Below are 71,252 nucleotides of genomic sequence, written 5' to 3'. Positions count from 1 at the left end.
CAACTTATCCCGTGTGTTACCTGAGTGTATTAATTACTGAAGACAGCAGTCAAGTCGTCGGGTGGTCCAACTCTCACCACACATACAACTTGACGTGTACAGACACGCATTTGGTCAACTGACCAGCTGTGACAAGACGATCCTTCTTCAAAAAAGGATTTCAGTCAACTGTCTCTTTCTTCACACTGGTGGTATACCCTTACCCAACATGGCGAGGGTCATCAAATTAACTTTCCTGTGAGAGTTTCACAGAAGCTTTATATGAAGAAGAAGTTGACGGCGACTGGAGGAGTTTTGACATTGCGGAATGTACCGGTGGAGAGACCCGTAATGATCCGGGTAGAATAGGTCTTCAGCAACCCATGCTTGACGTAAAAGGCGACTATGCTTGTCGTAAGAGGCGACTAACGGGATCGGGTGGTCAGGCTCGCTGACTTGGTTGACGCATGTCATCGAACCCAATTGCATGAATGGATGCTCATGATGTCAATCTCTGAATTGTCAGGTCGATTATTTACAGACCGCCGTCATATAGCTGGAATATTGCTGAGTGCGGCGTTAAACAAACCAAACACCCAACCGGTGAAGAACATTGTTATGTTTGTCACCAGTAAAGTGTGCAGTTTGAGGACACTGGACTCCGAGTAATAAACATTTAGTATGACCTATCTTTGGTTCACCTTCTGGTTTCTTAATGTGTGGTGGACTAAGTACATGCATATAGCCATGAAAAACAGCCATGATGTTGGGGGTACTTCTTTGAGCAGTAGAATTAATATATCATTTGTCAGTGCATCACCAACTCTCTTTTTAGAAATTTCCCATAAATGTTTGAAAGAAATAGCCAGTTGCTCAACCGCACATTTGGTTTTCACTTTCGTGGACATTCTAAATGTAATACAATTACAACAATCCGTCAGAATAGAAGAACGCATTGTGACAATTTCAAAAGTTAACTCAAAATTAACTTACTGGTGTGAAAAAGCAGGCATATGTAAAGCAGTTTTACAAATTAGGGTTATTAGAGAATGAAGATGTAAATGCTAAGCAAATGAGCGAGGCTGTTGTGGAGCTTGCTGAAACGCCATCTCAAACACCACTCAGTTAGAGTAGATTGTTTGACGAAATGAGCAAATGCCAGGCCTACAGAATCCTGAACAATGTCCATGCATCTACATTAAAAGCATTAGGTTTCGTTAGAACCCTTGGACTTACACCAACTCGTCTTAACATAAAGTCATCAGATGGGGGAAACGTTACTGTAAATTATGATCAGGAGGAATCGGTAGATGGGGAAAGTGAAAATTTGTCACATATCTTGTTTGTACTTGATAAATTTTGGGTAAGTGACTCAACTTTTTACGAAGATGCCAAGATCAACTAAACCTGCCCAGAATTTAGAGCTAAACTGTCACGCGAGTTCAAAATACATAGAGTACCAGGCAATGTTCCAGGAGCAGTGATGAGTTTTGTGAAAGAGCTAGAATCTCGCATTGGGGAGTATTTAAGAGTCTTGGCCAAATGTGGAAAAGGTTTGGTAGGAATGGGGCTCGAGTTAATAGCCTCTAAAATTTTGTTGTTTTCTCATTCAATATCATAGATGATGCAAACAAACAATCATCAGTCAATAAATTTGGAGATAAACATAGTGTGTTTTCAGTGTAGAGCTAGGTTACCTGTAGAGTTAACCGCGCTAAATTGAATTTGGAATCGAACGCGCAGCGTGAGGTTTCAAATGATAAATTTAGCGCGGTTAAATCTACAGGTAACCTAGCTCTACATTAAAAAAACCAGTATGTTTATCTCCATTCTACCATGACTAAATAAAACGCGAACTCTATAGTGTTAGCATATACTGAGTGAAGCGGCATGGGTTGAGTTCAGTGTTTTGAGTGGGTTATCGATCTGAATTACGGAATCACCGAACAAAATATGGCGCTGTATATACTCAAGCAGTTTATTACACCGTAATATAATTTCACTCGAACATATGACAGGCGTTGAAAGCATAGAAGCACGGCAACTTGGTAAGCTAACATGAGGAGGGCATCCCTAAAGAAAACAAAGCAAGCTTTGCAAGACTTTCGCTCTACATCGCGCGTCACCATTATGACGTCATATCGCTCATTGTGACGCATAAGATATGACGTCACAGTCGTATATAGAAAAGCGCCAAAATTCCAAGCTCTCTGTTGTCTCCAAAACGTAAATACATTCTCTTTGTAGATTTCTATCGTGTTTTCTGCACGAAATGTATTGCCACACATCCTTTGAATATTGTAGTAACCGCATCTGTGCATTTTGAAACCTGTAATTGTAGATATAATTATTTAAATATGCCTACCGACAATGACTGAAAAAAGTGCTATTCTATGAATATTAGTTTCCGCAGTGATGCGGCCGTCAAACCTGCTGTTTCAATCAGAGGGGGTTTATTGTGATTTAATAGGCTCTGATTGACCAATCAGAATAGAGTAAATTTCAAATTCATGGTAGAATATCAGCCGTAAAGAGAACTACAGCAACCTCAAAATGTCTCTGGTAGGGCTGGGACGAGTCCAAATCTACTACCCGGGTACCTGACCCCCTATTACCCGAACCTACCCGGGTATCTACTGCAGGCCTCAAGAGTTGGGCACAAAATGTCTGATTAGTAATTGTTTTACTGCAGCCCTGGCCAAAACTATTTAGATACATGTATCAAACAATCATGATTTGAAAATGATTCAGTCGGTTCTAGGTTTAAGGTGAAATTATGCTTGTCCACTATGTGAAGTACACAAAGACGACCGACACAACATGATGCACGACTGGATGTATTGCTCTACTCTGCAGGACAGTGGACGAGATAAGATCTCACTCGGATAAGCTCCATACTTAGATATTTAGATAAGTTGTGGGGTATATTCAGTGGCGTTCTGGGGGCACCAAAAATGGGCTTCACACATTGTACCCTTGTCGGTAATCGAACCCGGGGCCACCCAACTGCAACAGTATTGATATATCTCTGTGTTTACTCGTGTTGCTCCGTCATGAGGTGAGGTGAGGTGAGGTGAGGTGAGGTGAGGTGAGGTGAGGTGAAATGGGGTTTAACGTCGTGTCCAAGATTATTGCACCTAATTAGCGACGTGCATGCACGTGTGTGTGACTGCTTGTACTAGTCCGGACTGATGCCGATTCACAATGCTAGCTCACTGAGATACCATGCTGCAGTTTAACATGAATACCCAACTCAGACACAGTATACTGACCCCAAGCCGACCAGTCCTTGTTTTAGCCACTTAATGCCGAGCGCCAGATATGGTAACAACAAGTACCATCTTTAACGTCTTTTAGTATGACGCGGCCTTGGATCCAACCCCGGACCTTCCGCTCTCTGGGCGGACGCTCTACCACTAGACCACGGATGCTGTCGCTCCGTCATGAGCTGAAACTGACAAATTGTCTTCCTTTAGAACAACTCACAAAACACAGCCAATGTGGATAAAGCAGCGTTATTGATATTGCACAGCAACTGTAATGGTAATTATTTGAAATTCAGTAGTCATGTTGAAATATCAATAATAGGAAATGATGACCCTGTGACCTTGTCGATTATTAGGAGATCGAGATCAAGCTGGAGATAGCATTGTCATAAAACCGCTTAAAGGCATGCGAACCCTTACAGCTGTTCCAAACATATCTGAGTGAGTGAGTTGGGTTTAACGCCGCTTTTAACAGTATTCCAGTTATATCACGGCGTGTCAGCTTAATGTGGGAGGAAAGCCCGAAGTGATGCAGGTCTCAGACGTTTACCACTTCGGTGAAACCTACGAGCACGGGTATGGTGCTGACAAACCTAGAAACATAATCGGGGCGAACCGGGATTCGAACCCACAATCATAGGTTTCTGGCGTGCCCAAGGGACGCAACTCTGTACAGCGAATCGCGGCGCCTTAGACGACTGGGCCACCCGTGCCCCCCAAACATATCTGAAGTTTTAATCATCTGATAATTTAGATTAGGGCGGTTTTTGTAATTGTACATATTCTTTACATGACCTGCAGAGGATGAACACGTACGGATTTAATAACATCATAATGACTCGAACTGGTTTCGTCACTATACCACTGAAGGGGGAATCACCACACAGCTTACATTTGCGAGACTACTCCTGCACTGTCCATATCCAGTATCACAATGCCGGAACGAAAGTAGGGGTCAGTCATTGTATAGACTTCATGTCACCTGATAGCTCCTCAAGAAAGTAGGTCGACTTTCTGGAGTGGGTCACGTGATTTAAACCCTGGTCTGTCCATACAGGTTCATATCTGCGTCAGTTGAGAGCAGGTGTGCCATGTGAGTGCGTGCAGACGGAGGATGGGAGATTGACAATATGGTTCTCTAGGACCTCACAACTACTTTCAAATAACGATTGTGGATTTTATTTCCGGAGATTGTGATATAATTAACCGATCTAATCAAAAATTTCGGTCAAGGACAACGCAGTCCTGGAGTGCTGCACAACATATACCTTATACGGGAGGGATCAAGCACAAGGTATTTAACACGAATGTATCCGTTAATGTAACGCATCTGTTGCGAATTAATGAATCATGAATTCATGAATTAAACATTAGGCCCAGTATCACTGTCATAATTACTTATAACCTTGAAAGAGCAAAATGCAAACTGTCATTATCTTTTTCGCTTCCACCAGCCAACGAGAGCTTTAATAACGTGTACTGTGAAACGCCTTTCTCACAGTTTGTCGTCGCTACAATTCGCTGTATGGTGATGCGTCCCTTAAGCGGGCCAGAAACCTAATATCGTGGGTTCACCTGTTCACCCTGATAAGGTTTCAACGTTTGTTTGCATCTTTCTTGCTAGTCGGTGTCAACACAACAGTAAACGTAAAACACCTGCATCCCTTCAGGCATCAGCAACCCATGCTTGTCGTAAGAGGCGACTATGCTTGTCGTAAGAGGCGACTCACGAGATCGGGTGGTCAGGCTCGCTGACTTGGTCGATGCATGTTATCGTATCCCCATTGCGTGGATCGATGCTCAGGATGTCAATCACTGGACTGCCAGATCCAGACTCGATTATTTCCAGATCGCCGTCAATTAGCTGGAATAGTGCAGAGTGTGGCGTTAAACAACAAACAAACAACAATCAAACCAAGCTGACACGTTGTGATATAAATGAAATACGGTTCAAAGCGGCTCTAATCCCAATTCACTCACCCAACCAACCACTCAGTCTTGTCCCATGACGTCGGGCCAAGTTGTCCATGACGTTTTCCATGACCTAATAACTACATCTGAAAACGCAATCCCGACCCTATGGCATAGTTATGCACTCCGCTTGTCTCGAATTGAAAATATTTTGGGCATGATGACTTCGAGTAAAAAACAAATATATTGCAGAGAGGTAGTTAGCTGACAGCTACCATCGCAGCCAAAAAACCCGTCAATAACACGTGCACACTTCTTTAACGTTACTAAAGGTCACACATTGCCTTGTTCCATAACATACAAATGAGAGACCATTTGATATTCCGGTCGTGGTTGAGGGTGTGTGTGGTGTGTATGTTTGTTGGGGGGTAGGGGGGTGGGGGGTGGGGGTGGGAGGTGGTGAGGGGGGTGGGGTGGGGGGGTTGGTTGACTAGGTATCTTTTCTGCAGCAGCTGCAAAACCAGATATCTTGTTTGAATTTAAAGTATAAGCCGAAATGTCAACAATACCCTGCAGCAAACCTTTTTTTTTGTGGCAGACATAATGTCGGTCAACTTTTAGCGTGTTTGACATTTTCGTGCTCAGTTTACTTCATGCTACTCAAATGACGTGTGTACTCATACATCAATGACACATCTGTACTAACAGAAGGTACAGCCATGCGTACAGAATGTGAAATGAGACCCTGTTAATAAAATGCGATAACTACACACAGAGACATACACATGAGTAGTTCGTGATGACATAGGAATAAACGTGGCGTGTATTGTTCGTGAAACATACCTATTATATGATCTTGTCTCGTAGAAGTTAGGGGCGGTGGGGTAGCCTAGTGGTTAAAGCGTTCGCTCGTCACGCCGAAGACCCGGGTTCGATTCCGGACATGGATACAATGTGTGAAGCCCATTTCTGGTGTCCTACGCTGTGATATTGCTGGAATATTGCTAAAAGCCGGCACGAGTGTCGATCTTAGTGATCGTAGCAAATATTCAAACATATTCAACGATGAAATGAAATCCTAATTGTGAACAGTGATACGATTCCCTTCCATAGCAAGTCCCTTCAATATCGTGACATACTGAATATATTATTCCAGACTATCCTTGACCTAGACCTATGATCTAGACATCAGTGTCCCTTCCTGAAGCCGCTTTGATCATGTTTGACGTATTTGCCAGTCCCAGGGTGATGCATTATCCAATTGCACTTGCTTGGAGTGAGCGAGATAGATCGATAAGAGTTTGGTAGAGCTTTGTTTTTCCCTTGTATCAGAAGCGGGATAAAAAAACCAAGTGGCCCTGAAAGGCTTCCGTAGATTTATTCATTTTATTTAGCAAGTTTGGGAGTCGATATTTCTTTAATCATTTCGCACGGAAGGCCATCGGCCCACTGTACATTAAAATAGTCAGGTCCACAATGGACATTAACGAGCTTCTGATATTCATGGCATGGAATATATACTGAACCGCAAAAGAAACGTCACCATGGACAGATATATGAGAAACCTTATTTGTCCAACTGATGTAAACATACTTTGAGACATATTAAAAAGATGAAATTAAAATGTCAAATGTTCTTAAAGTGAAGCACAACACTAGTCTCTGAGAAAATGGCATCACAAGTCAGTATCTCGTGTGTCCGCCATGTGCATTGATGATTGCCGTGCAACGTCAATACATGGAATGGATGAGGCGGTTGATGAAGGCCATAGGCACTTGAGCCCACACTCTGGGGAACGCCTGACGCAGTTCAGCTGCAGTTGTCGGCCTCTGTCGGACGTCATTCAGCCGTCTTTGAATCTCGTCCCACGGGTGCTGAATGGGATTTAAAACGGGACTGAGGGCAGGCCACTGCATGGTTCTGATGCCATTCTGCTGAATGAAGTCTCTTGTTGCTCTCGCAGTGTGGACACGGGCGTTATCATGCTGAAACTCGTGGTTGCGGCGACGTGGCAAATGAGGAAATGATGTGTGGTCTCAAGACTTGATCAATGTACCGAGCTGCTGTGACACCATTGTCTCTACCTGGACCGATGTTCTGGAAGACCTCAGGGCCGACCCTCTGTGCAAGACCAATTCAACCCCACACCATGATGCTCGGACCACCACAAGCATCCGAATAACGTTCCCCACGGCGTCGCCAGACTCTCTGTCTCTGCCATCTGCCGTTGAGATACAGTAACGGCCCTCGTCTGAGAACAGGACTCTTCTCCACTGCTGGTGGCTCCAATGCTGGTCCTGTGATATCAACTGAAGACGGTCCCGGCGATGACGTGGTGTCAGAATGCGTCCTCAGTGTGGCCTGTGACAGTCGACGCACGGTGTCCGCATTAATGTGTCGCTGGTGTGTCCCCATGGTCTGTTGAGCAGGTTCCGCAGCAGCAACAAAGAGATCTCGAAGATGCTGTCGCACAATCTGACGATCCTGACGTCGGGTGTTGACCCTAGCTTGGTCTTCCACTACGTGGTAGGTCATCTGTAGTGTTGGTGGTCTGGTACCTTTGGAGCCTGTATATGGTCCTTACGTGGACTAGAAATGCATTGGCTACTTGCCGGGCGGTTTGTCCAGCTTGCAACCGTCAAAGGGCTTGGTGTCGCTGATTTCTTGTCAATCTAGGCATGTGGTAGCAATTCAATAACGAATGAATGTCATCCGATGAAACTCATCTTCCCGAGGCAACTGACTATAAAAGTCCAGTTTCCATCCTTGCCGAACTAGGCTGGTATTATGGAGTTACATTTTGGCTGGACTAACGAGTCTATGCATAGTTCAATCAAAATCGCGCACCGAAATCGAAATCCGGTTCGTAATATTACTGTCATGCAGATTTCGGTCGACTGCAGGATTTGCAAAGCATGTGTACCGCTAACTCTTTGTCTTTGAGATATTTTCTAAATCTTTTAATGTTGTTAATCGAGGTGCTAACGTGATTTGATGCACTTGGCGATGTTAGACTCGTTTTATCACATTATAGATCTTGATTATCGATCAGATCGTCTTGACTGGGCGCTACCATTTTGTGTGAAGCAAACGCAAGTGATACCAGAGAGGTGGAACCTGATTGGTAGGCTTAAGAAGGGACATAACTGGTAAAAGTCACTGGTGGCGCTACGATCTAGCCAAGTAAATCAAAATAAGATCATCGCATATGTCTGGTCGAAGCCAGTAAGACGATTTTACATGCCGGGCAGAATCTATGCAATAAGTGTTGGATAACCACTCCGAGGTTTTTGAGTGTGAAGGCCATGTGTTCCCTTGTTTGTTTGGGTGGACAATTGCCTTGCCATTGCGTGTATTGTGACGGGTACCACCGGTGGAACAGGAAACTTTTTCGCCTACAAGATCCGTGGCTGTAACATAACCGACTCGCGATCCGTCAAACCACGGGTTGTTCAGTGCCTTTGAATAACATTCCGCATACATCGTCGGCATACGATGATTCTCAATCAACTATACTACTCAAAAGAAGTTAAGGAACAACCGATTCTTTCATATTACTATAGTTAAACTGTCATCTTGGTTGCCATGGCATATTAGCTAAAGTAATATGAAAGAATCGGGTGTTCCTTAACTTCTTTTGAGTAGTATAGGAAGTGTATTTCATATCTGTCCCCCCTGGGTATATTTCGGGAGGAGAATATGTCCCCTGTACCTGATCATGAAGCTTCTCGTTACAGCCACATCCGTGAAGATCTGGGTTAGAATCTCCAGCAACCCATTCAGGTCATAAGAGGCGGTTAACGGGATCATGTGGTTAGGCTCGAATCGGTTGATGCATGTCATCGTATCTCAATTGTGTAGATTTATGATCGTGATGTCAGTCACTGGAGTGTGTGGTCCAAACTCGATTATTTACAGCGTTAATCAACCAACCAAACAAATCATGTTCCATCGTCCCGAGGCAAGGGAGTTAGCTGTCCCTAAAAGTCCAGTTTCCACCCTTGCCGAACTAGGCTGGAATTACGGAGTAATATTTTGGCTGGACTATCGAGTTTATGCATAGGCCAATCAAAATCGCGAAACGAAATCGAAATCTGGTTCGTATACAACATGCATTTCGTAAACTGCCGTGCAGATTTCGGTCGATTGCAGGATTTGCAAAACATGTGTACCGCCAATTTAGCGTCAACACATATTTTTCAAATCTTTTCATGCTTATAATCAAGGTACTCAAGTGATTTGATTCACTTCGCAAAGTTAGACCCGTTATATTACAATATAGATTTTGATTATCAATCAGATCATCTTGACTGGGCATTGCCGTTTTGACTGAAACAACCTCAATATCAGAGGTGGAATCTGATTGGTCAATAGGAGTGACATAGAAGAGACATAACTCGTAATAGCCACTGGTGACGCTACGATCGAGCCCAGAAATTCAAACCTTGTTTTGCAAGGGTGGAAACTGGACTTGTGCGGTCAGTTAACTAGCTTGCCTCGGGACGATGACTTAAATCGCAATCCGGTGGCCGGGCTCCGTGTCATGACCCGATATCCTTGATGTTTGTTCATGGTGTTTGCAGGTCGCTTTGATGTCGCTCGAATATAAATGACCCTCATTCACTCGTTTTAGGCAGCTCAAGAATGCGAACGTCGACCTTTTCCGGAATCCCTGCCATTTACAAATTGACTGTCCTTGACATGCTTGTTATTCATGCCGTGTGTCGTTATTGTATAGAACGGTAATATTAATAATACTAGTCTCAACTGTTTGAAGAAATGACACGGGTATGTATTTATTGGGGTTATAAAACTGAATAGCAAGTCAAGGCACATACTATATAAGTTGTAGCAGGATCACTAGAGGTACATGGGGTTTTATGCGAACCGGAGATGTGATACAACCAAACGATGGACGCACAAAACCCCTCATACCCCGAGTGATCCTGCTACAACCGGTTTATCTTACGGACATGTTTCAAAATAGCATTGTAAAAGAATTATCGTGTGTCGGCGAGCGTAGGCCCCATGTCGAGTGTCGATGAATATAGATGACCCTCATTCGCTCGTTTTAGGCAGCTCAAGAATGCGAACGTCGACCTTTTCCGGAATCTCTGCCATTTACAAATTGAGTGTCCTTGACACACTGGTTATCCATGCCGTGTGTCGTTATTGTATAGGACAGTGATATCAATAATACTAGTCTCAGCTGTTTGAAGAAATGACACGGGTATGTATTTATTGGGGTTATAAAACTGAATAGCAAGCCAAGGCACATACTATATAAGTTGTAGCAGGATCACTAGGGGTACATGGGGTTTTATGCGAACCGGAGATGTTATACAACCAAACGATGGACGCACAAAACCCCTCATACCCCGAGTGATCCTGCTACAACCAATTTATCTTACGGACATGTTTCAAAATAACATTGTAAAAGAATTATCGTGTGTCGGCGAGCGTAGGCCCCATGTCGAGTGTCGGTTAATGTACCCCCTCCACCCCCCACCCCCCCACCCCCCACCCACCCCACCCACCCACCACCCCATCCCCCCACTAACACTAACACACACTAACACACACCCAACCCCGTCTGATGAAAGCGTTCCATGTGTCAGTTAAGAGTCTAAGGCTTCTTCACAGTCTTGGATTACAGGTGCAGATATTAGATGACTGCTCGCCTTTGTCCTAGGTGTGATAGATCTGTAAGTCCACTGCATCTGGTACCGTTCAGTGATGTTTTCTTCGGGGCTTTACAAGTATTCGTGTATTGAGCGAAGGCGGCTCGCGACAACATTTTCTCCTTATGTAACGCTATAAGTATATGGAATAGGTGAGGTGAGGTGAAATGGGGTTTAACGTCGCGTCCAAGGTTATTGCACTTATATAGCGACGTACATGTACGTGTGTGTGTTTGTGTGGTTGCTTGTACTAGTCCTGACTGATGCCGATTTATAGTGCTAGCTCACTGAGATACCATGCCACAGTTTAACATGAATATCCCACTCAGACACAGTATACTGACTCCGAGCCAACCAGTCCTTGTTTTAGCCCCTTAATGCTGAGCGCCAGACAGGGTAATATATGGAATAGAGCTATATCATCGGTGTATATGTTTGTCGTGTGCAGCAGGTTTCCATGAATTAGGGTCACACGGCAGGGTCACATTTTCTTAGTTCGTATGCCATAAGCAATGGAAATTTATCTGTATTCTTTTAGAACGAATAACTCGCCATACCAACTTCAATTCGGTGACTTATTCATCTGTTAAAATTTGGCCTTATATAACACCGTTTGTTTTCCTATCCTCCATACATATCATATGGATCCGTGAAGATCCGGGGTAGAATAGGTCTTCAGCAACCCATGCTTGACGTTTACAAAAGGCGACTGTGCTTGTCGTAAGAGGCGACTAACGGGATCGGGTGGCAAGGCTCGCTGACTTGGTTGATGCATGTCATCGTATCCCAATTGCGTGGATCGATGCTCATGATGTCAATCACTGGATTGTCTGGTCGATTATTTAAAGACCGCCGTCATATAGCTGGAATATGGCTGAAATGCGGCGTTAAACAACAAACTAATAAACAAACAAACACACATATGTCATCAAAACAAGAGTAGAGAGCATGGAGGAACATGCAATGTTTCGGGTGTGTTTGGGCGTTAGGTTTTGGTTCCGAAAGGCAGTAATTTTTAAAGGCTCATCTTTCTTCTGATGACCAGGGACACATGTTGCCCGCCAGTTGCTCTGCAGAGTTGCGTCCCTTTGACACGCCAGAAGCCTATGATTGTGGGTTGGAATCCCGGTTCGCCCGATTGTGTTTCTGTGTTTGTCAGCATTTTACCCATGCTCGTGGGTTCCACCAAAACGGTAAACGTCTAAGACCTGCATAACTTCAGGCTTTCCTCCCACATTATGCAGCCACGCCGTGATATAACTGGAATACTGATCAAAGCAGCGTCCAACTCATTCATTCACTCAGTTATTAAAATCCATTATTGTACATTGAGGGACGTTATGATAGCGAAATGGTTAATGCGTTTGCTCGTCACGCCGAAGATCTAGGTTCCATTCCCCACATGGGTACAATGTGTGAAGCCCATTTCAGGTGTCCCTCGCCGTGATATTTCTCAAATATTGCTAAAAGCGGCGTAAAAGCACACTCACTCACTATTGTACATTGCTTTCAGGGTTTACGTCAGGCCAGTACGCCTGAACCAGGAGCGAGAGAAGCATCTTGAAGGAAACAAGGAATATCAACCTTGGATAGCCCCCTTTTTGGCATCATGTCTGGGACGGAACTGGTTTTCTTCGTCAATGGCGCAAAGGTACATGCGCAGTTAACGTTGGCGCTGCAGTAAGCTGGGCATACAAACTATCAGCCTGGTTCCCTGGGTATGCTGCGCTGGCGCTACTCAGTGTGGCATACCTAGGGAACCAGGCTGATCAACTATCTGACATCATCGCAGTTGCTGAACAACAGATGACACAAGAGAAACATCTTTCGTTAAAATATTATTTTATGCAAGTATAAATGAAGGATGTATCACGAGAGTGTCTTTCAATTTTGGAAACTTAATGATTTTCCAATATTAAATAAACAACGTCGCTGACTTGGTTGTTTGAGTGTCATCGTTCCCGAGTAACGTGGGGCATTGTCCATAAGGTCAGTTGTCTGGACTCGTTTATTTACATGGCATTGTCACATAGCTGGAATATTATCGACTGCGGCGACGGACAACACCATAGACAGTAAAACAAACAAAACAAGGTCTTCAGCAACCCATGCTTGCCGTAAATGACACTAAACTTGTCGTAAGAGGCGACTTACGGGATCGGGTGGTCAGGCTCGCTGACTTGGTTGATGCATGTCATCGTATCCCAATTGCGTGGATCGATGCTCATGATGTCAATCACTGGATTCTCTGGTCCAGATTCGAATGTTTCCAGACCGCCCTCATATAGCTTGAATATTGCTGAGTGCGGCCTTAAACAGCAAACAAACAAAAACAAAATTAATACTTATACGACCTGCTATATCATATACCTGAATTCTGGTCAGTAAGATGCTTGAATCTGTTGCAGGTGGTTGAGGCCCACCCTGACCCCGAGCTGACATTGCTGCAATATCTCCGAAAACACTGTAAATATTATTCGTTTGTTTGTGATGTATCATTAAGTAAATGGTATGTTTTCAATGCAGGCCGGTGTTGCAGATTGTCTATTCTTGATTAGATATGGATTACAAGTGTGTACCTTACAATAACATTTACCCCATGCATGTACGTACCGTCCAGCGGTAAAGAACCATCAACAAAAACAACACTGACATTGAGATTATGTCTCAAATCCTTGGCTCATTTAAGAAAACTTTGGAATGCCTTGTTTTCATCATGAGTATTGACATGCTTCACAAGAGGATCATCAGACAAATAAATGTGTGCAAAGGTGCACAGCGCAATTTTATTCTATCGTGAAGTCTAAGAGTTCCACGTTAATCAAACCACGTCCTCCCATCATAATTGGTAAATACATGTATAAGCGATTGAGGGAACAGCGAGGGTGGTGGGATCTATTGTCTGACATGATTCTTCGTATGAAGGTGTCAATACCCTGAATTTCTTGTTTCGTCCAATCAACAAAACCACGAGGATACGAAAGGACGGGAACACGATTAGAACATGTGGCTTTAACTTCAGCTCTCAACTACAGATTTTCTTACATTTGTATTTTGCCCGAACTTTGTCTTTGATATGGGCATTCTGTTTGTCCCTAACCTGTACCCCTAAGTACGTATTGGCCTGACCTTCCACGAGATGGTCCATAACTTGGGACCGATATATATGATTGATATTACAGGCCAAATTATACCAATAAAGAATCAATGAGCTTCAGAAGCTGTAAACAGTTCACGTTCCATTTCCATGTTCCGTTATTTATTTCCGTCCGGATAAAACATGTATGTGTTGAAATTGGAAGCATGTTATATATGATCATATGCTGGATAGTTGTCATGGGAATGAGTTCTTGTTTCCAGTGCGCCTGACAGGAAGTAAGCTTGGATGTGGCGAGGGCGGTTGCGGCGCTTGTACCGTCATGGTTTCCCGATACGACAGACACACAGATGCCATTTCGTATCCTGAAGTACCAATAACTCCTAACTACATACATGACCTCTCTATAAAACAGAAAATATTATTACTGTAGTCAATGGAGAAGCTTAGTGCTATCATCACCGAAGGTTCCCCACTTGGTAACATTGTGTGAAGCCCATTTCTGGTGTACCCCGCCGTGATATTGCTGGAATATTGCTAACACCCTCACTCACTCACTATTAGACTAAGTGATTCCCACGGACATGGTGGTAACAGATAAAATGAATCTGGAATTCGGCCAATCTCATTAAAATCAGACCTTGGTTCTTGCAAACGCTAATCAAAGATCTGAAGACATCCCATTAGGGGTCACGTCAGAACGACCTTTCATCCGACCAAGCAGAGCGTCGCCTACCAGATTCTGAAAGTGACAGTCGGAATGCGATTTCTAATCATGCAACCTCGAAAACTTGAACACGCGGTATTCCGAACGATAGTTACGGGTTTAACGACTGAATCCATACAAAGTAGACAATCTATTTGCCATTCCAGAATCTTCTTTTGTTCAGATTTCAAATTTGTAATCGAGAATTTGTCAAAATATGTTTCGAAGCGTAGTCGCCAATTTGAAATTAGTGCCGTAAAGCACGATAAAAGCTGCCTTCTGATTGGTCACTAAAATTGGTCGGTCAAAGTTGGCGCAAGGTCGGTCTGACGTGACCCGTAATGGGATGTCCTCAGAACTTTATTAACGGTAGCGAGAACTAAGATCTCATTTTAATGAGTTTGGAATTCGGCCCTAGGAACGGTGGAACCTGTCAAGGCTAATTCACGCGCGACCCCATATTTAATCTGTGTGCTCAATGCCCATATAGCATGTTTTCATTGAGGGGACACGAGTGGCCCAGTCGCCTATGGCGCCGCTGTGCAGAGTTGCGTCCCATTGGATACGCCAGTAACCAATGACTGTGGGTCGAATCCCGGTTCGCCCCGATTATGTTTCTAGGTTTGTCAGCACCATACCTGTGCTTGTTGGTTTCACCGAAGTGGTAAACGTCTAAGACCTGCAACACTTGGGGCTTTCCTCCCACATTAAGCTTACACGCCGTGATATAACTGGAATACTGTTAAAATCGACTCACTCACTCATTGATTTGATACAATTATAGCACCGACATTTTTTGTCTTTCTGGCGCAAGAGATACATTATGTTCCGTACTGTTCATTAAATGATGATGAAGTAGACACGTATTTGAAACTGTATCACTTTAATCAAGTGTTCTGTGTGTGGTGTTTGATACAATCTCTCCGGGGGGCACGGGGGGCCCAGTCGTCTAAGGCGCCGCGATTCGCTGTGCAGAGTTGCTTCCCTTGGGCACGCCAGAAACCTATGATTGTGGGTTCGAATCCCGGTTCGCCCCGATTATGTTTCTAGGTTTGTCAGCACCATAACCGTGCTCGTGGGTTTGACCGAAGTGGTAAACGTCTGAGACCTGCATCACTTCGCGCTTTCCTCCCACATTACATTAAACTGACACGCTGTGATATAACTGGAATACTGTTAAAAGCGGCGTTAAACACAACTCACTCACTACAATCTCTCGCCAACAACACGTGCTGATCCCGCTGGAAACGTGCAGCCCGCTGGAAACGTGCAGCGTTATGGCCGTCGTAACGTAATTAACATAGCGCATTGTCAACATTGTCAAGCAAGCATAAAGTACCTCTTGAGCGGCCGCTGAACATTTTCATGATAAAGCCTTGGGATGAAAACGGCAATAGACAGATAATTTATAATATATTCAAGGCATGTTGCACAAGGGATTTCACGTTGTTGACGTGAATGACGTAGAAAGACAATACAGATACCGTTAGTCTGCTATGATACTTAACTGCACAGGCACTACTCCGTTAACGCATGTCTTGCGCCAGTGTGTTCCCTGCATGGTCTGGCTGTGACGACAGTCGAAGGAATCGGGAGCACTAGGACTAGACTGCACCCAGTTCAGGTATGTTAGTTTTTTCAGGTTTTATAACAGAAACCTAAATTCGTAAATCCTCAAGACGATAAAATATCGAGTTAAATAACAATTGTCATTTTTTCTATATGCCACCTTAATATATTCTACTCAAAAAGGTTAAAGACCACTCGATTCTTTAATATTATATCATCTTTAGTTAAGCTGTCATTGGGGAAAGTGGGGGTGGGGTGGTGGTGGTGGGGGTGGAGTTGGGGGGTGGTGGGGGGTGTTGGGGGGGGGGGGGGGGGGGGGTTGGTGGTGGGTGGGTAACGGATGGCCCAGTCGTCTAAGGCGCCGAAATTCGCTGTGCAGAGTTGCGTCCCTTGGCCACGCCAGAAACCTATGATTGTGGGTTCAAATCCCGGTTCGCCCCGATTATGTTTCTAGATTTGCACCATACCCGTGCTCGTGGGTTTCACCAAAGTGGTAAACGTCTGAGACCTGCATCACTTCGGGCTTTGCTCCCACATCAAGCTGACTCGCCGTGATATAACTGGAATACTGTTAAAAGCGGCGTTAAACCCAACCCACTCACTCTGGCATGACAGATTATAGTAATATGAAAGAAAACACTTGTTCAGTTATCTTAATAAAAATATTTAGACTAACATCTTGTCTCTGAAATGAACATATCGTACAGAAAAAAACAGTTGTTCAGTTATCTTAATAAAAATATAATAAAAGGGAGCCCAGTGACTCTCTTCATTTTCAGATACTGCAGTAATCTAGACTTGCCAAACATTATGGACTTGCATGGGCTGTATTTGATATATATTTGTATCAGGGTCTGTAAGACAGACTATACTGTGGTGTGTACACACAGATAATCCGGTATTTATTATTAAGAGCTCTGCACTTTGGTGTTCTGTGATCAGGAACAGCTGGCTAAATCCCACGGCTCCCAGTGTGGCTTCTGTACCCCGGGGATCGTTATGTCCATGTACACCCTTCTCCGAAACAACCCGCGGCCAACCAGAGAACAGATAGAAGACAACTTCGATGGTAAATAAACTTAACGCTAACACAGTTAAACGTCATTATCTTGAAATCCTAGGTATATATTAGTGTACAATATGCGAGTTATCCGTAAACCTGCAAAAACAAATATATTTTTTCAATTAATACATGTTTTCAAGAAAGCATCTTGCAACGATGTTTTTTTGTGGCACGCAATTTATCTGTTTTGAAACGGCCTGAAGCATCCAAGCAGCTTCGTGTGCAGTTTTGTTTTTCAATACTGTTGTGGCCGCTTTCTGTCAGTTTCTGGCCGCGATAAAGCGATTACAGGAGACAAGAAAGCGATACCACGAGACAAGAAAGCGATAACACGAAACGAGAAAGCGATACCACGAGATTAGAAACCGATAACACGAGACTCCTGTCTCGTCTCGTGGTATCGCTTTCTCGTATCATGTTATCGCTTTCTCGTCTCGTGGTATTGCTTTGTCGCTGCATCGCGGCCGCTATTGAAGGCGAGAGAGCTATGTCCCCTCTCGGCCACCATACAATACTTTGGAAGCGACCAATTTGATTGAATTAATCAAACATAAAAAAGTGACAAGATAGCGCACCCAATCTCGCTACATCTACAAATAGAGCTGTCCAAACATATGTATGTCCATTTATTCAGCATGGATATGAGAAACGACAGTCCATATTGTTTGACTTATGTGACATGTTTATGTATTGATATCTCTATGCACTTAACTCTGTAAAAACTACATTGTAGAAAGTAGTTAAATGTATCAAATGCTATATTTGGGTTATCACTTTTTTGAGTAAAGTACAGATTATCGTACATTTTGGGGTAGAGTCAACCTAGGAAGGTAAGAGAATCTGTACTTTACTAAAAAAAGTGATAACCCAAATCACTGTGCAGAGTGGCGTCCAAAATCGCTGTGAAGAGTGGCGCCCCAAATCGCTGTGAAGAGTGGCGTCCCAAATCGCTGTGCAGAGTGGCGTCCCAAATCGCTGTGAAGAGCGGCGCCCCAAATCGCTGTGCAGAGTGGCGTCCCAAATCGCTGTGCAGAGTGGCGTCCCAAATCGCTGTGAAGAGTGGCGCCCCAAATCGCTGTGAAGAGTGGCGTCCCAAATCACTGTGCAGAGTGGCGTCCCAAATCGCAGTGAAGAGTGGCGTCCCAAATCACTGTGCAGAGAGGCGTCCCTTAGGCGAGCCAGAAACCTGCTGTTGGTGATGTTTCTAGCTTTGTCAGCACTGTACCCGTGCCACTCACTCACTCACTCACTCACTCACTCAGCGGTGTGAAACCAAAGTCACTTTACATTATTCTCCACACTGCAATTGTCACGGTGACGTTATATCCTACATTGCAGGCAATCTATGCCGCTGTACTGGATACAGGCCTATACTGCAAGGATACAACTATTTCGCCAAGGTAGGCCTTTACGCTGGAAACATCCTACACAGTTGTACACAGATGTACACCGAGTGTCGTCCTTAGAGGTAGAAATGATATTGTATAATACTTATCGTACCCTTTTATGTAGTAGCTATTAAACACGTGAATGCCATTATTTAGTTTGAATAATGAGGTCAACACAATATGTTTCCTTGATATGATACAACAACTGTTCGGGTGGTCAGGCTCGCTGACTTGGTTGGTGCATGTCATCGATCCCAATTACGTGGATCGGTGCTAATGTTGTCAATCACTGGATTGTCTGGTCCAGACTCGATTACTTACAGACCGCCGTCATATAGCTGGAATATTGCTGAGTGCGGAGTTGAACCACAAGCAAACAAACAACAAACAATCAACAACTGTTCCTTTATAAATCTAAAGAATTATCTGCATTAAATCTACCCTGGCATTTTGAGATTTCCTTTGATTCCTGTGGCAATGGTGTGCAGCAGACGATAGATTCTACACCTAAACATAACGATATTTTTTGTTTCCATGGTGATATTTTCTTCAAAGTAGTCGCCATGTCTTAAATATTGCAGGATGGATGTGGAATGGGAGAAAACTGCTGTCGGTTGAATTCAGGGGCAGAGTCAAAGGTACGTACAAATTCTGTACATGTCGTCTCATTTCAGTAATATAAAGTTACTATACATTCTGCAAGTCAGGTTGAGAGATGGATAGTTATTCTTTATTTTACAATACAATATGCAAATAACATGAATTGGGGGTATAATTACATATGTTCATAAACATACAAGTTTTTTTAGCAGGTATTGCCATTTCCTTACAAAGAGGCTTACATTAATTATTTGTCTGTCTACACTTACCTGTTAAATCCTTTATACATTCTATTGGACATCCACCAAATAAAAACGCAAGAATAACATCATCATCTTTCTCCCAGATCTTAACAAAACAGGGGCGGTCGGGTAGCCCAGTGGTTAAAACGTTCGCTCGTCACGCCGAAGACCCGGGTTTGATTCCCGCCGCGATATTGTTCGAATATTGCTAAAAGCGGCGTAAAATCAAACTCACTTACTTAACAAAAACATTTACACCCGATATATCACATATGATGTTACAAAGTACATTTCGGTTATTCATATTGATCGTACAAGACCTAAACACGTGCTTTACAATCATTGGCAACAGCTTTACAATAGCATTCTTCAGAAACAATTTGAGTTCATCCATAGAATTCAAGTGTTGCAATATTAGATAAATGGTCATACTTCTCCCGGCTAGTTTCCAGAGATGTTTGATGGTGGATAATAATAAACAAACAAGAAATTGTTATTCAGTGGTGATATATTTGACTCGGTTATCATAGACAGTATTTCGCGCATCATGCCATTGAGTATCTTATAATACAGTTCAGCTGCGTAACCTTTGCATAACGTTTGTAATGTTTTTGTCAAATCCAATTTTCAAGTGTATATACGGGCAGTTTCTGTGCACTATTTATGATCATATTGTATCATCCCGGTATTAAAGAAATATATCTTTCAAAACCTGAGTAGGTAATATATTTTTAGATTGTCAAAAATGATATTTGAGCTGAGAAACGTTAAGAAAGCGCTTATAGTTTAGACAACTCAACAGGTCAATTGCGTGCTCTTGTGTAACTTGTCATCCGTCTCTGTAGGACGTCAAGCCTCTTGAAAAAGTTGTCCAAATATTTTGAATTTTTATTACTTAGCTCGTGACCTACTTCGGTATAGTATTTGACTTGTGAGATATGACAAAGGAGCTATAAAGCTGTTGGTCTGAAGACATGTTCCTCTTCAGGAGCGTTTCCACCCAGTTTCGTCAGCATGTACATTCTCATGGGAGAACATGTATAATCATCCATGAACACTATCCAGTCGGTCAAATGACTCTGTAGACACCGTCTGAGTAGGTCACATTGAAAAAGCCAACACTGGCAAGCTACACTGTAAATGTGTTTGTTAGCTCACCTGAACCGACAATATGTTACATCTGTAGCAGGTATGAAATATTTGTGTGTGGCTGCTTGTACTAGTCCGGACGGATGCCGATTTATAGTGCTAGCTCACTGAGATACCATGCCGCAGTTTAACATGAATACCCCACTCAGACACCGTATACTGACTCCGAGTGTTTGTAAGCTCACCTGAACCGACAATATGTTACATGTGTAGCAGGTATGAAATGTTCAGGGAGTTATGTAGTCTTATTTGTACTGGACGGAGAGGACAACCGGTCAGGTACTGGGCTCGTTACCCGCGAGTGACCAGGTTGTTATTCACCCTATGGACAATGTTTACAGTCTTTACAGTATTGTCACTACCCCTACTGTACAGAACATTCACTTTAAAGGAACTTACTCATCCAATAGTAGATGACCAGCTCTTGGAAACACGAATACGTACATACACCCGAGACCCGTGAAGATTCCGGGGTAGAGTGGTCTTCAGCAACCCATGCTTGCCGTAAAAGGGGACTATGCTTGTCGTAAAAGGCGACTAACGGGATCGGGTGGTCAGGCTCGCTGACTTGCTTGATGCATGTCATCAATCCAAATTGCTAGGATCGATGCTCATGATATCAATCCCTGGATTGTCTTGTCCATACTCGATTATTTACAGACCGCAGTCATATAGCTGGAATATTGCTGAATGCGGCGTTAAACAACAAACCAACCAACCAACAACATACACCCGAAACACAAATATCAGAACGTGTGGTGTCACAAAGTGACTTATTTCGAATGTGCCTCTGTTCACCCAGCAGGGAATGGGTACCCGGGGGTATAAGAATCCCCCAGCGCCCTTAGGCGTCCCCAGGGAGTTGAGAATGCAAACTGGAAAGCATACGGATCTACTTAAACGAGTCAGGGATGTGGGACATAATCTCAATGTCAGTGTTGATTTTGTTGATGGGTCTGTACTGCTGGATGGTACAGAAATGAGTGTCAACCAAGCGAAGTGCCAGATCAAATCGACCCAGACTCCGCTTTTCAAGGGGAGGCTATCTGAACGACCACTGCATCGGGTTTATATGCAGTGTGTTGAGAAGATCAGCAACCCTGTAGAGTACTCCTTCGCTTGGATGAAGTCGGCTGGCCTGAAAGTGAAACAGAAGGCTTTCTGTTTGCTGCTTAGCACTAGTTACTTCGCACTCGAAACCGTCAATGTGTGATTTTGCATCAACATGTAAATAATGATAACAATAGTTTTGTTTCATTGTACAAGGGAGTTCAAAATGGTACAACACATGGAGACACTGGTAATTCTGACGCAGTGACAAACGGGCATATGGCGTATGATCCTTCCCAGGAACCCATCTTTCCACCTGAGTTGAAGGTTTTTATTAAATATATTCACATGTAGCAATACTCGTATTAGCATGACTCAGAATGAAACAGAGGTGAGGTGAGGTGAGGTGAAATGGGGTTTAACGTCGCGTCCAAGATTATTGCACTTATATAGCGACGTGCATGTACGTGTGTGTGTTTGTGTGGCTGCTTGTACTAGTCCGGACTGATGCCGATTTATAGTGCTAGCCCACTGAGATACCATGCCGCAGTTTAACATGAATACCCTGCTCAGACACAGTATACTGACTCCGAGCCGACCAGTCCTTGTTTTAGCCCCTTAATGCTGAGCGCCAGACAGGGTAACAACAAGTATCGTCTCTTAACGTCTTTTGGTATTACGCAGCCGGGAATCCAACCCCGGACCTTCCGCTCTCCGGGCGGACGCTCTACCACTAGACCACGGAGCCGGTCCGAATGAAACAGAAGAACAAACAGAAATAACACATAATATCTCTGTGCCGCTCCGTCTAATGTATGTCTTTATGTTGTTTACTTTAACGCAATTTTCAACCCGTGAGATCTCGGTTTGGAATTGAACTTTAGCAACCCATGCTTGTCGCAAGAGGCGACTAACGGGATCAGGTGGTCAGGCTCGCTGATAGGTTTATTTATCTCAGTTACGTAGATCGATGCTCATGATGTCAATCACTGGATTGTCTGGTCCGGACTCATGTATTCACAGACCGCCATCATACAACTGAAATATTGTTGGGTGCGGCGTTAAACAACAACAAACGCAATTTTCAAAAATTATCTAAATTTAAAACCATGCTACCAAATCAACCATAAACATATGCTTAAAAACCAAACAGACTGTTTACAATCTCAGTACTGATTTGCCTCTCTCGTTCATATAGACGAAGTCCGAGTTCTACCAGTCATCGCTGAAATTCACCAGCGACAGAGTGACATGGTACCGGCCGGCCACACTGGAAGAACTCCTGGACGTCAAGGCTAATTTCCCCAATGCTAAACTTGTCATTGGGAATTCTGAAATAGGTTTGTATATACGTACAGAGATACGCGTTGTTACACTAGCTCTAGGGAGGTCAACGATAAAATCTAATGCACAGGTATACAGAGCCGGAAAAGGTTGAGGTATGATAAGGTCTTTCTGCTTGACCAGATTTTCTAAATTTCACAAATGATGTTACGTTTGTTTTGCAAAGTATCGAATAAATTCATATCGCGAAGAACAAGCATCTGCTGCAGACGCGTTCTGGGCGCATAAGGTGAGGTGAGGTGAAATGCGTTTAACGTCGCGTCCAAGATTATTGCACTTAAATAGTGCATGCACGTGTGTGTGCGTGTGCGTGTGCGTGTGTGTACTAGTCCGGACTTATGCCCAGCTCGGGACAGGATGCCAGTCTTTTAAGGCGCATCTTCCCGAGGCAAGAGAGTTAACTGACTTTAAAAGTCCAGTTTCCACCATTGCCGAACTAGGCTGGAATTCCTGGGCTCTTTCCAGTGGCTGTTATGTCCCAGTCAAGACGACCGGATCGACAATCAAGGTACCGGTCTCTATTTTGATAAAAGGGGTCTTACATCGCGAAGTGCATCAAATCACGCGAGCACCTTGATTAAAAACATGAAAAGGTTTGGAAAATATATGTTGACAACGAGTTGGCGGTGCCCATGCTGTGCAAATCCTGCAATCGACCGAACTCTGCATGAAAGTTTATGAACCGGATTTCGATTTCGGTGCGCGATTTTGATTGGACTGTGTATAGACCCGTTCGTCCAGCCAAAATCTAACTCCATCATACCAGCCTAGTTCGGCAAGGTTTGAAACTGGACTTTTATAGTCAGTTAACTATCTTGCCTCTGAAAGATGTTTAAGGCGCCGCCCTTCTCTGTGCAGAGTTACGTCCCTTTCTTGTGCCAGGAACCTATAATCGTGTGTTCCAATCACTGTTCGCCCCGATTATGTTTCTAGTTTTGTCAGCACCATACCGTGCTCGTGGGTTTCACCAAAGTGGTAAACGTCTGAGACCTGCATCCTCCCCCATTAAGCTGACACGCCGTGTTGTAACTGGAATAAGAGCGGTGTAAATCCAACTCACTCACTATTTGCTTCGCAGACAGTAAACATAATATAAATCATACATTTGCCCAGTTCAAGCCTATATATTTCCAAATCACGAAAAGAAGCAGCGTTGCCTAATCTTTTGATACCTCTTCCATTGCATTTATTTTACAGGAATTGAGACCAAATTTAAGAATATGCACTACCCAGTGTTAGTTGCTGCAGCGAACATCGCGGAACTGAACCTTGTACACCATACGACCACTGGAATTACACTGGGAGCGTCAGTTACCTTGGCAACCATGGACGAGGTGCTTCGGAAGGCAGTAAAAGAGTTACCAGGTCGGAAAATATCTTTTGGAGGTCGTAAAGTTTCTTATGTTAAAGTCATAAAATTTATATGACGTAGTTATATGTCACCATAATATGAAACTCATAAACTATAAGTAGTAGTAGTAGAAGTAGTAGTAGTAGTAATAGTAGTTAAAGTAGTGGTAGTAATAGTAGTAGTAGTAGTAGTAATAGTAGTAGTAGTAGAGGTAAAAGTAGTTGTAGTAGTAGAAGTAGTAGTAGTAGTAGTAGTAATAGTAGTAAAAGTAGTAGTAATAGTAGGAGTAGCAGTAAAAGTAGAAGTAATAGTAGTAGTAGTAGTAGAAGTAGTAGTAGTAATAATAGTAAAAGCAGTAGTAGTAGTAATAGTAGTAGCAGTAGTAGTAATAGTAGTAGTAGCGGTAAAAGTAGTAGTAGCTGTAGTAAAAGTAGTAATAGTAGTAGTAGTAGAGGTAGTAGTAAATATAGTAGTAGCTGTAGTAGTAGTAGAGGTAGTAGTAGTAATAGTAGCAGTAGTAGAGGTAGTAATACTACTAGTAGTAGTAGAAGAAGTAATAGTAGTAAAAGTAGCAGTAGTAGTAATAGTAGTAGTAGCAGTAAAAGTAGTTGTAGTAGTAGTAGTTGTAGTAAACGTAGTAATAGTAGTAGTAGATTTTGTAGTAAAAATAGTAGTAGTAGTAGTAGTAGAGGTAGTAGTAGTAATAGTAGTAGTAGTAGTAGTAGTAGTAGAAGTAGTAGCAGTAGTAGTAATAGTAGTGGTAGTAGTAGTGGTAGGGGTAGTAGTAGTAGTAGAAGTAGTAGCAGTATTAGTAATAGTAGTAGTAGTGGTAGTAGTAGTGGTAGGGGTAGTAGTAGCAATAGTAGTAAAAGTAGTAGTAGTAGTAATAGTAGTGGTAGTAGTAGTAGTAGTAGAGTAGTAGTAGTAGAAGTAGTAGTTTTAGTAAACGTTGTAGTAGTAGTAGTAGTAGTAGTAGTAGTAGTAGTAGAGATAGTAGTAAAAATAGTAGTAGTTGTAGTAGTAGTAGTAGTGGTAGTAGTAGTAGCAGCAGCAGTAGTGGCACGGTTGCCACAAGTGGGACAGGGTACACTCACCTTTTCGCGAACACCTGGTATCATCACTAATCGATAGTGATTCATAAACACATGCTAATGATATAGTCGGAATCGTAATAAGGACTCTGTTTATAGCAAAGATTTCTTATGATAATGGGAAGGGTTTCTTGGTTTCTTTCATATCTCGTCCTCCCTATCTTTAAATCAAAATGTGGTTACCTTGCAGAGTGCAAGACCCGCTCATTCAGTGCCTTTGTTGAGATGCTGAGGTGGTTTGCAGGGCATCAGATTAGGAACGTGGCGGTGAGTTGACATTGCAAACACGAAAACGTCTTTTTTTTCCGTATATGGTCATTGGACGGAAAAAACGACGTCATTTGGACGCTTTCAAACCATCGTTTTTCCGTCCAAATAACGTCGTTATTTGACATCGGAATTTACTGGGAGAGAACGATATCGTCAAGCTCGTCCCTTTCTTGATTGGCATTGTCAATCAAGCAACAGCGTCTACCGGTATTCCTACTTCTCAGATTTCATCGGTCAGTTCTCGCGTGTTAGATTACAGGCCCGAGTTTGACGCTGTACTCGAAGCGCTTAGAGGAAGTACTGAAATCAATCGTTCTACGCATGCGGATTGCTTAATGCCTTGTCCAAATGTTCCGTTCTGTGCATGCGCGATTTCGCGTATTGTTTCCACTATATGTCACCACTATTTGACAGTGATTCATAAACACAGTCTCGTGATGAGTTCGGAATCGTACAATGTCGCTTTAATTTATGGCACGTACTTGATCGGCGCGTATTTCCAATTAAAAAATACAATGATAACGGTAATAATTTTAGTCAAAATAATTAGGAAAGCGCAAGGCTCAGGAACGTCTGAGTATAGGAAAAGGATTTATACTTTCGAAAGTTATATAATCAAATACCCAAAAGAATATCAACCGGCTTTTAAAACTTATTTTTGTAGGAGGTGATCTTGGTGTTTATTGCCAGATAGTATATGCATATACATTTTCCCGATATTGCTTATTTTAATGTTTATTAATAGTTTTAGGGTTCGTCCGCCTAATTGACGGGATTCCACTTTCTCATTTGTACATGACACTTAAACAGTGTTCTGTTACTGTAAACAGATTAGTTTCAAATTCCAAACTGGTGATATCTATTCAGACTAATGCTTAGTCTCTAAAACTGTATAGTTTTGAAAGAAACAAGTAACTCCATTTAAATTGAAGAGGAGCCCCAGTTATATGGGAGATTCCGAGATGAACCTACTCTATGGATATCTAAGCTGCCACCCAAACCGACCCAAACGGGACCCGATAGCTTATTGTATGCTATATAGTCACATGGAAGTGCACTAGAATTATACATTGTATTCCGGACGATTGTGTTCTTCCATCTACTTTTAAATGTTGCCTATACACTAATCTGGACGTACTACTCGTTGTTCTATTTATGTCATCCTATTATATATATATATATATATATAAAGAACAACAAAAACGGAAAAACGGATCCAACTTATTTTGTGGATACCATAACAATAAATCAAACCAATAGATCGTTTGAGCTAGCTAAGTATAAAAAAGTAGTCGATAGTCATATTTCCCTCTGTTGGTGCCCCGTGAAATGTTCTTCATGAATACTGTAAATCATGAAATTAACGCAATAATAAGTCAGCACATTAATGCGAGTATAGAAGAACCATGGCCTCAAATGGGTCTTGACATTTATGAGAGTAGCCTTGCAAAAATCACTTTAGTCTCACAATTTAATAATGTAGTATTGGCTGATAGATGTTCGACCGAATAATATCATTTGTTCAATCAACTGTTCATCTAATCATCTAATTTCCATTAATGTATGTTACATTGATAATATGTTCATGGGTGTCTTCTCTGAACGTATAGTGTTGAGGACTACTTCAGTTGAGGATAAGTAACATAAATAATGTTGATAATATTTTGATATTATTGTCATTATTATTCCTTCAGATCATTAAAAAGAGTTATTATGTTTCACATTAAACATAGAGAAAGAGGTATGGATATTGTGGAGATTATTTTTTAGCATCGACATTATTAACATAATTCTTAAAGATATTATTTTTTGTTTATGGTCTAATGCCGCTCTCAGCAACTTAAGGATATTACAACATACATTTAGGTTCAGTTGTATTATTAAATTTGTTTTATTTTGCAAATGTTACAGAGACCTGATAAAGTAATATAAAAATGTATAGTCGCTATTCTTAAAAGTAAGCATATGTTAGATTTATCAACCGGAAATATTGCACACCAAAGGATAATTATATATCATGACACTATTCTATTCTAAGTCAACTATATTTGTGTTTGCTATTGCTACATGATTGGTTATGACACGGATACGTCACGATAAAGCAATGAGAAATTGACATTTGATATAAGACAGCTACGCGATAAATCGCAAAGAAAAAAGAGGAAGGAAGCGATATTTATTTGACGATTATACCTTGTTCTATCAGGACGTCATTTATGGGGATTCGAACATGCACACGCAACTGTTGTTCCCAATAGATGTAGCTGGGGAAGGTAGATAAATGCAATGCCCGAACAATCGCATCAGAAAGTGAGAGCGAAATGTTAATCGGTATTGGGAGAAAAGGTACAGACGAGAAAATTGTGAGAATATGCGGGAAAGATCTTTAGAGCTACGAAATTAGAGCCATCTGAGACAGCGACTCGACACCTGTTTGCACTCATCAGATATCAGTCACTACTGTCACTACTCCTCTCTCCAAACGAAAAAAAACCGAAAAATGTCGGAAGTGTATACTTTTAATCCTTCTAATTTACTATTTAGATACATGATTTAACTTAAAAGTAATTATATAGATATCAGTGATGCTGGTACCGTTTTGTCGCCATTGTGTAGCTATTGTGGAGTTATTATGACTATCAAATACATTTCTTGAAATATAGACTTGTAAAAGAGTTCATCAAAGAACCATATGCAGCCATTTAATTGGCGTGTATGGATATATTATCAATTTACTTATACACACCTATTATGGACATATACAGAATTTCATTGTACCTTATTATTAAAATCATTACACGTGAAGATCCGGGTTAGAATAGGCATCCAACAACCCATGCTTGTACTAAGGCGACTAACGTAATCGGGTGGTCAGGCTCGCTGACTTGGTTGATGCATGTCGGTAAAAGTGAGGACTGGGATCATTGTGTGTTTCCGTGCTTTGTTCAGGTGAACAATTGACTTGTCCTTGCATGTGTTTGTGACGGGTGCCACTTGTGTGGCAGGATACGCTCACTTTTTCTCGAACACCTGCTGGATGGCCTGAACCAATTCGGATTTAAATCCACATCAGTCTGATACACCGTGATATCACTGAAATACTGAAATACTGTACAGTTGAAAATGGTGTTTAATGCGATTACCGTAGTGTGTTACTGCAACTGTTCAAATGTTGTGCAGTGCAGTTATGTAATATGTAAAAGAAAGCATTTTCAATTATCCAATTGATTTGAATAGAATATACTTGCGTCAGTGTATTTTATTAACTGTTCATAGCCGAGGGATATGTTACCACAATAAACTTGGAAACATTGTTTGGTTTGACTTCTTGGCGCGTGCCTGAATTCCATTAACATGTTACATATCCTAAAACTGGCTTATCAGCAAATCTCGCTGCACTGCGCGCGACAGATACTAAAGTACTCACGGAAATGAAAAAAAACTGTTTTTCACAATTTAAAAATCGACACAAAGTGTTACGTAGCTGTAAATACGAAATAACAAAACAACTGGAAAAGTACTAGTCTGGATTTGCTAGTTTTATCTCAGTGAACAATACAAAATGTACTTTACAGGAGGTAATTTGTCGGCACTTTCAACATTCAAAAATAAAACTAAGTCCAAATTGACATAGCAGAAACAGGTTTGAACACCGTTATCAAGCAAATGATGTATAGATTATGATTGACAAGAATATATACAGGTAGGAGTTATACAATTGAGTAGATTAGGATGTAGTTACACTGAGGCGAAGCCTCTTATTTGAGGTTAAATTGGGTCTAACGTCGCGTCCAAGATAATTGCACTTATATAGTGACGGGCATGCACGTGTGTGTGTGTGTGTGTGTGTGTGTGTGTGTGTGTGTGACTGCTTGTACTAGTCCGGACCGATGCCGATTTATAGTGCTAGCCCACTGAGATACCATGCCGCAGTTTAACATGAATACCCAACTCAGACTTAATATACTAACTCCGAGCCGACCAGTCCTTGTTTTACCCGACCGCCCCTGTTAAGCTTAAGGGGCGGTGGGGAAGCCTAGTGGTTAAAGCGTTCGCACGTCACGCCGAATACCGGGTTTGACTCCCGATATAGGTACAATGTATGAAGCCTATTTCTGGTATCCCCCGTCGTGATGTTGCTGGAATGTTGCTAAAACGGCGTAAAACCATATTCACTCTCTCTTCTAAGCTTAAATGATAATTCATTCCTATGAGTTTTGATGCGACGCTTTTGCATATCTGTACTGTTATTTCTTATGTATTTTGATTTTTTTTGGTCATTATTCCAGAGTATTGGAGGCAACATCATGACTGCAAGTCCTATATCTGATCTCATCCCTCTCCTCATGGCTGCAGGTGCAACGCTCACGGTCGGAAGTAAAGGTACATCTCGCCACAGCTGTTAGCTCTGTTGACGACGTGTAAAGACAGTGCATTGCATATGGGACATTCACAGGTTTCATTGTTAAGTACTTAGTCACTACATGGCTGGAAAATTGCCGATTTTTTGGTGTTTGCACATCAGCACCACCTGATAGCGTTCAGATTAAATGCAGTTGATGTCCTTTTTGTGTCTGAGTGGGTCATCCGGCCATGTTACTCTGATTCATGGCATCCCAGTTGATTGGCACGATAAAGTGGGCAACAGACCGGACTAGTGCAAAGAACCACACAGGAGTCCATGCACAAAACCGACAAAAAGGCGGACCAGTACAAGCAGCTTAAAACACGTGCATGCATAAAACCGACAAAAGCCGTACTAGTGCAAGGAGCTAAAAACACGTGCATGCATAAAACCGACAAAAGCCGTACTAATACAAGCAGCTAAAAACAAGTGCATGCATAAGACCGACAAAAGCCGGACTGGTACAAGCAGCTAAAAGCACGTGCATGCATAAAACCGACAAAAGGCTTGACTAGTAGCGCAGCCACACACACGGGCATGCACAAAACCGACATATGGCCTGATTAGTACAATCAGCCATACACACGTGCATGCTCAAAACCGTCAAAAGCCCGACGTGTACAAGCAGCTACAATCACGTGCATGCATAAAGCAGACTAGTAAAAGCAGCCACACACACAGGCATGCACAAAATCCAGATAAGGCCTGATTCATAAAGCAGTCAAAAACATGTGCATGCACAAGACCTGACTGGTACAAGCAGCCACACGCACGTGCATGCACAATAACGCCAGAAGGCCGGACTAGAAGTGCAGCTTAAACACGTGCATGTACAAAACCGGTAAAAGGCCCGACTTGTAAAAGCAATCATGCACACGTACATGCACAAAATCGGCAAAAGGCCGGACTAGTATAAGCGGCTAAAAACACGTGCGTGCACAAAACCGACATAAGGCAGGACTTATAAAAGCAGCCACACACATGGGCCTGAACAAAACCGTCAAAAGGCCGGACGAGTATAAGCGGCTAAAAACATGTACGTGCACAAAGCCGACATAAGGCCTGACTAGCACAAGCAGAAACACGAGTCCATGTACAAAATCGGCAAAAGGTCGGAGTGGTACAAGCAGCCATACACACGTTGATTTAGGATTGATGTCCTTCCACCATAATTATTTTGTCGCAGACAAATTGAATTAATAGGTATATTTTTATGAATGTACTATGCATGAATATTTTGAGTATAACTACAATATGGACAATGACAATAAGTGAAACCTTGTATCCGACCCTGGTAAACTGAAAATTGGAAAACAAAGCGAATTAAATATCATCAGAAAAACAATGTATGACTAACCAGTCATCTGTTTCTCCTATACCCGACATTTGTACTTCGAACAGGTGAGCCTAAAAGGACGGTAAGGATGGACGGAGACTTTTTTAAAGGATACAGAAAGATAGCAGTGCATCCCAAGGAGATTCTGTTGTCGGTTCACCTTCCCTTTACATCTGAGGTAAATAAATGACAGAACGAAAAAGAAAAAATAGGTCAGGCTTCCACAGATCCCAACACCCTGTGCTTGAGTGAGTGAGTGAGTTGGGTTTAACGCCGCTTTTAACAGTATACCAGTTATATCACGGCGTGTCAGCTTAATGTAGGAGGAAAGCCCGAAGTGATGCAGGTCTCAGACGTTTACCCACGCAATTGGGTCTTCAGCAACCCATATGCATGCTTGACGTCAAAGGCGACTATGCTTGTCGTAAGAGGCGACTAACGGGATCGGGTGGTCAGGGTCGCTGACTTGGTTGATGCATGTCATCGGTCCCAATTGCGTGGATCGAGGATCATGATGTCAGTCACTGGATTGTCTGGTCCAGACTCAATTATTTACAGACCGCCGTCATATAGCTGTAATATTGCTGAGCGCGGCGTTAAACAACAAACCAACCAACCAACCCAATGGAATCTGTTTCGGTGGATAGTCGAGGATGGTTGTTTTCTGGCATTGGTGTTTTAATTTAATGGATTCCGAATATTATAACTGTTTCGTTAGCATACTTCTTTCTACAATTTGTAAACATCGTACATGCAGGAACTGTATCTTTTTGTGTTTAAAATAAATACTTCCATCGTGCGTGTTTACATCGTGAGAAAAGTCATACAACGTCTGAAATCTCACCAGCCAGGACCGCTTTGTAAAACATCTAAATAGTCAGGCCCACACAAGTTAGGTTAAAAAAATCCGGGGTAGAACACATGCTTGTCTCAAGAGGAGTCCAACGGGATCGGGTGGTCAGGCTCGCTGACTTGGTTGATGCATGTCATCGTATCCCATTTGCGTATTTCGATGTTCATAATGTCACTGGATTGTCTGGTCCAGACTCGATTATTTACGGACCGTCGTCATAACGCTATGATTTTGCTGAGTGCGGCGTTAAACAACCACCAAAAAAGCATCGTCATCTGTGATGCAGTGTTTTAATTTCTAGGAAATAGTTTACATGTACAGAGAACAGAAGAGTGTATCGCCCTGTACCACACCTTGATTAAACTGAAGTAATAAGCTCGTTCGGGCTTGTAACACATTTGCTTGTCGTTACGCATAGATCAATCTAACATCTGGCAGTTAGCTGTTTATACTGTGTAGCTGTTATGAAGTTCATGAGTATCCACCTCATGTAAGTTCAATAGAAAATAGTGTTTTCAGAATGTGTCTGTCTGATTTTCAGGACGTGTACTTCAGCGGATTTAAACAGGCTCATCGTAAAGATGACGACATCTCCATTGTGAACGCTGGAATGATGGTCAGATTCAAACCGGGGACCAATGTGGTGGATGATGCTATCTTGGCATACGGCGGCATGGCTCCAACCACCGTGTTGGCGAAGAGGGCAATGGAAGGACTGAAACAACAGTAAGGAAACACGGTATTTCCACTCGACTCCACTCCACCAAGTTCTCCACTCCACTCCACTCCACCCCGACAAACCTCACACCACGCCACCCCCACCACGCTCCAGTCCACTCAATTCCGCTCCACTTCCACTTCCATTCCACTCCACCAAATTCTCCACTCCGCTCCACCACGACAAACCTCACACCACCCCACCCCCACCACGCTCCAGTCCGCTCAATTCCACTCCACTTCCTCTCCCACTCCACTCCACCAAGTTCTCCGCTCCTCTCCACTCCACTCCAAACAACCCCACACCACGCCATACCACCAGACCTCACCCCACCCTGCTCCCACTCCACTCCAATCCGCTCCACTCCCTCTCCCATTCCACTCCACTCCACTCCAACCCGACCAACCCCACCCCACCCAACCCCACCCCACCCAAAAAGACCCCACCCAACCCAACCCAACCGCACCCCACTCCACTCCACTCCACTCCACCCAAAACCACCCGCTCCCGCTCCACTCCACTCCACTCCGGTGCAGAGCGGTGTGACGTTGAGCATCCTCTCCCCCGCCCATTTTTAGTGTCTCAATCTTTTCTGACTATGTTGAAATGGATAGAAATCCGCTCTTCCCGTGTTATATATCAATATAAAAACATTAAATCAACTCTTTCACAGAAAACTTGACGTTCATAAGGGCAATATGTGAATGGAACACCACATGGACCCTCTCCCTCAGCCCTCAAGTAATGTAAAATATATTCTATCGTTGCACATGAAATGCCTTCCGTCCTAAAACGCGATGTTCATAACGATTTTACAAAGGTTCCTTCAGTATTCAAATGGACCGCCTCCGTGGTCTAATGGTAGAGCGTCCGCCCGGAGAGCGGAAGGTCCGGGGTTCGATCCCCGACCGCGTCATACCAAAAGACGTTAAAAGATGGTACTTTCTGGCGATTGGCATTTAAGGGGCTAAAACAAGGACTGGTCGGCTCGGAGCCAGTATACTGTGTCTGATTGGAGTATTCATGTTAAACTGCGGCATGGTATCTCAGTGGGCTAGCACTATAAATCGGCATCAGTCCGGACTAGTACAAGCAGCCACACACACACACACGTACATGCACATCGCTATATAAGTGCAATAATCTTGGACGCGACGTTAAATCCAATTTCACCTCACCTCACCAGTATTCAAATGTCACGTTCAAATTACCTTTGAATATTTTAATGCCGCTTCCTTTACCTCAGGACCTGGAATGATGTGCTGCTGGAGAGGACGTGTGAACATTTGGCGAGTGATCTCCCTTTATCTCCCGGCTCACCAGGTGGCATGGTAGAATATCGTCGTACTCTCACAACCAGCTTCTTCTTCAAGTTCTACACTGACGTCACACAAAGACTGCAACAGGTCATCATGCATTAATTATGACAACGATGCATTTCGTAGACAAAATAATCATTTAAACTTCATTATTAACGTGAACCCCGGGGGTATTCCAGGTAAAAAACCCTGAGGTAAAACTTCACCTCAGCCATATGATGACCCAGCAATCAAATGGATAGGGTGGTCTGACTCGATAACTTGCTCCTAAGTTCAATCGATTATCTTATCACGGCGTGTCAGCTTAATGTGGAAAGAAAGCCCGAAGTGATGCAGGTCATAGAACTTTATCAGTTGAAACCGATATGACGAGTATGGTGCTGACAAACTTAGAAATATAATCGGGGCGATTCTGGATTCGAACCCACGACGCCAGGCTTCTGGCGTTTCAAAAGGACGCAACTCTGCAAAGCGAATTGCCGCGTCTTAGACGACTGGTTCCCGTGCCCTCAATAGCTGCAAGACTGCTGGTGCGGCGTTATGCAATAACCACTCATTGCAAAAATTCCCAGCAGGATAGTATTTAAGGTATCCAATCGTTACATGGAAGGTCAATCCCGCTATTTGGAGAATATACAGGCAATTCTTTGACCTTGATCACTCAGGGGCCCGTTCAACAAAGATAACGTAGCGCTATGATTTTAATACATTAATGTTCACCTGTGACTTACAGTCAAACGCTCCCATATATCTGTGTTCTCTCGCTAACGAAAAACAATTATAAGTACCAAAAGTGCACCACCCAAGAGGATTCCTGGTAAGAATTGTTCTCAAGCAACTTATGCTTGAGGTGAGAGGCACCTTAATGGATCGGTTGGTCAGGCTCGATGACTTTATGTAATGCGTGTCTTCGTACCTCAATTGCCGGGACTGTTGCTTATAATATCAATCACTGGCTTGTCTGGTCCAGACTCGATTATTTGCAGGTCACCGTGATATAGCTGGAATATTTCTGAGTACGGCGTTTTTAAAACAGCAAAAGTAGTCTTGTCGAAAGAGCTGATGAAATTTATAACCTGGTACTGGTTGTACGATCGTTTTAGGATAATGTCGTTGGTTGTGACTCAACCACTCAAGCTATCAACCACTGGCTTTTTCCCTTTACGTAATAACTTTTCTGTGATTGGTTGTTGTCGACTCTTGAGTTAATACGGGGGCACGGGTGGCCCAGTCGTCTAAGGCGCCGCGATTCGCTGTGCAATGTTGCGTCCCGTGGGCACGCCAAAAACCTATGATTGTGGGTTCGAATCCCGGTTAGCCCCAACTATGTTTCTAGGTTTGTCAGCACCATACCACTGCTCGTGGGTTTCACCGAAGTGGTAAACGTCTTAGACCTGCACCATTTCGGGCTTTCCTCCCACATTAAGCTGACACGCCGCGATATAACTGGAATAATGTTAAAAGCGGCGTTAAACCCAACTCACTCACTTAAGTTCATACAACATTCACTCACTCAAAACTACTCACAAATCATCCCTGTTTTGAGTGAGTGAGTGAGTGAGTGAGTGGGTGGGTGAGTATTGTTGTACGCTGCTTTTAGCAATGTTCCAGCAATATCACGACGGGGGACACATTGTGCCCATGTGGGGAAACGAACCCGGATTTTTGGTGTGACGAGCGAACGCTTAAACCACAAGGCTACCCCACCGCCCCCTGCTTGTTTTGATCATTTTATCAACATCACTTCCTGTAAGTAGGTCAGCAGATATGGAATAACAAGGACAAATTTGATCTATATAAAAAGTAAGTATATTATAAATCGCGTGTTGAAAAACGTCTTCATCACTTAGAACCTAATAAAATGTCTTTCAGTTTGGCATCATGACATTCTTTATTAATTGTACATTTATTGAACTTTGTGATGTCTATAGAGCAAAAGTAAATAGAGGGGCTAATCTCCCAACAGACACCGGCAGGGATTGTCCCCAGTGACGCTGTGAAGGACATCGAGCGAAGGGTCAGCGAGGGGGTACAACTGTACGAGGCTGTGCCAGACGACCAAGACCCGGATGATGCAGTGGGACGACCACTCGTACACACATCCGCGCTGCAGCAGACCACAGGCGAGGCTGTGTACATAGATGACATGCCCATGATTGATGGTAAGGATTATTGTCCAGAAACATGACCCGCCTGGTGTTGATTGTAAGGTTTATTGTCCTTCACATGACCTGTCTATGGTTGATGGTAAGAGTTATGGTTGATGGTAAGGATTCTCGTCCTTCACCTGACATGTCTATGGTTGATGGTTAGGATTATTGTCCCTGCACATGACATGTCTATGGTTGATGGTTAGGATTATTGTCCTGCACATGACCTGTCTATGGTTGATGGTAAGAGTTATTGTCCTTCACATGACGTGTCTATGGTTGATGGTAAGGATTATTGTCCTTCACATGACCTGTCTTTGGTTGATGGTTAGGATTATTGTCCTTCACATGACCTGTCTTTGGTTGATGGTTAGGATTATTGTCCTTCACATGACCTGTCTATGGCTGATGGTAAGGATTATTGTCCTTCACATAACCTGTCTATTGTTGATGGTTAGGATTATTGTCCTTCACATGACCTGTCTATGGTTGATGGTAAGGATTATTGTTCTTCACATGACCTGTCTATGGTTGATGGTAAGGATTATTGTCCTGCACATGACCTGTCTATGGTTGATGGTAAGAGTTATTGTCCTTCACATGACCTGTCTATGGTTGATGGTAGGGATTATTGTCCTTCACATGACCTGTCTTTGGTTGATGGGTAGGATTATTGTTCTTCACATGACCTGTCTGTGGTTGATGGTAGGGATTATTGTCCTTCACATGTCCTGTCTATGGTTGATGGGTAGGATTATTGTTCTTCACATGACCTGTCTGTGGTTGATGGTAGGGATTATTGTCCTTCACATGACCTGTCTTTGGTTGATGGGTAGGATTATTGTTCTTCACATGACCTGTCTGTGGTTGATGGTAGGGATTATTGTCCTTCACATGACCTGTCTATGGTTGATGGTAAGGATTATTGTCCTTCACGTGACCTGTCTATGGTTGATGGTAAGAGTTATTGTCCTTTAAAGGACCTGTCCATGGGTGATGTTAAGGATTATTGTCCTTCACATGACCTGTCAATGGTTGATGGTAAGGATTATTGTCCTTCACATGACCTGTCTATGGTTGATGGTTAGGATTATTGTCCTTCACATGACCTGTCTATGGTTGATGGGACCTGTCTATGGTTGATGGTTAGGATTATTGTCCTTTGAATGACCTGTCTATGGTTGATGGTAAGGATTATTGTCCCGAAACGTGACCCGCCTGGTGTTGATGGTAAGGATGGTAACCCTACTGTTTATAAATAGGAAAGTTATGTTTATTACATTATTTAAATAATGTATACATAAGCAAATTAAGTTTTTAATTTTTAAAAAATGTAAGCTAACACATTCATAACCTTCATATTAAGCACAAAGGAAGCGAAAATTATGGCGATTTTCGGCAAGTTTAAGATTTTTGTTATACAGCTGTTCACTGAACAGTTTTTCTTTTATACTTTAAATACGATCTATCATCACATATTTCCCGATAATAGTGGCTTTCCGCTCAGCGACATGAGAAAATACCGGGTAATACCTCCATTTTCGAAGCTTTGTATAAGTAACTCGTGCTAAGATTCGTTCGATGTTTGGTGTCGTTAGAAAGCTCTGAACATCAAGAACATTACAGTAACCTTGCCAAGAGTTTTGTCATAGTTGTAACATGCCCTTTTATTGAATAGAAATTGGTTTCAAATGACGCTTTTGCCGTAATAAGTATTTTGATTGGACTTAATCAAGCACATTACCTCAGGCAGCCAATCAAATTACAGCAATGGATTCTGTTGTCGAAGCATGTTCCCCAGATAATGTTTTTTAAATAACATGGTGGGAAATAGTAAATAGTTTTAAATCCATTGATAAAATATGATAAATTGAAATGAAATACGTATTTTTAGACTTTGTAAAAAGTGATACATTTAATGAATGAATGACATACAGGTAGGTTTATGAAATTATGTATTATTTTGACGTGACTCCGGTGTTGAAAGAGTTAAAGGCTGAAAAGGTTCCTCAGTTCTAGTTTATTACTTAACAAATAAATGAAGGTCAACTCCACCAGAATTACTTATTTTCATTATGTTGCTATCAGATAATCATGGGTATCACGGACACGAATCAAGGGATATCAGATGCACAGACTGCCCGTGAAGATCCGGGGTAGAATAGGTCTTCAGCAACCCATGCTTGCCGTAAAAGGCGACTATGCTTGGCGTAAGAGGCGACTAACGGGATCGGGTGGTCAGGCTCGCTGACCTGGTTGATGCATGTCATCGATCCCAATTGCGTGGATCGATTCTCATGATGTCAATCACTGGATTGTCTGGTCCAGGCTCAATTTTTTTGCAAACCGCCGTAATGTAGCTGGAATATTTCTGAGAGCGGCGTTAAACAACAAACCTGCCAAACCAAACCAGATGCATAGACCCAGTCTTGCCCCCAATCCTTAACGGATGGGTTGTGACCAAGACAAATCTAAATGTTTCACATCAATATGTGGCGCTTTTATTGTCTGATGGTTTTTAATTTAAAAAATCCTTGGAAAATCAAAAATATCTTTTAATAGTATTTAAACATTTGTGAACAATTTGCACATAGCCTTGAAAATTGTTGGGGAAAATAAATAATTTATAACCTAATTGTACATGTAATCAAAAACATTTTGATTTTTTTCTTGGCCCTTCATCAAACGATCCAGAGGTACTCTGCCAACAGAGAGTGCAATACACTGACTTCCTGTTTAATGGATAGAGTTGCACAAAGCGATCTTAGCGTTAAGATGATCGTAACTTCCATACTTTAACATAGGCTGACGATAGTCTAAGATCGCTATGTGAAAGTGGGCCCTTGTATGTAGAGTAAAACAATGCATACTACATACAGGCATACTTGATCGGTAATTATGTTTCGCAATCATATTTCCAGGTGAACTCTACGCTGCGTTTGTATTCAGCACAAAGGCACATGCTAAAATCCTATCAGTCGACGCCTCGGAGGCACTGAGTATGCCTGGTGTGGTGGAATTTGTCAGCTTTAAAGACATCCCGGCACTGACAACATTTGGTGTTGCGAGTCCCGACGAAATAGAAATATTTGCTTCTAAAGAGGTAAGTAGTATACATCAGCAGGTAGGGTAACTGAATGCCTTCAGTATGCCCAATTAAGGAAACAATTCACCATAACGGAACCTGAAGACCATCAGTTGGTGACATGCGGTCACCAATAAACATCACTATGATCAGATGGTCAAAAGGGATCAACGTTTTACCTTCAGGGCCCACTTGCACAAAGCGATCTTAGCGCTAAGACTATTGTAAGCCTATGTTAAAGTATGGGAGTTACGATTATCTTAGCGCTGAGACTACTGTAAGCCTATGTTAAAGTATGGGAGTTACAATCATCTTAGCGCTGAGACTACTGTAAGCCTATGTTAAAATATGGGAGTTACGATCATCTTAGCACTAAGACCACTGTAAGCCTATGTTAAAGTATGGGAGTTACAATCATCTCAGCGTTAAGACTATTGTAAGCCTATGTTAAAGTATGGGAGTTACGATCATCTTAGCGCTAAGATCGCTTTGTGCAAGTGGGCCTAGGTGGTCAAAAGGGGTCAACAGATTAATACCCTCATTTGGGCAAATGACATAAACAGTGAAACACGAGTAGGCCGAAAGGGTATATAGTACTCCGGTAGTCAAATGAGGTCAAAATGTTTAGCAATATTCCAACAATATCACGGTGGGGGACACCAGAAATGGGCTTCTCACATTGTACCCATCTGGGGAATCGAACTCGGGTCTTCGGCTTGACGAGCGAACACTTTAACCACTAGGCTACCCGGCCTCCCCTACCATCAGTGGCTCAGTTGAGGTCACCAGTACACTTTTATTAGCTGAAATCAGGTATTACCTGAGTCTGTAAGGTAAACATACGTGTTTATTACGTGCAGTCTGTGTGATCCCGAAGGGGCCCAGTCGCCTAGAGCGCCGCATTTCGCTGTGCAGTTGCGTCCCTTGGGCGCGCCAGAACCCTATGAAAGTGGGTTCGATCCCGGTTCGCTCCGATTATGTTTCTGGGTTGTCAGCACCATGCCCGTGCTTTGGGTTTCACCAAAGTGGTAAATGTCTAAGACCTGCATCCTTTCGGGCTTTCCGTCCACATTAAGCGGACACGCCGTGTGATAACTGGAATACTGTTCAAATGCGTTAAACCCAACTCACTCACTCCAGAACAGTAAGTCACAAGCCACTGTGTGGGGGTCGTCAGCTCCGACCAACTGAGCCAGTCTCGACCTGGTGCTTTTATACGCCACCATTGGTAAGACAATAGTCTGTAGAATACTACCTTACCAAGTAGTTGATGTCTGAAACTTACATATATTATATCATCTGCACCCTTTTCCTTCAGGTAATATTCCAAGGCCAAATCATTGCATGCATCCTTGGAGAAACTCAGATCGAGGCTCAGAGAGCGGCCAAAACTGTCAAGGTTGAATATGAAGACTTGACTGCCATCATCACCATTGAGGTACACTCATCACGTGAACATGTGTTCAAAATTTAAGACAGGACAAAACACGTACATATTGTTTGGCTCTTTGTTATTTAAAATTGGAAAAAAATGAATAAACGATCGTTAACATTAAGCACGTTTTAACATACACTCAGCTCCAAAAGAAACGTGAATTTGAAGTGAAAAAAGGTAGATGCCATAAAAATGAAAGTATTCAACAGAAACAAGTTAAAATTGGCAGGGTAATAGCAGCATATTTAATTTCACTTAAAACAGCATTTGAGGAACTTCAAGTAGGATTTAAGGTCACGTTGACGTTTAAAAGTCTTTTTGAATCACATTCAGTAACGGGTGTGGCCGCTGATTGGTCTGTAGTGAGTCTCTGACGTCACTCGAGCATGTGTGGTTGCACGAATGAATCTGTACATGTCCCGTAGTTGTGACGTCACCATGGACCGATCTTGTCTATCTGACGTCACACGCGGTCGGCCTCTAATGGACGATAATCTGCAGTGTTGGCCAGCTGATGATGTGCCTGAAGCCTGTATGTCGTGGAATGATGGACACCACGGTGTCTGGCAACCCGTGGCATGCTCCATCTTGCTTCAGTAAGACCGACTGCCCTCGTCCGGTTTCCGGCCCGCCTCTGTGGTCTAGTGGTAGAGCGTCCGCCCGGAGAGCGGAAGGTCCGGGGTTCCATCCCCGACCGCGTCATACCAAAAGACGTTAAAAGATGGTACTTGATGTTAGCCTGTCTGGCGCTCGGCATTAAGGGGCTAAAACAAGGACTGGTCGGCTCGGAGTCAGTATACTGTGTCTGAGTGGGGTATTCATGTTAAACTGCGGCATGGTATCTCAGTGAGCTAGCACTATAAATCGGCATCAGTCCGGACTAGTATAAGCAGACACATACACACACACACACACACACGTGCATGCACGTCGCTATATAAGTGGAATAATCTTGGACGCGATGTTAAACCCCATTTCACCCCACCTCGTCCGGTTTCCCGAGTAAGGCGAGACATGGTGTTTTTGTGTCTAACTTAGTGTCAAACAAGAAAACCAACAGCTATTGTTTGAGACCAGATGACAAGGCGTCCGATGAATCAATTAATACGTTCCCAAACTTTCTGGTTATAGAGAGTGTTCCGCGTTTTGTGCATCTCCCAGAGAAGTTCGTGCAATTATCCCAAGTTGCGTGTTGGTGAATGGTATGATGTGAAATATAATAGAACGTTGTTTAATAATTTGGCATCACGTCTGTTTGAAGATATCACCCATCAAACATCTTCGCGTTTCTTTTGGAGTTCAGTATATCTGTCGAAAGGACAGTGCCCAGTCACGTGGTTATATAACAGTTGAAGTGAGGTGGAATTGAGTTTAACGGCGCGTCTTGGGCTTCGGATCCCAAGCAGCGAAGTTTACACGTTCTCTGAGGCTAGTTTTACTGGCATCTTGGACTTCGGATCCCAAGCAGCAAAGTTTACATGTTCTCTGAGGCTTGATTTTACTGGCATCTTGGACTTCGGATCCCAAGCAGCAAAGTTTACATGTTCTCTGAGGCTTGATTTTACTGGCATCTTGAATTGTAAGAGAGCATTAACGTAAACAATATTTTTTACATGAGAAAAGTATAAGTGTAGTCTGCACGTAGGCAATGGAGATCCATATGAATAACAACATCAAATTAGAGCGATATTGATTTGTCGTATCCATTAAGACTTGCGGTATTCTAAGTCTTCAATGGGTTTAGGAGTATCATCTAGTCTATGGAGATCCATATGAGCCACAACATCAAATTAGAGCGATAGTAACGAACATGTTATATCACTGATTTTTTATTTCTTTTCCTTTCGTTTCCAGCAAGCGATTCAGGAAAACTCGTTTTTCAATCCCAATATAAGTGTGACAAACGGTGACCTTGACCTTGGTTTCCGCGAATCAGATCACGTGATAGAGGACGAACTGCGGATTGGTCCACAAGAACATTTTTACTTGGAGACTCACGTGGCTGCAGCAAAACCAACCAATGAGGAGGGAGGGATGGAAATTATCTCCAGTACCCAATTCCCATCTGGAATTCAGGTTTGAAAACTGACCTCTGAGTGAGTGAATGAGTATTGTTTCACGCTGCTTTTTGCAATATTCCAGCAATATCACGGCGGGGGACACCAGAATTGGGCCTCACACATTGTACCCATGTCGGGAATCGAACCCGGGTCTTCGGCGTGACGAACGAACGCTTTAACCACTAGGCTATCCGACCGACCCTGACCTCTGAACATCATCTAATTAGGATGCATGTAGAAGAATAAGTTGACTGAACTGTATCATCTGTCGGAATACTTGCTGAAGGTCGTCTGTGTTGTCGGTTTTAGTTTAAATTTATTATATTCTCATGAAAAGGATTTGGCTTAAGTTATCACAAATTAGAACGATCTCTCCAATAGATTTACAAGTATGGTTATTTACAATGAATACATCAAATGACAGAAACGAAAGAAGAGAAAGCGAGAAACGTGTGTATACTAGCGCACAAAAGTAACTGTGCTTCAAATAAATGTGCTCCGAAATCACAACATCACATTTGGTCCTCCGTCTGACGTTTTATCATAACAAATTTATTGACAAAACCTAAACATGGAATGGACGACATGCCCAAATAGAGAGTTTGTTTAACAACTCAATTAACGATGACAGTATCGGGTTTGACCGTTTGCGTTGATACAGACGAGCCTGCGGCGGCGCATTGACGGGAGATGGTTGAAAACAAGCTGGTGGGTGTTTTCGAAATGTCAACGAAAGATTAATCCAACTGAGCAAGCGTTACCGGCCGGTTTTAGTCCTGTCGTAGGCGTCGTTCACTCTCATTCCAGACATGTTCTTTTGGGGAAGAGGTCTACTAGTCCAGACAATCTAGGCAATTTTTTCACTCAACTTGCAACATAATTTATTTCACCACTGAATGAGAAGTGGATCAAACTTTTTTCGATTTATATTCAAATACTGGTATTTGGTGGTTCTATTGGATTTCCACAAATAAACATACTTCAGTGAGTTAGTGTAGCAAGTTATATGCATATAAGTCCTAGTACACTGTTTAAGGGTTAAAAGATTCAACAGTGTAAACACACATTTAGGAAACTTGGCGGCCATCTTGACATTGGCGGCCATCTTGAATTTTTGCACATTTGTCAATAGTCAAAAACGTTCAGTAGTTGTGGATATCTTTTTAGAAACATGATATGGCTATTTCGCAATACAACACATGCTTTTTTCATCAAAACATTGAACCTCATCTGAAATATGGAATATATATTGATAACTGGTGGCCATATTGGATTATGCAAATTAGACATATTTCCCAAACTGGCATTGCTTGGAGCTTTTAGTATGTTGTTTTCAGGACCTTGAAGGGAAGCTTTGTGGTGAAATAAATTCTGTTGCAATCCGTCTAAGTGAAACCCTATTTTGCCTGGACTATAAAGAAACATCCGCCCACAAACAGTATGTTACAACGCGTGTTACAACTTGTGGGCGGGCATTATCTTTATGCAAGGCGACGTTACATGCCTGCAATTGCTAAAAGGGTGGACAATGATCTCGAACGGTATTCCCGGTGGCATTCAAATTGCCATTAACATTGCCATTACCATTGCCATTAAATTGTCATTAACATTGCCATTAACATTGCCATTAATTGCCATTATTGTGTTTGCGCCATTCCTGTTTGAAGCATACCCACGGCGCGTAGACATTGATTTATAGCAAGCAGTGGCTTTGCGAAAGCACCTGATAGCTAAACAATCATTGTATGCTGTTCACATTTCGTGAGTATCATGCGCCCAACAAACACGCAAACATACTAATTGTGCGCCGTGCTGGAACATGCGCGTGCAAATTGTTAATCACGACCTCAAAGTCGAGACGATGTCTTCATGAATATGCCTCATTTAAATTCTGAATAAATGTATTTTTATTGAACTTTATATGAAGCACAGTTACTATACATCAACACGATTTCGCAAGTAAACCCTTTTATTTTCTAAACATTGTACATTGCTAAAGATGTTTTCGTTGACAAGCTGCATTGCCAAATGCAATCATGTCAATATTAATATTACAAGTATCGTTCATAATTAACGATAGTGAGCGTACCAATTCGTTTCTTGCTTATTCAAAAATGGACATTAAATTAAAAAAATATATGAATATTAACATGGGCTGCTACATCGCATTAGGATACTCTTTTAAACCTTTTCTAAATAAGTCATCTTTAATTCACTATCACCATGTCTTCATTTTGTATGTATTATGTCAATTTTTCAAAGACCATATGAGAAATATGGTAGATTTATCGATTGAGAATGCAGAACGTGACAAGCCATGATGTTACTGATGTCATGGGTTTATTTCAGCATCAAGTTGCAGCTGCACTTGGCGTTCCGGCTAACAAAATAGTGTCAAGAGTTAAACGTATAGGTGAGATTAGTAAATATGCTTAACGATAACTTACTGATGTGTTCCGTGTCACACTGCAACGGGCTTTCGCAGCCAAAAGTCACCCGTGGGGACTCCGGAATAGCGTTGGTCCTAAGCAACCTATGCTGATCGTAAGAGGCGACTTAGGGTAAACTCGACGGTGTGGAGCGCTCCTCATCTTATCAGGATGGTCGAGACCCTTGAGATCCGGGGTAGAATAGGTCTTCAACAATCTATGCTTGTCGTAAAAGGCGACTATCATTGTCGTAAGAGGCGACTTAAGGGATCGAATGGTCAGGCTCTGCGACTTGGTTGATGGCGTAACAACGTGCCCCGACGGCGTGGAGTTTTCCTCATCATATCTGGATTGTCGAGACCCTTGAAATCCGGGGTAGAATAGGTCTTCGGCAACCTATACTTGCCGTAAAAGGTGACTATGATTGTCGTAAGAGGCGACTTACGGGCTCGTTGGTGAGGCGCGCTGACTTGGTTGATGCATGTCATCGATCCCAATTGCGTGGATCGATGCTCATGATGTCAATCACTGGATTGTCTCAATCACTGAATTTCCATATTCGATTATTTTACAGACCGCCGTAATATAGCTGGAATGTGCTGAGTGCGGCGTTAAATAACAAACAAACAAAAACTGTCAATGCTGACAATTATTTTCAGGTGGTGGTTTTGGAGGGAAGGAAAGCGTCACGTCATTTGTAGCGCTCCCTGTTGCTGTCGCCGCTGCTAAGTATGTAACAATGCTTACTGATTAGAACATAGACCCGTGAAGATGCGGGGTAGAATATGTCTTCAGCAACACGTTCTTGCCGTAAAAAGCGACCATTCTTGTCGTAAGAGGGATCGGGTGGTCAGGCTCGCTGACTTGGTTGATGCATGTCATTGTATCCCATTTGCGTGAATCGATGCTCATGAAATCAATCATTGGATTGTCTGGTCCAGACTCGATTATTTGCAAACCGTCAGAACGACCGCCTCCGTGGTCTAGTGGTAGAGCGTCCGCCGGGAGAGCGGGGGTTCCATCCCTAGCCGCGTCATACAAAAAGACGTTAAAAGATGATAACTTGTTGTAAGCCTGTCTGGCGCCCGGCATTAAGGGGCTGAAACAAGGACTGGTCGGCTCGGCGGAGTCAACATACTGTGTCTGAGTGGGGTATTCTTGTTAAACGGTACGCTATCTCAGTTGGCTAGCACTATAAATCGTCATCAGTCCGGACTAGTACAAGCAGCCACACACACAAACACCCACACCCCAAAGACCGTCAAAAAGCTGGAACATTGCTGGGTATAGCGTGAAACAACCAACTGGTCGTGGTCGTGGTTCACTAATTGACCCAACTCACAGACCTTGACAACTCTGGTATAGCCGGGATAGGGTACGTATTCTGACCCGGAATCCCCATACGTGGACACCCACTGATGTCAAGTGTTAAGCTAACGTTTGTTCAAAGACCATTGCTGTGGTTCTTACAGTGACCATTGTCTTTGTTGCAGAGTCAGCCGTCCAGTAAGGTGCATGTTGGACAGAGATGAAGACATGGTACTCACAGGAGGGAGACATGCCTTCCTTGCCCGATATAAGGTACGAGATGTTTTGTCTTTCATCATTGTTGGTGCACATATGAAAAAATATGAGTGAGTGAGTGAGGTTTTACGCCGCTTTTAGAAATATTCCAGCAATATCACGGCGGGGGACACCAGAAATGGGCTTCACACATTGTACCCATGTCGGGAATCGAACCCGGGTCTTCGGCGTGACGAGGGAACGCTTAAACCACCAGGCTACCCGACCGCCTCTTCAACTGTATAATTTGTCCTTGCTAATATCTATAACTTTAAAATTTTGTCAATGAAAGATATGGCTCTTTCTGGTATTGGAGTACCATAATATAGCAGGGCGTGGCACCCTTACCTTGTCAGCTTGTTGACGGGATTAACCTCTTTGGTCATGTGGACAAGGCGTCCGACCTTGGATCAGAAGGTCCGTGGTTCGAATCCCAACACACACTATCGGCCACTACACACACCCCTCCTTGCATTCCAAAGTGGTGATTCTAAAAGGCAAAGAAAGATGCACATTCTAATCGTAAGAATAAACTCAAATGAGAATTCGGCGGTTACAATGTGTGACTTTACCTTTGTTTGTGTGTTAGTTGTTTAACGCCGCACTCAGCAATATTCCAGCTATATGACGGCGGTCCGTATATAATCGAGTCTGGACCAGACAATCCGGTGACTGACACCATGAGCATCGATGCACGAAATTGGAAACGATGACATGCACCAACCAAGTCAGCGATCCGTACCACCCGATCCCGTTAATTAGTCGTCTCTTACGACAAGCATAGTCGCCTTTAACGGCAAGCATGGGTTGCTGAAGACTTAATCCACCCCGGATCGTCACGAGTCGATTCCAGAGGGCAAACCAGAATGCCCAATGCGCATTCTAATCGTAAGAATCAACTCAAACGAGGATTCGTTGGTTATAATGTGTGACTTTACTGTTGACATAACCCCTGTCGCTGACAAAAACCTCCGGGGTCTATTGATAGAGAAAAAGGTCGGGGAATTCCACCCCCGACAACGTCAAACCAAAAGACGTTAAAAATGGTTCTTGTTGATACCCTGCCTGCCTTTCGGCATTGAGGGTCTAAATCAAGGACTGGTCAGCTTGGAGTCAGTGCACTGTGTCTGAGTGAGGTATTCATGTTAAATTGTGGCATCGCACACACACCACATAGCTATATATAAGTGAAATATTCTTGAACGTGACGTTAAACTCCATTTCATCTCAACTACCTCACCTTTGAGCGGAAGGTCGATTTTTGATCCCCTGACTGTGAAAAACGATGTTACTTCTTGTTACCCTGCCTGGTGGCCGACATTTTAGAGGGTAAAATAAGTACTGATAGGCTCGGAGACGGTTTATTGTGTCTAAGTGTGGTATCCATGCATGGTATCTCGGGCAAGCACAATACGGCCGGACTCGCACTTTGAGCCACATACACACACATGCATAGACGTTGAGTATAAGTACAATAATATTGAATGCGGCATTAAATTATGGAGTTATATTTTCCAAACCTTTTAACGTTTTTAATCAAGGTGCTCACGTGATTTGATGCATTTCGCGATGTAAGACCCGTTTTATCACAATATAGATCTTGATCATTGATCAGATCGTCCTGACTGGGCGCCACCATTTTATGTGAAGCAAACGCAAGTGATACGAGAGGTGGAATCTGATTGGTCCATAGGAGAGGCTTAGAAGGAACATAACTGGTAATAGCCACTGGTGGCGCTACTATCGAGCTGAGTAATTCCAGCCTAGTTTGGCAAGGGTGGAAACTGGACTTTTAAAGTCAGTTAACTCTCTTGCCTCCGGAAGATGTAAACCCCACTGCACCTCACACTCATGGCGGTGGTCGGTAACCTTAAGGCAAAAAGTCGTGTGTATGATATAAATAATACTGATGCAATTACTGAATGGTTGTTTCAATGTCTGTAGGCAGGATTCAGCTCCGCGGGTCGCCTGCAAGCCCTGGACGTGAAGCTGTACGCCAACAGTGGGTGCACGCTGGATCTCACAGTAGGGGTACGTATGCATGAGAGGGACGACCCTTGGGGAGCGTTTGTCAAACACATGAAGCTTCGAACAGTTTTTATCCAAATATGTAATAAAGTGAGTGAGTGAGTATGGTTTTACGCCGCTTTTAGCAATGTTCCAGCAATATCATGGCGGGGGACACCAGAAATGGGCTTCACACATTGACCAACGTCGGGAATCGAACCAGGGTCTTCGGCGTGACGAACGAACGCTTTAACCACCAGGCTACCCGACCGCCTTGTATAATAAAGAAACGACGTGCATAGGGCATTTGCCATCGACCCGTGAAGATCCGGGGTAGAATAGGTCTTCAGCAACCCATGCTTGCCGTAAAAGGCGACTATGCTTGTCGTAAAAGGCGACTAACGGGATCGGGTGGTCAGGCTCGCTGACTGGGTTCATGCATATCATCATGTCCCAATGATGTGGATGGATGCTCATAATGTCAATCACTGGATTGTCTGGTCCAGACTCGATTATTTACAGACCGCCGTCATATAGCTGGAATATTGCTGAGTGCGGCATTAAACAGCAAACAAAATACATGTAAACCAAACTAATTGTGCAAACGTTCAATAGCTGCATTAATCTACCGAAATGTTCTCCCACTCACAAGGGCATAATCACTTCCTCGCACCAATTTTCTGAGTGAGTTGGGTTTAACGCAGCTTTTAACAGTACTCCAGTTATATCACGGCGTGTTAGCTTAATGTTGGAGGAAAGCCCGAAATGAGTCAATTCAGTCGTTTACCACTTTGATTGAAACCCACGGGCATGGCGCTGACAAACCTCGAAGAAAATCGGGTTGAACCAGGAATCGAGCTCAAAATCATACGTTTGTGATGTGCCCAAGTAACGCACTCTGGACAGCACAGCAATGTTGGGTCCTTAGGAGACTGGGCCACCCGTGCCCCCAATTTTCATCATACAAATTTTGGTTGTGGACTATTATCCTACAATAGCATCATACTTTATCTGTGAATCAATTTTGTCTTTTTTTCAACTAGGTTTTAACACGTGCAGCGTTGACCGTTGAAAACGCCTACAACGTGCCTAACATCCGAGTCGTGGGGTACAAGTGCAAGACCAATATCCCCACGGCTACTGCTTTCAGAGGGTTCGGGAGTCCACAGGCTATGCTGGTCAGCGAGACATTGATGGATGCTGTTGCTGATGTCGTCGGTAAAGAACAGCATGAGGTATATCATTTACAGTAAACTACGGTTATAACGAACTTAAAGGGACCACAAAATTTAGTTCGTAATAACCGTAGTTCGTTATAAGCACACATACAGTTATTAGCGTGTTCGTTTTAAACGTAGTTTACTGTAACATCCTTTCTCTTATCATCGTAAGGGGTCGGTGAAGAAGCGTTGTGATGGGACGAAGATCCTGGTTCTATTCCTAACATTGCTTCATAAAGTGAAACCCATTAGGGATTCCTTCGATCGTTCCACTGATGTCATATACACTACTCTACTCACTCACCCAATCCCACTCTATATTAATATAGAATGAGTTAAACATACTTGATCATATTGTCAAGTTTCAAGTGTTTCATAAGGTACCTACATATATGTGTGCCGGTGGAGGCTCTTGTTTTCGAGGGGGCACGGGTGGCCCAGTCGTCTAAGGCGCCGCGATTCGCTGTGCAGTGTTGCGTCCGTTGGTCACGCCAGAAGCCTATGATTGTGGGTTGGAATCCCGGTTCGCCCCAATTATGTTTCTTGGTTTGTCAGCACCATGCTCGTGGGTTTCACCGAAGTGGTAAACGCCTGAGACCTGCATCGCTTCGGGCTTTATTCCCACATTAAGCTGACACGCCGTGATATAACTGGAATACTGTTAAAAGTGGCGTTACACCCAACTCACGCACTCCCACTTACCCTCGATTGTTTTCGTATCGTAGACATATATTTGAAAATAAATTTCATTGTATTATGATAGCCATTTCGTATTTCATGTTTACGATACGAAAACACACGAGGGGAATAATGTATTTAATGTCACTCTTAAAATAATCTGGGTTTAAGACATAGTTCCCTTTATTTGTAAGACATCGTGTTTGTCCGGGTTAGAATTTCAGAAACCCATGGTTGTCGTAAAATGCGTCAGGACAATTGATCATTCAAGTAGACGGTATTTAGTCACATTCGTATTTACTTATCACTGTTACCGTGTATGCCTCCCGTGCAACAACCAATGAGTGTCGTAAGAGGCGACAAACGGAATCCGGTGTTCAGACTCGCTGACAACTAATCCGGACTCCCTACTTGTTCTAAGGTCTGTCCTGTCATGTGATATTAGACCCGTAAAGATCCAGGGTAGAATAGGTCTTCAGCAACCCATGCTTGCCGTAAAAGGCGACAATGCTTGTCGTAAAAGGCGACCAACGGGATCGGGTGGTTAGTCTCGCTAACTTGGTTGGTGCATGTCATCGATCCCAATTGCGTGGATTGATGCTCATGATATAAATCACTGGATTGTCTGGTCCAGACTCGATTATTTACAGACGCCGTCTTATAGCTGGAATATTGCTGAGTGGGCGTTACACAACAAACAAACAGTTGGCCCAGTTCACTTGTTCCTAGGGGCGGTCGGGTAGCCTAGTGGTTAAAGCGTTCGCTCGTCACGCCGAAGACCCGGGTTCGATTCCCGACATGGGTACAACGTGTGAAGCCCATTTCTGGTGTCCCCGCCGTGATATTGCTGGAATATTGCTAAAAGCGGCGTAAAACCAAAATCATTCACTCACTCACTCACTTGTTCCTGTAGGTACGGCACATTAACCTGTACCATGAAGGGGATCTGACGTACTATGGGCAGGAGGTGAAGGGGGCCAACATACGGAAGCTGTGGAAGGAGTGTATGGTGCAGTCTCAGTACACGAGAAGGGAGAAGGAGGTGGAGGACTTCAACAAGTGAGTCAAAACTTTCTGCACTGTTTTACAAAGCTTGATAAGCTTATTTCCTGGGCACATTACTCCGGTCTTAACATATGAAGATATCCGTAGTAACACTTTGTATCACAATTTGAACATTGTGTACGGAAATATGAAACCTAATCTCGTCATGGCGACCTGTTCATGTCCACATCTGACTGTTCCATGACTTGTGATCTCGGTGTCGTAACAGTTATTCCAATAGTTTACCGTTGAATACGTCTTCAGCAATCCATGCTGCCGTTAAGGGCGACTATGCTTGTCGTAGGAGGCGACTTACGGGATTGTGTGGTCAGGCTCGCTGACTTGGTTGATGCATGTCATCGTATCCCAATTGTGTGGATCGATTCTCATAATGTCAATCACTGGATTGTCTGGTCCAAATGTTTTACAGACCGCCGTCATATAGCTGGAATATTGCTTAGTGTGGCGTTAAAAAACAAAGAAACTTTTCCCCCCAGACGTTGAATGTCCTTGACATCTTGGTACCCTGACGCGGTAAACGTCTGAGACCGGCATCACATTACGCTGACTCGTCATGATATGACTGGAATTCTGTTCAAAGCGATGAAACGCCCAATGCACACACTCACTCACTCTTGGTACGCTGTCTTGTACCCCACCAGTGTACCTACCCTTTTCCTCGTTTTTCCTGATCTGTTGGTAGCCCGTTTTACCAGATCTATGGAATACCTGACTTTGACCTGTAATACCTGTCGTTTCAATGACATTTGGTATCCAGCTTTTCCCCCTGATCTATGCTTGTGAGTACCCCGACCTGAGGGCACTTTGATTTTTCCATGACCAGTGGATACCCTGACGAATGTGTCCATGACCTGTGGATACGCTGACAAATGTGTCCATGACCAGTGGATACCCTGACGAATGTGTACGTGACCAGTGGATACCCTGACAAATGTGTACGTGACTTGCGGATACCCTGACGAATGTGTCCATGACCAGTGGATACCCTGACGAATGTGTACGTGACCAGTGGATACCCTGACAAATGTGTACGTGACTTGTGGATACCCTGACGAATGTGTCCATGACCTGTGGATACCCTGACGAATGTGTCCGTGACCTGTGGATACCCTGACGAATGTGTCCATGACCTGTGGATACCCTGACGAATGTGTCCATGACCTGTGGATACCCTGACGAATGTGTCCATGACCTGTGGATACCCTGACGAATGTGTCCATGACCTGTGGATACCCTGACGAATGTGTCCATGACCTGTGGATACCCCGACGAATGTGTCCGTAACCTGAATGCACTCTGACTTTTCCATTACCAGTCACTATGGATACCCTGACAAATGTGTCCATAACCTGTGGATATCCTGACAAAGTGTAGATGACTTTTCTATTACCAGTCACTGTAGATGTGTGAATGTGTCCATGACCTGTGGATACCCTGACGAATGTGTCCATGACCTGTGGATACCCTGACGAATGTGTCAATGACCTGTGGATACCCTGACGAATGCGTCCATGACCTGTGGATACCCTGACGAATGTGTCCATGACCTGTGGATACCCTGACGAATGTGTCCATGACCTGTGGATACCCTGACGAATGTGTCCATGACCAGTGGATACCCTGACGAATGTGTCCATGACCTGTGGATACCCTGACGAATGTGTCAATGACCAGTGGATACCCTGACGAATGTGTCCATGACCTGTGGATACCCTGACGAATGTGTCAATGACCAGTGGATACCCTGACGAATGTGTCCATGATCTGTGGATACCCTGACGAATGTGTCCATGATCTGTGGATACCCTGACGAATGCGTCCATGACCTGTGGATACCCTCACGAATGCGTCCGTGACCTGAATGCACTCTGACTTTTCCATTACCAGTCACTATGGATACCCTGACGAATGTGTCCATGACCTGTGGATATCCTGACGAAGTGTAGATGACTTTTCTATTACCAGTCACTGTAGATGTGTGAATGTGTCCATGGTCTATGGGTACGCTGACTTTTCCATAATTAACGGATACTCTGACGAATATTTATGAACTGTAGAAATCGTGGCGGTACCTGACCCGCTGGTACGCTGGCCTCTATAGCGATACGTGTTATTTGACAGTACACACTGTCGATTGTTATTCGTATGATTCCAATTCAGAATCAATTCATTTCAACAAGATAAAACTAACTTGCTCTATGTAAATGCACGTGTATTTCAGGTCTCATCGATGGAAGAAGAGGGGGATTGCTTTAATACCAACAAAATACGCCCTTTCCTATCCGAAGCCTGTTAATTTCTTCAATCAGGTATGTCACACATGTTATATTAGTATGTAACTGGGTTTCGTCTGACCATTTGGTGGCATTATATTTTGTACATTTTACACTTACATTAACCGATGATTCACATCTTTTCATTTTCTGTTTTCTGTAAAAGAAGAACGGTTACATGATATCGTTGGTTTAGTTGATGCATAATTATTGCTGTCATATCCAAATACACAGTTTAAAACACTAAACAACGTATGAAACGGTTCGGACGGATAAACAATACACAAGGTATGAGAAACTACACAGAGTTTACTATGCAACAGGTGCACGGGCGGCCCAGTCGTCTAAGGCGCCGCGATTCGCTGTGCAGAGTTGCGTCCCTTGGGCACGCCAGAAATCTATGATTGTGGTTTCGAATCCCGGTTCGCCCCAATTATGTTTATAGGTTTGTCAGCACCATACCTGTGCTCGTGGGTTTCACCGAAGTGGTAAACGTCTGAGACCTGCATCACTTCGGGCTTTCCTCCCACATTAAGCTGACACGCCGCGATATAACTGGAATATTGTTAAAAGCGGCGTTAAATCCAACTCACTCACTCACTACTATGCAACACTACACAGAGTATGCAGATAGATTCGTCTCCTCGCGATCTTTCAAGTGATATAAAACATGTTCTTGTAGCTCCCTTCCTTTTGTGTGGTCAAGTTCGGACTCCTGGCCATTCCGAAGTTGTCCCGCCCTGCCTTCAGTACTACAGAAAATATGAAACACTACACGAAGTGTGAAATGTTTCACTATATATGAAACACTTCACAGTATGAAACGTTTCACAAAATATTACACACTACACGAAGTAAGAAACACTACACTGAGCATACTATGGCACACTTCACAAAGTATGCAATTCTACACAAAGTGTGAATAGCTTCACAAAATATGAAACACTACACAAAATATTAATCACACCACTATATGGAACGCTTCACAAAATATGAATCACAACACAGTATGAAACGTTTAACAAATTATGAGTGAGTGAGTGAGTATGGTTTTACGCCGCTTTTAGCAATATTCCAGCAATATCACGGCGGGGGACACCAGAAATGGGCTTCACACATTGTACCCATGTCGGGAATCGAACCCGGGTCTTCGTCGTGACGAGCGAATGCTTTAACCACTAGGCTACCCGACCGCCCCTCACAAAATATGAATCACACCACCATATGAAACGCTTCATAAAATATGAATCACTACACAGTATGAAATGTTTCACAAAATATGTATCACTACACAGTATGAAATGTATCACAAAATATGAAACACTACACAAAATATTAATCACACCACTATATGGAACGCTTCACAAAATATGAATCACAACACAGTAAGAAACGTTTCACAAAATATGAGTAAGTGAGTGAGTATGGTTTTACGCCGCTTTTAGCAATATTCCAGCAATATCACGCCGGGGGACACCAGAAATGGGCTTCACACATTGTACCCATGTCGAGAATCGAACCCGAGTCTTCGGCGTGACGAGCGAACGCTTTAACCACTAGGCTACCCGACCGCACCTCACAAAATATGAATCACACCACCATATGAAACGCTTCATAAAATATGAATCACTACACAGTATGAAATGTTTCACAAAATATGTATCACTACACAGTGTGAATGTTTCACAAAATATGTATCACTACACAGTATGAAACGTTTCATAAAATATGAATCACTACACAGCATGAAACATTGAAATATGAAACACTACACAAAGTAAGAAACACTACACTGAGCATACAATGGAACACTACACAAAGTATGCAATTCTACACAAAGTGTGAATAGCTTCACAAAATATGAACCACTACACAAAGTAAGAAACACTACACTGAGCATACTATGGAACACTACACAAAGTATGCAATTCTACACAAAGTGTGAATAGCTTCACAAAATATGAAACACTACACAAAATATGAATCACTACACAGTATGAATGTTTCACAAATATGAAACACAACACAGTATGAAACATTTCACAAAATATGAATCACTACACAGTATGAATGTTTCACAAAATATGAATCACTACACAGTATGAAACGTTTCACAAAATATGAATCACTACACAATATGAATGTTTCACAAATATGAAACACAACACAGTATGAAATGTTTCACAAAATATGAATCACTACACAGTATGAATGTTTCACAAAATATGAATCACTACACAGTATAAAATGTTTCACAAAATATGAATCACTACACAGTATGAATGTTTCACAAAATATGAATCACTACACAGTATGAAATGTTTCACAAAATATGAATCACTACACAGTATGAATGTTTCACAAAATATGAATCACTACACAGTATAAAATGTTTCACAAAATATGACACACTACACAGTATGAAACGTTTCACAAAATATGAATCACTACACAGTATGAAATGTTTCACAAAATATGACACACTACACGAAGTAAGAAACACTACACTGAGCATACTATGGCACACTTCACAAAGTATGCAATTCTACACAAAGTGTGAATAGCTTCACAAAATATGAAACATTACACAAAATATGAATCACTGTACAGTATGAAACGTTTCACAAATATGAAACACAACACAGTATGAAACGTTTCCCAAAATATGACACACTACACAAAGTAAGAAACACTACACTGAGCATACTATGGAACACTTTACAAAGTATGCAATTCTACGCAAAGTGTGGAAAGCTTCACAAAATATGAAACGTTTCACAGAACATGAATCACAACACAGTATGAAATGTTTCACAAAATATGAAACACTACACAAAGTAAGAAACACTAACGTATACTGTGGAACACTACACAAAGTATGAAACATGACACAAATACACTCGGAATGATCACTGCATTCATACGTTATATACGATATCGCATAAGAATTGTTTTTATGATATTTGCTTTGAACTTGGATAGCTGATTCTTCAGGAGATGTGTTTTGTTGTAGGCATGTGCTCTTGTTACGGCCTACATGGACGGGTCAGTGCTGGTGGCCCACTGTGGGACCGAGATGGGACAAGGTCTTCATACAAAGATGATACAGGTACATATATTTAAGTGAGTGAGTGAGTGAGTGAGTATGGTTTTACGCCGCTTTTAGCAATATTCCAGCAATATCACGGCGGGGGACACCAGAAATGGGCTTCACACATTGTACCCATGTCGGGAATCGAACCCGGGTCTTCGGCGTGACAAGCGAACGCTTTAACCACTAGGCTACCCGACCGCCCCACATATATGTAAGAAAGAAACGACGAGTGGGTATTGTTTATCGTACAATAAAACACTGCAGGGAGAATAAACCATGAGTGTCGCAGCCCCTCATGGTATATTCTCCTTGCATTGTTTTATTGTACGATAAACAACGACAACGAATCGTTTATTTCTTATATGAGATATCAACATTATGTACAGCCTATTTATAGATTATGCTGAAATGTAGAAGCTTTAACAATGTATATCCTTATTTAAATAACGATAACTCCCTCAATAGAATCCGTCCTCGGTCATGTCGGACAAGTCCATTTTATGCACAGGTTGGTATTTCTCGCATATTCTCACAATCCTCACGTCGATAACCTGTACCTTTTCTCCCAATACCGACTGTCACATCTCTCCCGCTTTTAGATGCGATTCTTTTGGCCATCGCGTTTACCTGCGTTGGCCAGCTACATCAACGGGATACAACTCACTGGTCACTCCCCTCTAAAAAATAACGTCCTCCAATATCCGACATAATCAAGTCACGAGCACATTTTTGAATCCCCAGAAATCACGTCATGATAGAGCAAAGTTTAATCGTGAAATAAACCACACTTCGTTCTCCATTGTGCTTTGCGATTTATCGAGTTATATAAATGAAACATAGATTCCACAGGGATATTGTATATCAACGTTTTCTTCCAAATGTTGGTCGTAATAGAAATTCGATCGGTGGTCCGGCTTGGTGTCTTATCGTATCATCGTACCCCGACGGCGGCGTGGATCAAAGCTCTTAATATCGAGTTTATCTGTTCAAGACCCAATTATTTAGTCGGGATATCTCTGAGTGGGGTGTACAATATACACTGTAAAGAAACAACCGATTGTTTCTTCTGCATATTATTGATAGTTAAAACAATGGACATTGTTTAACATTCAGATTTGTTACGTTGAGCATGCAACGGCACCTCATGTTGATATCGACATAGGGTTTAAATACACAATAGTAGCTATAAATAAAAATAATAATAATGATGATAATAAGTGCATTAATAATGCGCCAGATTCCATTCACCGAGTGCATGCTCATAGCGCTACACTATTATTACCCGGTCAATGGATCAGTGAGCACTCGATTGTCACTCTCAGCTCCCAGGGGAGTATACAACCCAAGCTGCCTGTGAGGCGCTAGAAGGTTAACAGCCACATTACCATCTCATCCTACCGGGTACCCACTCACTGCTGAGTGAACAGATGGCACATTTCGAACAAGTCACTTGCCTAAGGAGACACCACATGTGGTACATGTGCTTCAGTGTGGGGCAGAACCGAAGCCATAGACACTCTCAGGAGTCCGCTGAACGTGGTCACCCATCCAACTACTCTCCCAGACCGAAGTTGCTTAGCTTCACCTTATTTGGGATCTGTGCGCTGTGCACAGGACCACGTGCCTATGTATGCGGGTGATGAACGCCGTGGAGAGAAAGTTCAGCATTTATCCCCAGCACTCCTTGCTTGTTCTAACAAAATGCTTCAGCAACCCTTGCTTGACGTAAAAAAGCGACTATGATTGTTGTAAGACCTACGGGATCGGGTGGTCAGACTCGCTGACTTGGTCGATGCATGTCACCGTATCCCAATTGCCTGGGTCGATGCTCATGATGTCAATCACTGGATTGTCTGGTCCAGACTTGTTTACTTACAGACCGTCGTCATATGGGTGGAATATTTGCTGAGTGTGGCGTTAAACAACAAACAAACAACCGTCTAACAAAACGACGATCAGGTCAAACATCTCAAGTTAAGAACAAGAATCAAGCGTGTTACGATAGAATGTAATATATGAGATACAGGAAACTACGGTTATAACGAAAGAAGGGGCCACTTAGTTTAGTTCGTAATATCCGTAGTTCGTTATAAGCATACAGTTAGCCTTTATACAACAAATGGTAGGGACTAAAAATAAGTTCGTTATAAGCGTGTTCGTTATAAACTTAGTTTACTGTATCATGTTAATTACTGATCTGAAAGATCTTCACGTGTAAAATGCGCTATCATATCCTTTTGTGTTTTAGGTCGCCAGTCGAGCCCTTGGTATCCCAGCCTCGCAAGTGTACATCAACGACACGTGCACGGACAAAATCCACATGACCTGTCCAACAGCAGCTAGTACGGGTTCGGACCTCAACGGTGGGGCCGTGCAGGTTGTACCCCCCGCCCCCAGATTCATAGATAAGAATACATAATGAGAAAATGTTCGGTCCTTCGTGAATGAATGGTGTAAGGGACGAAGGACTTCAAGCATTCACTCACGAAGACAGACAAACTATATTCTAAATTTCTACTATAATAAAAAGCATATTGGTTTTCAAGAGACTCTGTCTGTGATATATACATTGGTTTAATAAGCAGTACGTTGGACATGGAAGATGGCAGAGTGAAACTGGTCCTCAAAAGTTAACAGAGACATATTTGCATGCGTCTCAAGCACAGCAGTTTCAAAGCCTACACTTGCTGTAATCAATCCATATAAAGTGTCGTGTATTCATGTTCTGCTGCCTCCTAAATGCCTGTTATCAATGGCATAACTGAGATACTGACCCGTGGTGTTCCGGGTTAGAGTGGGTCTTCATGATCAGCTGGTTGTTTGGTTGTTTGTTGTTTAACGCCGCACTCATCAATATTCCAGCTATGGCGGCGATTTGTAAATAATCGAGTCTGGACCAGACAATCCAGTTATTGACATCATGAGCATCGATCCACGCAATTGGGATACGATGACATGCATCAAGCAAGTCAGCGAGCCTGACCACCCGGTCCCGTTAGTCGCCTCTTACGACAAGCATAGTCACCTTTTACGGCAAGAATGGGTTGCTGAAGACCTATTCTATCCATCAGCTACCCATGCTAGCTGTAAGAGGCAAGTAACGGGATCGAGTGGGTCATCCTCACTGACTTGTTTGATACATGTCAGCGTATCCTAAGTGCGTGGATCGATGCTCAAGATGTCAGTCAATGTATTGTCTGGTCCAGACTCGATTATTTACAGACCACAGTCATATAACAGGAATACTGCTGAGGACGACGTTAAACAACAAACAAACGTAAAACTGTGTTAAGCGACATTGAATCAAATGAATTACGATATATTATAACAGTCCACAGACATTTAACACGTTTCACAAGAGGTTCAATGTTGAACAGAACGCTTGTGAAATCCTGGTGAAGCGGCTCTCTCCCTACAGAAAAGCGAAACCAGAAGGAACCTTTAAGGACTGGGTGAGAATATAGTCATGCTACATGTAGGAAATATATATACAAACTTATATATCAATTAAGTGAGTTGGGTTTAACGCCGCTTTTAACAGTATTACAGTTATATCGCGGCGTGTCAGCTTAATTTGGGAGGAAAGCCCCAAGTGATGCAGGTCTCAGACGTTTACCACTTCTGTGAAACCCATGAGCACGGGTATGGTGCTGACAAACCTAGAAACATAATAAGGGCGAACCGGGATTCGTATCCACAATCATGGGTTTCTGGCGTGCCCAAGGGACGAAACTCTGCGAATAGTGGTGCCTTAGACGACTGGGCCACCCGTGCCCCCAGAGTATTTGGAAGTATTCATTTGTTTGCTGATGATTGAGAAAGTGTTTATATATAATGATGATGATGACTCTAACAGACGTAAATATACCGTTATAGGCATTTTTGAACAGAAATATTCGCAATTGTACACCGAAAGACAATACATATTTGGCTACTTCAAACTAGAAATAGCTGAAAAATACTGATAGTTACAAGGGCAGATGTCTGCAGGGTAATGAGAATATAAACTGTCGGGGAAAAGAAAGTATACATTTGAAGATTAGATTTGACCAAAAATTCTAACGATTATCCCAATGTTACTAGGCTGAAAGGAGTTCTTGTTTGTTTTATCTTTAGCCACCACAAACATGGGTGTATACTTTCTTGTGCCTAGCACTTTATATTGACCAATAAGAAGGACTACTTATGGTGTGTCTTGACCAGTGCGTGGGCCCCGAGTTGTTATTTGAGTTCAATATCAACGGGTTGTGTTAGTGCTGAGGACAAAGTTACAAAAGTAATCATTAACGAATATACCAAAAAGGTAGATCTTTTACATGTTGCTGTGAGTGGTACTTGTGTTGACGTAAGTGTCTCACCATGATTTACAGGTAAACACAGCCTCCTTTGACAGAGTCCACCTCTCAGCGGCAGGATATCATAGGTACGATTGTTTAAGTGAGTGAGTGAGTGAGTGAGTGAACATGGTTTTACGCCGCTTTTAGCAATATTCGAGCAATAACACGGCGGGCGATTGTTTAAGAATTGACTTAAAAATTTGACTTTTTCCATTTATCTTTATCTTTGGATATAAACGTGTAAAACGGTATTTCAAAAGGCTCCACGTTTCAACATGTGTTAGCTTTATACTCTCATAAATAAAATAAAAGCATCGTAAAGTCAATTCTTAAAAATACATACGTCAACAATAAAAACTTCACAGACTGCTTTTTTAATCATTAACAGCAGAACGGTTTCAATAATGCATTGCAAGCCCTCTATCATCAGCCAATCAGGAAAGTGTAGTTTTTCACGGGCGTGGCCTAACCTTTTAACCAATCGAATGCCTCGGTGTCAATTTATATATTTAAATGCAAATCAAAAGACGAAAGGACCACCTGATTCTTTCTTATTGTCATAGTTAATCTATATCAGCAAGATACAATTGGTGACTAATATAATTTCAGTTCAATTATTGTTGGTCTGGCTCATGGAAACATTAGTTGGAATTCAACTTGGGAGCACCCGTATATCTGATTAAGTATATCTTATCAAGGTACCGACCGGTGACGATCCGGGTGGAATAGGTCTTCAGCAACCCATGCTTGCCGTAAAAGGTGACTATGCTTGTCGTAAAAGGCGACTAACGGGATCGGGTGGTCAGGTTCTGCTGACTTTGTCCATGCATGTAATCGATCCCAATTCCGTGGATCGATGCTCATGATATTAATCACTGGATTGTCTGGTCCAGACTCGATTATTTACAGACCACCGTCATATAGCTGGATTGTTGCTGAGTGCGGCGTTAAACAACAAACCAACCAACCAAATATTAAGGTGCCAGAACAGTAGGGAATAAAGTTTATTTTAATTTGGCTTTGATTCAGAACTGAAGGGCTGGACCACGATCCTGTAACAAACAAGGGGAGAATGTTCAACTACTTCACATGTGGCGTGGCCTGCTCGGAGGTCGAGATAGACTGTCTCACCGGCGATCACCAGGTGAGTCTGAACAGTATTGCAATCTCGCTACATTTGACTTTGACCTTCTCCCTGGGGCAAGGGAGGTAACTGACTTTAAAAGTCCAGTTTCACCCTTGCAGAACTCAGCTGGAATTATGGAGTTTGGCTGGACTAACGAGTCTATTCATAGTCCAATCACTATTGTGTAACGAAATAGGCATCGGTTCGTAAACAACATGGGTTTCAACGTGCAGATTTCGATCGTCTGCAGGATTTGCCAATCAGGTGTACCGCCAACTGGGCGTCGACAGATATTTTGAATTATTTTTCGGGTTTATTATGAAGCCGCTCCCGTGATTTGATGCACTTCGCGAAGTAAGACCTATTTTATGACAATTATAGATCTTGATTATCGATCAGATCGTCATGACTGGGCGCCACCATTTTGTTTGAAGCAAATGAAAGTGATATGAGACATGGATTCTGATTGGTCATTAGGAGGGACAGAGAAGAGATAGCCACTTGTCGAAATGTCAGCCTAGTTCGGCAAGGGTGGAAACTAGACTTTGATAGTCGGTTAACTCCTTTGCCTCTGAAAAAATGCTATTATACATTTTGTATTTTAATTCAAATTAATCACATCTAGAACTCCACATCTATAGTTTCTTTAAGGTCGATGTTGATTAAAACATACATACGGATACATATATGATGGTTCTGTAAATTCCGGATGTATCGAAGCCGTGTATGTTGAAAGATATCCAATAAACGGATGGCCCAGTCATCTAAGAGGCCGCGATTCGCTGGTGCAAAGTTGCGCCCATTGGGCACACCAGAAATCTATGATTGTGGTTTCGAATCCCGGTTCGCCCCAATTATGTTTCTAGGTTTGTCAGCACCATACCTGTGTTCGTAGGTTCACCAAAGAGGTAAACGTCTGAGACCTGCATCACTTCGGGCTTTCCTCCCACATTTAACTGACACGCCGTGATATAACTGTAATACTGTTAAAAGCGGCGTTAAACCCAACTCACTCACTCACTATAATTAACGTGGCTCTGATAAATGATTTCAGGTTCTACAAACTGACATAGTTATGGACGTTGGCAAAAGTTTGAATCCTGCAATAGACATCGGGCAAATAGAAGGCGCGTTCATGCAGGTGAGTTGATGCACTTCCCTGGTTCCATCAAGCTTGTAGTTAGAGATGTAACGAGCATCTGGTAGGCACAACGTGTGTGGTTTGTTGTTTCATCAACAATATTCAAGCTATATATATGATAACGAATCGAGATGAAACACCGACTGATGTTATTGAGTAGGACCGTTGGGGTACTTTGTCCTGTCATCAACCAAGTCACCGAGTCTGTCCTCCCGATCAATTCCGTCTCCTCTAACATTCATGTGTTCCTGGACCCGTGAAGATCCGGGGTAGAATAGGTCTTCAGCAACCCATGCTTGCGTAAACGGCGACTATGCTTGTCGTAAGAGGCGACTAACGGGATCAGGTGGTCAGGCTCGCTGTCTTGGTTGATGTATGTCATCGTATCCCAATGCGTGGATCGATGCTCATGATGTCAATCAATGGATTGTCTGGTCCAGACTCGATTATTTACAGACCTCCGTCAAAAAGCTGGAATATTGTTGAGTGCGGCGTTGAAGAACAAACAACAATAGCATTGGTTGCTGAGGCTCAGTTTTGAACCGCAACCCCCACGGGTTCCCAATTACGGGGCATCTTACGACCAACAATGGGGTTCTGGGGACACATTCTACCCGTGTTGTGTGGCTGCTTGTATGTCCTCCTAACCGGAGCTGAAATCGTTGCTCATTCCACCAACCATTGTAGTTCTCGGTCCAGATTTAGTTGTTCACAGGCATCCCTGATATAGCTGGAATAGCCGATATATGCATATACCTTATCAGCAACACTCTAACAACCAAGACCTGCCATTTATATATAATTGCCCTTCTCTGCAAACATTCCATATTATATAGTGGTTGCTATTAAGCTTAGTCGTTACGTGTACCTGGCTGAAACATTGCCTAGTGAACGGGTGGTCCAATCAAAGGCGACGCAATTCGCTGTGCCAAGTTCCGTGCCAGAATTCTGTGATCATGGGTTCGAGTCCCATTTGCGTTTTGATACCTTTTTCTAAGTTTACAAGCAGACTCTACGACCGGCACGACATCAGACCTTCCTCCTAACGTCAAGCTGACACACCGTTACATAACTGAAATACAATTCAAAGCTTCGATTCCCAAGCATCTCATGCATCGAATGTGTGAAGCCAATTTCTGTTGTCACTCGCTATCCTTGGAATATTGCTAAAAGCGGCATAAAACCACTCACGCACTCACCCACTCACTCACTCACTCTCTCACTCGGCTGTTCAAAGCATCAATAAAACCAACTGGCTGACTGAATCTTAACTCACCCTTACGTACAAGTTTGTTTTTCTAAAAATTGTAATAGAGTATCAGCTGCTGCGCATTTGCTGTCGAAAGGCCTACCAACAACCTCTTTCTCTAATTCTACATTGTTCCAGGGCTATGGTCTGTACTGCCTAGAACAACACAAGATGAATCCTTCGGGTTCTATTCTCACAAGAGGTCCGGGGACATACAAGATTCCTGGTTTCAGAAACATCCCAGTCAAGCTCAACGTCACGCTGCTCAAGGACAGCGTCAACCCTCGTGCAGTGTACTCTTCAAAGGTCAGATTCTTGAGGGAAATGGGGGCACGGGTGGCCCAGTCGTCTAAGGCGCCGCGATTCGCTGTGCAGAGTTGCGTTCCTTGGGCACGCCAGAAACCTATGATTGTGGGTTCGAATCCCGCGTCGCCCCGATTATGTTTCTAGGTTTGTCAGCACAATATCCGTGCTTGTGGGTTTCATCGAAGTGTTTGAGATCTGCATCACTTGGGGCTTTCCTCAAACATAAAGCTGACACGCCTCGATATAACTGGAATACTGTTAAAAGCGGCGTTAAACCCACTTACTCACTCTTGAGGGAAATATTTTCGACTTACAGAGATAAAGAAAATCATATTGGAACCTCAAAGTAATTGTATCCGAATAGTGTTATTTGCCGGAACTGTAACTATAATTTTTGTTCGACTTTGTTATAACAGTGCCAATATTGCAATCACTGCTTGGAGAAATGGTGTCCAATGAAGTTTGTGTTGTTTAACGTCGCACGCAGCAATACATTTAATTTAGCTGTAGACGGCGATCTGTAAATAATCGAGTCGAGACAGACTAATCAGTGATTGATATCATGAGCAACGACAGTGATACGCAGTCACCCAAGCCTGACCACCCACTCCATAAAGTCGCCTCCTCAGACAAGCACGGAGGCTTGGGACCTCTCAGGTGAAAGACACTACAATTTGGGTGTGTAAAGGTCCGTCCTTAGTGAAACCAAGATGTCGATGATTGAATACAAGATTTGACTACACTAGTAGTAGATAGCTGTCACCACCATTCCCGTGCTCATGAGATTCACCGAATGTGTAAAACTCGCTGCCGTCACATAGCTGGAATATTGCTGAGTAAGGCGTTAATTAAAAAACACGCACAACAAAAACACGCGACAGATTTGTCATGATATTAATGTTTGTGTTTTTGCAATGTAATAACAATGAGATTTTAGCAAAGGAAACTATTTGCTGGCTCATGGACCACATGGTGTAAAATTTGAGTTTTATCCCAACAAATTAATGTCGATGTTTCTTCAACAGGAATAGGGGCGGTCGGGTAGCCTAGTGGTTAAAGCGTTCGCTCGTCACGCCGAAGACCCGGGTTCGATTCCCGACATGGGTACAATGTGTGAAGCCCATTTCTGGTGTCCCCCGCCGTGATATTGCTGGAATATTGCTAAAAGCGGCGTTAAACCATACTCACTCACTCACTCACTCACTCAACAGGAATACTAGTGAAAACCCAAATTTACTCTCACACTTTCACTCTCACACTTTCACTTTTACTCTCAAGTTTTCAATGAGGACAGGCACTGTGGAGTATTTCTGTAAATTAGTCAGTATGCCATTGTCCAAATTACCACCCGAAACTCACAGCAAGGATGCCTGGAAAGATCCGGGCAAGAATAGGTCTACAGCAACCCATGCTTGCCGTAAAAGGCGACTATGCTTGCCGTAAAAGGAGACTGACGGGATAGGGTGGTCAGGCTCGCTGACTTGGTTGGTTATAAGTCATCGTATACCAATTGTGTGGATTGATGCTCATAATGTCAGTCACTGGATTGTCTGGTCCAGACTTGATTATTTACAGCCCGCCGTCATATATATGGAATATTGCTGAATGCGCGTTAAACAAGAAACAAACAAACAAACATCGCTCCGTCAAACAGAATATAACAAAACGACATTAAACCCAATTTCACCTCACCTCATTATATCTGTGATTGTCAGGGTATAGGTGAGCCACCGCTATTTCTGGCCTCGTCGGTCTTCTTCGCCATGAAGAACGCCATCAAGTCTGCAAGACTGGACGCGGGGGAGAGCCGGGCCTTCCGACTGGACAGTCCGGCCACGCCCGAAAAAATCAGGATGGCGTGTAAGGATAGGTTCACTAAACAGGTGAGAGTACTACGCATATAATCATCGCTCCGTCATGGTCCGTGAGAATCAGGCTCAGAATAGGTCTTCAGCAACCCATGCTTGCCGTAAAAGGCGACTGTGCTGGTCATAAAAGGCGACTTACGGGATCGGGTGGTCAAGGCTCGCTGACTTGGTTGATGCATGTCATCCATCCCAATTGCATGGACCGATGATCATGATATCAATCACTGGATTGTCTGGTCCAGACGCGATTATTGACACACCGCCGTCATAAAGCTGGAATATTGCTGAGTGTGCTTTAAACAAGAAACAAACAAACATCGCTCCGTCAAACAGAATATAACAAAACGTTATATACGTCAATACGAGTATTGAATATGCCATGCAACTTGTGTACTGATACAGGCTGATGCAGTCTTCAGTTTGTTTTCATAGATAGAAATTTGGTTTGTCGAAGATGTTTGTCACGAAAGACCGGTATTTTTACACTTGTCACAGCACAACAATTTTCATAAATGGCGTATTTTTCGTTTGATCATCTTCACATTGTTACGTGTCGACTTCCAAATAAAAAACAAAAAATAAAAAGTTAACCCAAAAATCTCTACGCAAAAGAATTCAGTGTGAAACCAAAAAAAAAGGACTGCTATACAATCTACAATTGTATTACAAAATTAACCAGGTTTAAATGCAAATTACTGCAAAAAGATTACAATGGCAGTACACACCAGAGTGGCAGTACAAATTACAATTACTATGGCAGTATAAAATACAATAGCAGTGGTGATAGTAAAATATCGATCATAATAATATTCACCAACAGTGGTCAAGTTTCCAAAACAGACCTTGGCTGGATATTCAGGGTGAAAACAATGATCTTCACACAACCGCTAGTGTTGATGTAATGTGAGATGAGAAAGGCCCATTTTTGCCCACTTATATAGTCCAATTACCTTCTAGAAAGTTCCATACCATGCAGGATTAGTCTATAGTTAACCTTTGTCAAAACACAATGCTATGAACTTCTGCTGAATCTCAACAGAAACAATGCAATTCAATTACAACATTATTTAAGAATAAATTACACTGCCAAATAACAACATACAGAGTGGTTAATGTTCAATTAAGATATTACTACTGCTACTGCTGTTGCTGTTGCTGTTGCTGTTGCTGCTTCTGCTACTGCTACTACTACTACTACTACTACTACTACTACTACTACTACTACTACTACTACTGGGCGGTCGAGTAGCCTAGTGGTTAAAGCGTTGGCTCGTCATAGCCCGAAGACCTGGGTTCGATTCCCGACATGGGTACAATGTGTGAAGCCCATTTCTGGTGTCCCTCGCCGTGATATTGCTGGAATATTGCTAAAAGCGGCGTAAAACCATACTCACTCACTACTACTACTACTACTACTACTACTACTACTAAAGTATCAATTTGGTGTTTGGGCTGCCTGTAGATGGGGTAAGGGCCCTGAGTGGATGATGAGCCTAACCAGCCTAACTGTGTTCCAGGATATCAAGAACCCTCGTTGCTGCATGTATATATTTTAATATGTAAAGTAAAGAGATAATTAATCATACCATGTAATCAAGAGGAGCGGTCGGGTAGCCTAGTGGTTAAAGCGTTCGCTCGTCACGCTGAAGACCCGGGTTCGATTCCCGACATGAGTACAATGTGTGAAGCCCATTTCTGGTGTCCCCCGCCGGGATATTGCTGGAATATTGCTAAAAGCGGACTCACTGTAATCAAGAAACAAGCTCCAACTTTGCCTGCAAGATTATATTCAAATATGGATTGGTACTGGTGCACATATGATATTCATATTTGGCAAAGATCATATTTGTCCTGATAAACTGTTCTCACTTCTTCGTCTTTTTATGATGCTAGTTTCCTGCTGCGGGTGAGGGCAGTTACAAGCCGTGGTACGTTGAGCTGTAACCATGGAGATAGATGATGGACTATCGTTGATGTCATGTGTGTCGACATTGTGTCTTCTACAAGGATATACAGAGACGGACGTTAATAAAACAAGAGGAGAAACTCATCTATAACCCCGCCCTTTTCAATATGTGCATAAAATCACAAACAACATGTCATATACCTGATCATAATAATCATAACAAAACATAATCCTGATTGGTTTGTGTGTGTCGTCCAAAGACGTGAATGGGCAATGATACTTTTCAATAGACAGAGCTTTTCACCCGTAGCAAGGTTAGACAATGTCACGTGTTGATTCCAAAGATGAAACGTAAAAGTTAACCCAGATATCAGTACATACAGAACTATATTGTTAAATCAGTAAATAACAACACAAGATCAGTGAATATTTAGCAAATTTTATTGAAACCCACAGGACCGGGTTTACAATCATAAAAGGCAACACCATGGGTCAAATATGTGACAGCAGCAACATACGTCAAGCCTTCTTGTACAAGTCAGTACCATAACAAATGACAAGAATTTGTCACAGTCGACTGTTCACAATGAAGTACTTGCTCCGTTCTTGAATCTAGGAAACAATGTTGGAGCAGACAGAACATTCCGTGAATCCAGATAGGTGTCTCGTCCGCACTGAGCAAATAGATACCATCACAAATGACAAGCAGTTTGTCACAGTCGACTGTTCACAATGAAGTACCTGCTCCGTTCTTGAATCTAGGAAACAATGTTGGAAGCAGGCTGTTAGAATGTAAACTTAAGTTACTGTGTATTGATATTTTTGGGACGTTTTATTTGCACTATTATATGCTTTATACATGTATGTTAACCGGAAATGATGATCAGAATTAACTGCCCCTGATGTTTGAATATATGTGTCTGTTGACATTCATGCATTGTCGATGTCAGACATGTGTACGGCTCTGTGAATAAAGCCGTTATCAAACAAAAGGTTAGAAGTATGGCGAATTCAACACAGGCAGAACATTCGGTGAGTCCAGATAGGTGTCTCGTCCGCACTGAGCAAATAGATACCATCACAAATGACAAGCATTTTGTCACAGTCGACTGTTCACAATGAAGTACCTTCTCCGTTCTTGAATCTAGGAAACAATGTTGGAAGCAGGCTGTTAGAATGTAAACTTAAGTTACTGTGTATTGATATTTTTGGGACGTTTTATTTGCACTATTCTATGCTTTATACATGTATGTTAACCGGAAATGATGATCAGAATTAACTGCCCCTGATGTTTGAATATATGTGTCTGTTGACATTCATGCATTGTCGATGTCAGACATGTGTACGGCTCTGTGAATAAAGCCGCTATCAAACAAAAGGTTAGAAGTATGGCGAATTCAACACAGGCAGAACATTCGGTGAGTCCAGATAGGTGTCTTGTCCGCGCTGAGCCAATGATAAGTCACGTCGTAGAAGGCCCCTTCATATATCGTACAGCCAGTCCTCCATAAGGAGCTTATGTGAGGTAGTAAGTCCCGGAAATGCTTCGGCAACTGTAAACAAACTCCTCATTGCAGAGCTCTCTATACAAAGGGGTAACGAAGGTGTCAAGCCCTTGGACAGGTCTTGGCCTGTAATCAACTAAGGGAGGTCACTCCAAATCACAAGCCCTTCCATTAGCTAGAACAGAAATAAGGTGAGGTGAGGTGAAATGGGGTTTAACGTCGCGTCCAAGATTATTGCACTTATATAGCGACGTGCATGTACGTGTGTGTGTTTGTGTGGCTGCTTGTACTAGTCCGGACTGATGCCGATTTATAGTGCTAGCACACTGAGATACCATGCCGCAGTTTAACATGAATACCCCACTCA

The 71,252-nt window shown here is 42.7% G+C and overlaps 1 protein-coding gene across 1 annotated transcript; it reads left to right on the top strand.

Moving 5' to 3' along the window:
* The first annotated feature begins 12,375 nt into the window (after positions 1–12,375).
* LOC139454837 (xanthine dehydrogenase/oxidase-like) lies at positions 12,376–70,116 on the top strand. Its single transcript, XM_071236458.1, has 35 exons — positions 12,376–12,488; positions 13,246–13,303; positions 14,198–14,294; positions 16,156–16,264; positions 17,152–17,278; positions 18,611–18,672; positions 19,242–19,298; positions 21,918–22,028; positions 22,900–23,041; positions 24,243–24,410; positions 25,678–25,754; positions 30,047–30,140; positions 31,564–31,676; positions 32,893–33,077; positions 34,316–34,475; positions 36,355–36,550; positions 39,460–39,641; positions 40,942–41,061; positions 42,913–43,134; positions 45,468–45,531; positions 46,207–46,276; positions 47,041–47,128; positions 49,055–49,141; positions 50,161–50,352; positions 51,929–52,074; positions 54,302–54,389; positions 57,367–57,462; positions 59,696–59,824; positions 60,825–60,899; positions 61,818–61,870; positions 62,814–62,928; positions 63,965–64,051; positions 65,439–65,606; positions 67,322–67,489; positions 69,997–70,116. The coding sequence occupies exons 1-35, from the start codon at positions 12,447–12,449 to the stop codon at positions 70,114–70,116; spliced, it is 4,068 nt and encodes a 1,355-aa protein (XP_071092559.1). The 5' UTR covers positions 12,376–12,446.
* Positions 70,117–71,252: the final 1,136 nt, after the last annotated feature.

Source organism: Haliotis cracherodii, unplaced genomic scaffold (genome assembly GCF_022045235.1).
Source record: "Haliotis cracherodii isolate W230 unplaced genomic scaffold, xgHalCrac1.p SCAF_11, whole genome shotgun sequence".
NCBI classification, from domain to species: domain Eukaryota; kingdom Metazoa; phylum Mollusca; class Gastropoda; order Lepetellida; family Haliotidae; genus Haliotis; species Haliotis cracherodii.
This window is presented reverse-complemented; position numbering and strand designations above follow the sequence as displayed.

What these genes read in the sequence shown, in the direction of transcription:
- LOC139454837 (XM_071236458.1), top strand. Translation starts at nt 12,447, where the DNA reads ATGTCTGGGACGGAACTGGTTTTCTTCGTCAATGGCGCAAAG. An exon ending in CGCTGGATCTCACAGTAGGG is followed by an intron (nt 49,142 to 50,160) that starts GTACGTATGCAT and finishes TTTTTCAACTAG; the next exon opens with GTTTTAACACGTGCAGCGTT. An exon ending in GTCTCACCGGCGATCACCAG is followed by an intron (nt 62,929 to 63,964) that starts GTGAGTCTGAAC and finishes AAATGATTTCAG; the next exon opens with GTTCTACAAACTGACATAGT.